Source organism: Tachypleus tridentatus, chromosome 1 (assembly GCF_004210375.1).
Source record: "Tachypleus tridentatus isolate NWPU-2018 chromosome 1, ASM421037v1, whole genome shotgun sequence".
Lineage (NCBI taxonomy): Eukaryota > Metazoa > Arthropoda > Merostomata > Xiphosura > Limulidae > Tachypleus > Tachypleus tridentatus.
Genome location: NC_134825.1, coordinates 110,437,351 through 110,498,298, shown reverse-complemented (window position 1 = coordinate 110,498,298; position 60,948 = coordinate 110,437,351). Strand labels below are relative to the sequence as shown.

Genomic DNA, 60,948 nt, shown 5'->3' with positions numbered 1-60,948 from the left:
AACTTGTGATTATGCCAATTACTTGTTAAACATTTTAATAAATTCAAAGTTTGACAAGTACTCAGTTTCTTAATAAATTGAACCTACGTTTAGCTACTTGTCATCAAACGAAGATGCCCTTAAATTAATGCCTTTACTGATACATCAAGAACAATACAGATCAAGAAATAAGGAACAAGTTAACATACAACAGTGATAAACTGGTTCAGTTAGTCTGATAATACACACATTAAAAAAAGTGACTTACTTCCTACTAGATTACAGCAACTGGTAAAAATTACTGTACTACTTCATCTAATAATGCTTGGAAAAACTACAAATGGTTACTGCACTATATTCTAAAAAATAAGGTCTTTTTTCTTTACACATAAAAAATTAACAAGAAACTATCACTTCAGAATCTGCACAAACATTACTAAACAACCAATAACGATCGAGAGGATTTGTTTGAGAAAATTGGAACCAATTATGGTAAGAAATGTCTCGTCATAGATCGGAGATCTACACAACACTACTTTTATAATTAAGGTGAATGTTGCACTCGTGCACAGATTAAGTAAAGGAATTAGTTTATACCAGAATTAAGAACATACATAAATCAGATATTGACTAGTCAGTTTTTATGGCATCTTTTTATCAACATTTACTACTGAATAAAATGTTCAAAATATAAAATCTGGTCCAGCCATTTCAATAGCCCACCGGAACTTTTCTCTATGAGTTTTATTGTAGATCTTTTCAATTGGCACATCCCATTTCTTGCACCTGCAAAACAACAAATAAAGTTAAAACGAGATTTTGGGCTCGTCTGACAATACACAATAATAACTAGAAATTTTTTATATAACAATATTAATACAAACTTGAAAATGTTTCACAATATAATAATGTCTAGCAGACAATGAGGCTTGGTCACAAAAATATCAAAGTGGACATCATTTTCCTTACTAGTTTCAATAAAATCACTGGATAAATATTCTTACAACAGTTATCCTGAGATCTGAATGGTCCAATTATTACAGAATACTGACCGACCACATGACGTCTTTGTACTCAAAATTTTTACAGACTTAATATTTCTAACTTTCAACATAATACGTATATTTTAAACATTTGGCATTCTTTCAATTAATATTATAAACTTTTAGATTCCAAAATTTAGATGTTTTTAATGAAGAATTTTTAGTAAACTAAAGATTTGTCCATTTATACATTGAGTATTTCTTTCAAATAGTCCATGTGGAAAGTAATTTGAAATGAAAAATACTTTTCCTCATATTGAATTCCATGCGTTATTCCTAAAATACATTTCAAACTTTATTTTTCAATTACACTTTACATTTTGTCTGTTATTTTCTTCATTCTATCTCAAAATGCGATTGGTTAATTTGACCAATTTCCTAACTGCAAAAAAAAAAATCTAAATAAATACAAATTACTTTTTTCTTTCTAGAATGACTTACAATTGTAATATGAAACTACATATTTTTTTTTATTCTAAGTAGCTTGAAGATTGTAACAATATACGTAATTACATTTTATTATTTCCCTTTGAACCACAGAGAAAAAAACCAGATTATGCTACTCAGAACAAGAGGTTATAATATTGTACAGGTCACATGTTACACCACATTTGGAGTACTGTGCACAGTCTTGGGCTCCATAGGTTAAGAAAGAAATTGAATTGTTAAGAAAGGGTTCAGATAAGGGTTACTAGAATTCTGTCTGGGATGGAGAGGTTGTCATATAAGAAGTTAAAATATTTCAAACTGTTTTCTGTTGAAATAAGAACAGTTACGTTGTTCTGATTGAAGTGTTAACTTTCTAAAGGGAGTTAACTGTGTTGATGAATCATCTTTTCTTTGACAGTGAGAACAGTTGGACAAGGGACACAATTGTAAATTTTGGCAGAGTAGGAGTCATCTTAAGCCTAGTTTGTTTGGTTTTTTTAAACAGAATGGTTGTTATTTGGAATGAATTGCCTTCAGATGCTGTATAAAAAGTAAACTTAAGTAATTTCAAGAAAAAGCTTGATAAGCATATGAATGTTAAGGGCTAGCTTTAAAATTTAAACTTTTTTGTAAATTAATTCAGAGGATGAAACAGCTAAGATGGACCAATAGATACCATATTGTTTCAAAATCGTTGTTATGCTAAAAAAGTTTTTATTTAATTAATGCAAAGAGAATGTAGACTACTAACATGCAAAAAATTAACAGTTCCACCAAACTCTAAAAAACATCTAATGGCTGTAACTAAGCAACAAGAGTTGTTTCAAATTCTTCCATGGGAATGATGATTGCATTCTGGGTAAAATTTATGATTTTCTATTGTTATACAATACTTCATTTAATAGATGAAAACCTTGGCTTTCTGTTTATTAGAAGCAACAGATAATTAAATATAAGAGAGAACTATTAATAAAAATAAAAGATTGTTACAGGTGGGTGTGTGGTAAGAGACATTTTATATTAAATAAGTCTGTAACCAAACAAAATTGAATGCTATAAAAATTATGGTCTGTATAAGCAATTACAATTTATTAGTGAGTAACTTGTGTGTAATTATGTACTTATTATAGGGGTGGTTGATAAAACAGAAGATACTGAGAGAAAATGTGGAATTTCATGAATTTTATACATTTTTTGTCGTCTTGTAGAATTAAAAACTTAAGACGTGTATACTATTAAAATAGGGATTTATAGCTAAACAATTCTTACTTCATTAATTGGTATAACAGAAAATATGTAGTTTAATAAACTTTTGAATGTAAGACATTAAAACTGTGCTACGAGTAGTGAGGAATATTTAATATAAAAGGATTAACAAGTACACAAACCACTCGACAGCAACCTTGTAGTCTAAGGAGTTCAATTAACGAGTACACAAACCACTCGACAGTAACCTTGTAGTCTAAGGAGTTCAATTAACGAGTACACAAACCACTCGACAGTAACCTTGTAGTCTAAGGAGTTCAATTAACGAGTACACAAACCACTCGACAGTAACCTTGTAGTCTAAGGAGTTCAATTAACGAGTACACAAACCACTCGACAGTAACCTTGTAGTCTAAGGAGTTCAATTAACGAGTACACAAACCACTCGACAGTAACCTTGTAGTCTAAGGAGTTCAATTAACGATTACACAAACCACTCGACAGTAACCTTGTAGTCTAAGGAGTTCAATTAACGAGTACACAAACCACTCGACAGTAACCTTGTAGTCTAAGGAGTTCAATTAATGAGTACACAAACCACTCAACAGTAACCTTGTCATCTAAAAAGTTCATTTAAAGCAGGGGTTCCCAACCTTTTGGCACTCGCGACCCCTTACCTAAAAGTGTGAAACCCATGTGACCCCCTACTTACGGCTTACTATCAGCAGCTTAATTTTTCTTTTATTTTCTGTGAAGGAGAGGGAAAGAAACATCTAAAAAAATATATTTAAAAATTCTGTAATTATTTATTAGCAAATTAAATCACATTGGTCCAACCTGAATTCACAAAAAAAACATCCTATGTTAATATTATTTTAAGAACATATATTTCTTAAAATAATATTAACATAGGTTTGAACAGCTATCCAGCCCAGCTAGTGAGATGCCTGATGTTGCATTTCAGCAGCAAGCTTTGAAATTCGTGGCCGAGCATTTGTTACAGCCAGTCTCATGTCATCTGCAACATCCAATCTGTTCCTATTCTTTGTTTTTATATTGACAAGAGTGGAAAATCCTGCCTCACACAAGTAGGTAGAAGCAAATGGAACAAGGACACGTCAAGCTATCATGCTGACTTTGGAGTATGACTGATACATAGCGCACCAGAACTGAGTCACGGATTTCACCTTGAAGAGATCACGAGCTGAAGAGTCGTTCCTTAGATCCAGAAATTCATCTTGGATATCATCTGGGATGCTGGATACAACAAGTTCAGTAAAAAATGGGTTCCTTACCAGGGCCTCCTGTTCCTGTGATAGCTCAGGGAAGTAACACTCGACTTCCTTTTCTAGAGACTGAAGATGTTTGGTAATCTTATCCTAGAGGAACTGATCCAGTTGGATCTGAGACTCATCCGTCACTCCACAAAGTTTTTCAAACATAGCGATGTTTCCAAGATTGGTTTTCCGACACCAGTTCTGCAGTTTGGAAACAAAGGCCCAAAGGCTATCTTGAAAAAGGAGAACATGCGTTTCCCTTCCTTAAAGCTTCAAATTGAGCTTGTTCAGCTGGTCAAAAATGTCGGTTAGGTACACAACCCTTTCATTCCATGCCTCATCTTTGAAGTGAGCTACAAGATCTTTCCTTTCTTGAGTCTCCAGGAATAGCTTTATTTCATCTTTCATTTCAAAGACACGATTAATAACGTTTCCTTTCGACAACCAACGTCCTGCTGTGTAGAAGAGAAGGACTTCGTGGTCAGCATTCATGTCTTTGCATAGTTCTTTGAATAGGTGAGTGTTGAGTGCTTGAGTCTTCACATAATTTACAATTTTGATTACAGGTTCAAGCACTTCCTGCAGAGAGGCAGGGAGTCTTACTGGCGAGAGCATATCGGTGAATCATGCAGTGGATGCCCTTTGCTTGAGGTGCTAGCTTCTTCACTCTCGACTGGAATCCTGATTTCGATCCCAGCATAGCCGGTGCCCCATCCGTACAAACCCCACACACGTTTTCCCATTGTGATCTTCGTCTTGAAAAAAAGTTGAAACTTTTTCCATGGCATCATCAGCTTTTGTTGTGGTTTCAAGTGCACTGCAAAATAAGAATTCGTCTTTGATGTCACCTGAATTAACGTATCTCACGAAGACAAGCAACTGAGAACATGAACTTACATCTGTTGACTCGTCGAGCTGAAAGGAGAACCCTTGATTTCAGTCAAAACCTGTTCCTTCACATCCATAGACATTTTAGAAATGCACCTCTGTATAGTATTATTTGACAGGGATACTTGCTGCATCTTCTTTGTACTGGCTTCTCCAAGAATAAGATTTACTGCTTTCATCATGCAGGGTTTAAGAAGTTTCTCCAATCGTTTGAGGCTTTTTTTGTTTAGCAATTTCGAATGCAATCTCATATGAAGCTTCCACTACAGCTGCACTCTGCTGCTGAAACGACCCACTTCTATCGATTCTTTGGCTTTTAAGACACCGTTCATGCCGTTTGAAGAAATCCAAACCCTTCTTTGCGTGTTCTGGATGTTTCGTCTTGAGATGACGCTTGAGTTTTGATGGTTTCATTGACTCTGCACTCAGGACAGCATGGCACAAAACACACTGTGGTTTCCCAATGCCATCGTTGGCGAGCACAGTGGTGAAGCCAATGTTGAGGTAGCATTCTGAGTATCTGAGCCGTTTAGCCATGGACACAACTCACCTCTACTGCTTACTTATCTCCTTGTTAAAATAAAATAAAAATGTTGAATAATGAACACTTTGGCAACTGTAGATCTTACACTCACTACTTGTGGGGGGTGCAGGTAGAGTAATGATGGGGTAAGTATTGGGAGGGAAGGGAGCGTGGCCAGTCGAGCGATTCGTCATCCACCAATCAGCAACAGACATGTGACTCACGTGTCAACAGCGAGCACACACACACACTTAATCACAGCTAAACAGGCACACAAGCATACATACATGCGCGTGCACTCACATACTCGCTACTCACTAGTACACACATACATACAGTTGCAGACACATACACATTCACACACAGGCACGCATACATACACCCATAATATCACCTAATGACATTGAACTAATGTAGCACACGTTTTGCTTTGCACCAAAACAAAAAAAATGTAAAAGCATGAAAATGTAATTGATGAAATAAAATTAATGTTATCCCAAGCTACTTCTAACAAGGCTACGCAGCTCCCCTGCCAAGGCTTCACAACCCCCCAGAGGGTCGCAACCCACCGGTTTGGAACCCCTGATTTAAAGGATACATACCATGCCACAGTAATCCTCTGATTCAAAATATTTCATTTGAAGGATACATACCATGCCACAGTAATCCTCTGATCCAAAATATTTCATTTAAAGGATACATGCCATGCCACAGTAATCCTCTGATCTCAAGAGTTCATTTAAAGGATACATGCCATGCCACAGTAATCCTCTGATCTCAAGAGTTCATTTAATGGATACATACCATGCCACAGTAATCCTCTGATCTAAACAGTTCATTTCATGGATACACACCATGCCACAGTAATCCTCTGATCTAAACAGTTCATTTCATGGATACACACCATGCCACAGTAATCCTCTGATCTAAACAGTTCATTTCATGGATACATACCATGCCACAGTAATCCTCTTATCTAAATAGTTCGTTTAAAGTATACATACCATGCCACAGTAATCCTTGGATCTAAATAGTTCAACTTAGACGTGCCTAAAGCAATCTGTTTATTTTCTTCTCTGTCTGTTGCTTGCACATCTAATTTTTTGAGCTGATCTTCTAATTGTACCAATCGTTTGTTCTTGCGATCCAGGACTCTAAATAACAAGTGGAATCAATGTTGTTTTTATTTTTGGCACTCATAACTACTGACTGCTCTGAACATAAAGTTATTTTACACCAGTACCGTTTTAAAGAAACTATCGAAAATGAATGTATTTAAACTATTACTTTTACCACAGTAATTATCGATTAAAAAACATGAACAGTTTAATTGAAGTACAACTTCTGTGACAATTTTTTGTTCTTACAACTTTTACTTATTATTAATATGATTGTGAAATTAAACTGTACATAACAAGAAAAGAAAGAAATGAGGATGGCAGCTTGACAACAATCGGCTCAAGTGACTGATGAATTATTTAATGTACTAAAATTGACTCATCCCAAAGAAGATTTTTTGTACAGAATTAAGCATAAAACTACACAATGGGCTATGTATGATCTGCCAACCACGAGTATTGAAACCCAATTTATAGCAGTGCAAGTCCACAGACATACTGCTGTGCCACTGGATGGTAAACCCCCAAAACAGAATAAAAATAACTGTTCACTTATAATAAAGGTTCCTCAACAGCCATAGCACTCAAAATACTCCCCCCTTTCTGTAAGTAAAATTCAAATTCTGTTTCCCTATTTCACCACCAGGTCACACTCCTCTCATGTGAAGATGAGCAAAATGACAAGTTTTCACTGACCTATCATCTGCCAGTGAAAATGATATATATATATATTTATTGTTAATATGCACATCAGATGAATATTCTACACAGATTTATAATTAGTGACAAGTCTGAGTTGACATTAATTTATAACATTATTGACTTTAGTCATAGAATAAGTATGCAGAATTAGAATGTTGTGTGAGAAAAAGCTAAGAGTAGATCTACCCTACAAATAAAATTATGCTGTCCACCACGAAATAAACTATGTGAAAAGAGTGAGGCTTACATTATAATACCACTGTGTACAATGAGATTAATTAAAGTCAGAAAATGAATTTTATTCTGTTTTTTGTTCTACTTCCAGTGGTTCTGTACCTTGAGGAGGATTATGTTTCTTTTGATACATTATAATGTACAGTATTGAATTTTGTTTAGAGTATATTTCCTACATTGGTGACATAATGTGAATATGGTACCACATTCATAAAAATATATTAAATATACATTAAAGCTAATTGAACATAATATTACATACATACTTGTTTGACATTTATTGAGTGAAGATAGATGGGAATAAAGCTAAGCCTATCCTATGAGCCACAACATGCACTCATACATGTATGTAATAAATCCAAACATTCTCTACAAGTGCCCATTTATTCTTGTAAGTAAAAAAAAAGGTCATTCGTAATGAAGCCCCGATTTAAACGTAATTTATTTTCAAAAATCATACAAGGTTTTTGTGTTTTTCCTCCATAATTCACAAAATATTTTTAGCTTATTGAAATATGAAACAGAGCAATTTTATTGTTTTTTGAAAATCTAGGCAAATCTGAGTAATGCTGCTAACTAGGTATATATTTTGTGCCCCAGCAACACCAAGCATGGAGTGAAAATATATCCAATGCAACTTTATTACTGTTCAGAACCTCCATCAGTCTGCCCTAAAATAGAAATTATTTTAAGCAGAATTAGAATAAATTGTTGGGTGTGGTCAAATGTATCAACTGAAAAAGTTTGCCTTCCCAACTCCAAAAATTGTAATTGGATCTCACATCAGTCAAAAGATGACTTATTATCCAAAAGTACATACTTGACATAAAGAACAGCCATCCTATGAGCCACAGCTAATAGTAAAATTATTTCATCATACAATAAATACATTTTGGCAGGAAGTCTTAAAATGTTCCAAAGCAAAATAAAATCCAATTATAATAATAAAAAATTTGTTGTGAAAAGAGGATATTCACTAGACACTTTAAATGAAAGTCCAGAGACACAGCTTCTGAGTGGATAGACAACAGTTATCCAATGATGGTTACACGAGTGGTCAAACATTGTAGTTAAACAATAAATAATCTCCCCCAAGAGTTGTAGTTTTGGAATTTTAAATCACTAAACCACACAAACCAAGATTTAATGTAGGACTGATGAAGGATAAGTAAAGAAACTACTGCAGTTGAGCAGTCAGCCATTTTTAGTAGAATATTGATAAAAATTTGCTGTTGGGCCTAACTACAATCAAGCTGCTAAAGTTAGGACAAAAAATGGTTAAAATGAAAAATAGCAAGATGAAACGGCAGAACATAAAAACATAATAACTGACTATTGAAATAAATCGGTGAGAAATGTTTGTACAGCAAATAAATGACTAGATAATTATCAGAAGTGGAGAGGAATATTTCTAATGTCAGGATTTCATACTTAAAACATGTTAGCTCAATAATAAAGATTAACACATGTACAAAACATCACTGATATTAATAAAAAGTTATTTAAATCTCATACAAAATATATCGTAATATTGGTGTACAATATTTCTTACATTTTATCTTTAGCTGCATTGCTGGCTTTGTAAGTTTTTTTAGCCACCTTTAACTCCTTTTTAAAGTCCTTAATCTGGTTTTGTTTTTCATCAATCTGAAACAATAAAACAAGAAACTTTCACATGTAACATCACATTTAAATGATAATATCAACTGAACCATGGTTCTCAGTTGTTATAGAATATATCAGATGAAGAAAGCACTTGTATTTATCACTACTGATGAGTTTAGCATCAGGTTACAATTTAAACTCAACTAGATACCTTAATGTGGTATGCTTATTTACATAATAAAATGTTTTGAATTACTCAGAAAGCTACTCGAGGGACATCTACGCTAGCCATCCCTAATTTAGCAGTGCAAGACAAGAGGGAAAGCAGCTAGTCCTCCCCACCCACCCCCAACTCTTGGGCTACTATTTTACCAAGGAATAGTGGGATTTACCATCACATTAAAACACTCCCACAGCTGAAAGGGTGAGCATGTCTGGTGTGATGGGGATTCAAACCCAAAACCCTTGGACTATGAGTCAAATGCCTTAACCACCTGGCCATGGCAGGCCTTACATGATACATATTTGTACAAGTTAAATTTTAATATGTAACAGTGAAATAAATTTTTATATCACCAAATCCACACTGGTCTCGATCTAGTTATCACACGACCCCTAATAATATATTAATACTAATACCAATAACCCTGAAATAAGTATCATTACCCCTTAAATATAGCATAATATTTTGCATAAGTGTTTTTGACTACTTGAGATTTCGATAAGTGGGAAGGAATATACTAAAGGATCTCTAGTTTTGTGTGTAAAATTGTTTTCAACAACAGGTAAATGGAAGAAACTTGATTTAAATAGTGCAAGTTCAAGGATATTTGATTTCAATGTACCACACAAGTCAAGGTTACTTTTACACGAAAAAACATATATACACCTCTATTTTTTTTAATGTAAAAGAAATGTTTCAAATGGCACTTCAGTAAATATTGGCTTCAAAGTTTTAACCAGCAATAAAGTAAATACAGGTGAGCAATTGGTAAATGTAACAAGTGATAGGTTGGCTTTATATCATTCTTCACGAAAAATAACTCATGAAACTTGAATAGTAGGAATAATCAATAATCATAAATAATAGCAAACACTATTTTCTCAGTTCATTACTTTTGTGAGCTGCAAAACTAATGTTTAACAATTTTTTCTGTTCGTTGTAAAACTGCCATTATAGTGAAAAGAAAAAAAAAAAGACTTATATATGACATTTGTGTGGTATAAACAGGGCATACTAATATTTGTTAAAACCCAGACAAAATTGTTTTCTTTTATTTATTTGTGTAAAGTATCTGCATACAAATTTCTCACATTTTAAAGTTTACTTAGACATAAATGATCAATTTTTGTTTTTAATAAATAAGAAAAAAACACCCAAATATGTTATTTAACTTGGGTTACTCTAAACACACTCCCAGGTCTGCAGCTGTTAACACTAGTTAGAAAAATTTCATGGTCAACTCTTACAAAATATTCAGATCTTATCAGGGAACATTACTTTGACATTTATACCTGTTAACCCTATCTGCCTAGGCATCATTTACTGCACGTCATAAGATTTTTGGGACTTGCCATCAAAACTTTAGAAAACTAAGTGTTTTATGTTAAACAAATTAGTACAGTATAAAATTGTAGATAATAATCCCTATCTTGATATTATGCAAGTTTTAAGTTTTTAAAGTAATATTTTAAAAATTCCTCAAATTTCCTCAGTGTGAAAGAATCAACATTTTATTTAGGAATTCCATCATTGTTTTATCCAATAAGTACAAAATTGAACAAAAAATATTTGCTATAAAATTGTAATTGGTTAAACCATAAATTTTATAACTTTCAGTTTTCAGTGATGTCAAGAAAACCCACTTGTAGAGAAATATCTATGTAAAAACGGCTCCTTTGGGTTGAAAAAATTTTTACATAGAGGAGCAAACAACGTTTCAACCTTCTACAGTCATCGTCAGGTTCACAAAGAAAGAAAGAGGTAACTGACTGGAAGCTGACCACATGTTTGAAACCCCTCTTTCTTTCATTGTGAACCTGACGATGACCTAAGAAGGTCGAAACGTTGTTCGCTCCTCATTGTAAAATATTTGCTCAACCCAAACGAGCCGTTTTTACATATATATAACTTTCAGTTTTATTTTGTTAAAGAGCCTTCAAATAGAAAAGACCTCTTGTCACACCCATTTATCAAAATCTCTTCCAGGATTTGTTAATGATTTTCTTTTAAGTTTAATTCTGTACTATCAATAACCATTAGAAAGTCAAGGTTTATCTATCAAATGATGTATTATACCATAGTGTTCTGAACTGAGAATTATCAAATTTCATCATAAGTACAAGTTTCATTACTGCAAAAAAGATGGTGACTAGCTTGGATATAACAATTCTTATTGTATAGTCAGAAGAATTGATAGTTAGGTGAAATTGTCTGATTTTCTATGTTATTATTTTAGGTTTATTATGGAATTTAGTTTATTACTGAAATAATTAGAATACAAAAGTAGGGTTAAGTGTCACCGGACAAAACGAGTACAGGTAAGTACTAATTCTTGTTTTGTTATTAACAAAGTGACTAAAATATAAAAACATGGATAAGGTCAGTTTAGGTAAAATATTAAAAAAAGTTTTAAAAGGTACATACATACACGAGTGGGCAATGTTACTCCACGCCTCAATGTGAGCTGCACATGTTCGAATGTTCCCAAAGTGACTTACAACTTATCTTTATAAAAGGTGTGAATAATAAGTAGATACAATTCAAAGGTAATTGAAATAATAATCACGGTAGAAACAGGTGTATACTGTAACAAGTTTTAAAAGGTACTTAGTAGTGTGATGAATTTACTGTTATATCTATTTTAATACCGATGCGTAAGTTAAATTTATAAATGTATACAACACACTATTACACTTGAATTGTAAAATTACTGTCTTTTCACTGCAGTTGTAGAAGACACTTGAATTATATGCATCGACAATGAATGAGCGTGCATGCTTGCATTTAGTGTATCATCAGTGTTGTTGTGCAAGCTGAAATAGCTAGAAACTTTCCCCCTGCCTACAAATTTCGCCAACATTAAAGAGCAAAAGATAGTACATGCATACACTACTATAAACCTTAAAATATCTAACTGTGATTAGTGGTTATTAACCAGAAAACAAAAGATATTTCATCAGGAATATTTATAGATTTTGAACATTACAAATCCTTTAACTTCAGCAGATTGCCATTGAATGTTAGTATTTTTTATGATGATATTATACAACTTCAGTGCTGAAAACTTGATACAAGATAAGCAAAGAATACAGAATGCAAAGCTAGCAAGCTTCACACTAAGTGAGCTGTATCAACATTGATTCTAAATTAATTAGGTCATCATGAACTTTGGACAAGATAACAAGGATGTTCCTGACCATAGAGAAAACTCAATATTACTTGTAAAGTTGTGTGTGTGAGTGTGTGTAGATTTGTAATAACCATTACTCTAAATTCTGTTATTGTTTGAATATTAAAATATACGTGTTCAAAAAGAAAACTGTGTATCAGTCTTGTTGGCAAGTATGATAAACAAGATTCACATTGCTGGTTTTTTTAACTTAACTAAATTACAATTTAACTCAACTTTAAGCTATCTGAAATTGTAGTATGTAACAGTATAAAAGAAATACAGTGGAATTTTAGTAATAATAAAAAAGGTAATTGAGATTTACTTACATAATCAACAAATCTTTTTTATAGTTTATTAAAACACTTCACTAAAAATGATTTTTGTACATAAAAGACTTGTAATATTTACTAAACAACTGCTGAAGTTCATGAAGGTACAGACACTACATTAAAAAATAGCACTAATCTCAGTCACACTGTAACTGTACAACCCCACGCGTCTCGTTCCATCTCAGTCGCACTGTAACTACAATCCCACAAAAGAACAAATTTGAGTAAAACAACGTTAGGATAGTTTTAGCAACAAGTGTTTGTACAGTAAATTTATTTGGTATTAAACTACAGTAACTTTTACCAAACCAAAACACAGTACCTTGTTTTTCAAGTTTTGCATGGACTTGTCAAACGTTTTAGGAACTGCCCGCTGATGGTTACAAAGGATGGCTACTGCACGATTAGCTCTGTTATACGCTAGCAACTTTTCAGGAACTGACATACTTTCTTAAAGTAAAATTTAAAAAAACTCAATTAATATTAATCCACAGTAAAACTAATAGTTACACACTTATAAATTACTTATTATCTCTCTTAGCCAATTATTACATCAAAAATGAAATTTTGTGGAATCACAATGTATAGAAAAGTTATTTCAAACTGTGTCCCGTGTTATTAGTTAAGACCAATTCGTCCATTAGTAATTCACAAAAAGAAATTTCTCTCTCACCTTCGGTAAGGAGGTTAAGCTGCTCCTGCAGTGTTCTTGAGGCATTAAAGGTTCTGAAAACTTTCGCTGTTAATCCTTCCATCAATTCATTGAGGTGTTTGTTCAATACAGTCGTCTAGAAAAATAAAGTAACAAAGACCTTACGCCAATAAAAGTGCAACGACAACACTTCCAAAGACCTTACGCCAATAAAAGTGCAACAACACTTCCAAAGACCTTACACCAATCAATGTGCAATGAAAACTTTTGCAGACTGTACACACCACTCAATGTCTGAAGAAATTCTGTAAATAAATTGAGAAACAAACACAAGTCTTGAACACTGATCACACACATCACTACAGCAAGTTTAAAAAAAGCCTTGAATGAAAACTTTACATGTAGTTTTTCTATTCCTATTTTAAATTAGAAGCAACTGACATTTAAATAGGTCAGTGTTAACTAGCTTTATAAAGCTAAGTTGTACTTTCCATCTTTACACTGTGCAAATCTCCATAAAATAGCAAAATATAGCAGTCTGGAACCCCAAAAATTAAATTACTGAACATTATTCTGGTTAACAGATTTTTTCTCAATGTCTCATTCCTTCTGGGTGAGTAAGAAAGATGGTCAGAAGATACAAGGTTAGCTGTGTATCTGAACTGGCTGTATAATAAAATAAATCCTTATTTTATAACAGGATTATTTGTTTTTATGACAGACTTTCCTTTTTTTATAGTAATAATAACCATAATTAAAAACAAATTCTACAACCTTTATTTTTTAAATAAATTTTTCAACCAATCATGAGACATTAGAATACTCAAAAGAAGAGCATAAAAGAGGCTACCGTTTCAAAAATTTATCCTTCAAATTATTTTGACACAAAAATTATCTCTGTACTCTGGGTTTGTGGTTGTGCTATAAGAGTGACAGTGAAATCCCAAATGAAAGTTTTTCAAGAGTTGATGGTAAATGTTGTCAAGTGCCTTTCTTTTCATACGTCAGTTCAAACTTGTTGTCAGCCAAGTACAAATAGTCTGTCTATCTTGTCACAAAAATCTCAAATTGTGTATAATGCAACTTGTTATTCTCAAATCAGAACTAGATGACATCTATCATAAGCAATATCTGTTGTTGATTGTCTTCAGCAAAACTTTCAGTAACTGGCACGTTAACGCTTTTCTTGTAAATCTACGTTCACCAACTGGTAACAAAACATCATAATAAAAGAAAACTACTTTTGAAATAGTACAAGAAACTAAATAACAGACCACTAAATGTAAAATTATCCAAATATTAAATGCTACAGCTTGAGCAATTTTGAAATGGGGATTTTTCTTCGGTATGAACAATTCACTCCTGATGACAAAGGATCCATCTTTCTAAAGATAAGAGACTTCTGCTTAGATTACAGGATCTTGAGTTTTTGAACATACACATTTTCCTAACATCAGAAACTGTCTGGTCACACAATCTGTTATTAAAATAACTTACACTCAGACGATCAAACAGGTCATCATTGGGCTGTTTGTTTTCCATGAAAAGTTTCAAGTTCTTAAACACACGCTTCTCTACAGCAACGCTGTTGACATAACGAATCGAGTCCTTACCGAGGAAATCGAAGTCTACCACAAACTCTTTACCATCTTTCTCATCGTGCAACGTAATGTGTTCGACACGGAGCGAACAACAACCAACAGTGTCAGCACTTTCACCTTCTTCCTTTTCATTACCAGCTCGAAGGGCAAGCTATAAAGAAACAATTACAGTTCGTAATGAATTTGTTATATTGAATTTTACACAAAGCTACTCATGAGCTATCCGAGCTTCATGATTGTTATAACATTCACGCACAACTACAGAGTGGGAGCTCACACATGAATATAAAAACATGTTACATAAAATCCAACAAATAAAGTTGCATAACAGAAACTGTGCATGATCAATCTTCATTATGTTACAAGTTATTCTAAAACTACCAGTATGACATGACAAACTTTCAAATTTTTCCCAAAATTCTAGGTATGTACCACCAATTCCACTCATTACAAAAACTTCAGAACATTTTAACAAAACAGTTAATAACAAAAATACATAACTGTATTTTAACACTGTTTGTATCTTTTTAACCCAAAAGTTTGTTTACCAACTATCTTTATTGACTTGTTTATTTTGTAGCATATCTTTAAAAACGTATATGTAAATTATCTTTAGTTTCACACAAATAATACTCAAGTTAGTATAATAATATAGTTAGTATTCTAACTATTCTATAAGATCAGAACCATAACCAAGCAATAATATCCTGAGCAACATTAAAAGCACTTTGCAACAAACTCTAAGAACAGAACACCAATCAGATTTTGTAATTCAGGTCCTAATGAAGCCACAATAATAAGAGTTTGTTTATCTGGAGAGTAAAATTTATTTTTTCTAACTTTGTTGTTAAAAATGTTCATATGCCTTTAGTACGCATCACAAATTTTGTGAAATTATCATCATGAGGACATTGAAACTTGAAGATTAGCAATATTTGATGTAAAATATAACACATTAACTATTGTTAAAATGACAGTGAATGACCAATATTACAATTCAACAATACCAATAACTAGCAGCATGGTTTGTATGTTCATGAGGCTAAGGGAGGGAGGTTGTTTACAGAATAATCTTTAATTTATCAGGTTACCGACAAGCAACAAAGTTCAAGGCTCATAATATCAATAGTTTAAAGTAAGATTAAGTATTGAAATAAGAGAAACATGCATTTTATCACAGGTTAGTTTTCACCTTATCAATAAAGTAAAGTGCAGTAGCTCTCTGTCGAACTCTCATTTCCTTTGACTTCCAATCTTCAATGTATCCATTTCTGATTCTGTCGACATGTTGATACAACTTACGAGCTATTTCGTATTTCTGCCAGTCTTTCTCACCCTGTAGGATAAACCTAAGTAAGTTTATAAAATACGTAATAACCTTAAACATTGTGTTAAAAACAAAAACAACAAACTTTACCCTAATTATTAAGTGTTGGAATGTGAATAGAATCAGTGAAAAATTACATTTTGTGAACTTAATTATGGTTCATGCTACAAAAATCTGGGTTACCATTATTGTCCATCCTAACTAAAACCCTGGTATCAAGCGAAAGGTTTTCTCAGCACTGGATATGGCAAATATGTCAAATAACAGCAAGACTATTGTTGTTTATTTAAATGTAAATCTTACCTTCATTTCAAATTTCTTACTAATAACTGTTATGTGACAAACATTTAACAAATATTTCTCAAAAAATTGCTACAGTTGTTTGTGTTAAAACAAAGAACATTATCTTAACATCTTCTCCAAGAGACAAAAAGGATCTGTGTTGGACTCTCTTACTCCAAGAACTGCATTCAAAAACACTTCTCCCAGTACGGACAAAACAAATATTTTATAAACGAATTTTATGTTAAGTGAAATTAGTCGAAACTACAAAAACACATTAATACTGTTCAAATTAAAACAGATTTTGAGCTTTACAAGAAAGATATTTTCAGAAGCTTCCATATGCACAAGATTTCTTGAAGAAAAATTCTTTAGTGAACAAAAAATGTTTTTACCTTCAACTTTGAGCTGGGATTTAACATAATGTATTTTGTGGACCCCAGAATGTTTTCTACCCAGCAAGCAAGCCAAGTAACAGTATTGTCGAATCTGACTTCTTTCCACTTGTGTCCCTCAGGAGGCTTAGGGACAGATTCTACACTGCAGGAAAGAAAAAGTTAAAGATATTATATAATGAATTTTTTACCTAGGTTAGCATTATTGTAAAAAACTGTACTATACACAACAAATGAGGAAGTTATGTAAAGAATAGTTAGCAGTTGGTTCCATTATAAAAAAAACGTTATTTTCAGTTTAAAAAAAAAATTAGTTTCACTCATGTTTATGAACACTCTGAAAACAGTCATGTAATTTTATATCTTTTAACCTGTTCAATTCAAAATTATGTAAATTAAACCATTAAATTTTCAGTGTTTAAATCTTAAAAGGTAATAGCTTGATGTTTTAACTTTTCTTCCCATAAAATTAAATATGGTTAAAAGGGCAAACAGAAGCATAAATATACAGGTTACCACTGTACAGATGGCCTGAATTTAATGGATATTTTCTGTAATCTTCTGACCCACACAAATCAATAATTTATTGTTTTTAATTGTCTTAATTATGTTGAAAGGAACTTATATTTAAACACTAATACTGGTAATGTATTCCACTACTTTGTTCAGCAGTCTCAATGTGAGACAACAAATAACACACCACATACACGTTTTTGTGATGCATACTTGTCCAGAGTTACTAACAAAAGAAGAGGTTCCCTGAAACCTCTGTAAGTCAGTGATAAGTAGTTAAACAAATAACAGACTAGGCTTAAAACGTACATGCACTCACAAACACATTTTAATTGTAATTTTGTTATTGTAGATTCCACTTTCTTTGAGGAAATATTCAGCAAATATTTGTTAATAAAGCAATCATTTTAAAACTAGGTTTAAGACAACTTGTGAGAAAATAATTAGATACCACCCCATAACTATCACAATCAAGATATCATTACAAAAAGATATCTACAGTAACAACTCAGTTAAATTTATCCATTTACTTTTAAACAACCATTCATCAGATGTCTCTTCACTACACTCAAGCTGCTCAACTTACTTTCCTATGTTTATAATTATATCCTCAGGCTGAACACGTTTTTCAACATGCCCATTTTTGGGTGCTCCCCACGGCCACGGAAGAGTCCTGGAGGTTCTACTTTGAAGTTCCCTATTTTCTGTTTGTGTCCATCAACAATACAAAACCCGTAATGCTTCTGAATTTCTTCATTCTTTTGTTTTATTTCCTAAAGAAAAAAGTTTTTGTTTGTTTTTTTAACATTCACCCCAAAAAACTGAATTCTCCAAAGTGCATCCACGGGAATTATACAAAGATAAAAGTACTAAACTCTCAGGGAAGACATTCAGTATTACGTGTAATTTTGAAATTAGGCTTACAGCAGGTAACAAAGTGATCTTGAATTTATTTAATCCTTTGAATACATAATTAAATTTAGGGTGGGCTCTCTAAACGTATCAATTATCCATTCAAAAACTAAAACATGAAATTTGAACATTTTAATACTTTTTCAATATCAAAATCCACTAGTTCAACTTTGGCTCAGTTATGTATTCACATGCAGTACCAAGGACAGGAAATTCAAATACATGCAGGTATTGATTATCTGTTACAAACAAAGGTTTTTATGACACCATATAGCGACTTCACTTGTTGCACCAAATGATCATAAATGCAATTCAGTTAAATCCAAAGATCTGCTCAACAATATGAGAAGAATATATTAATAAAAATGTAATACATCTGATTTTTATTTCTACACATGCAGTCATTAAAAGTTTTGTTTCATGTGTCAACATGTCTCGTATAATTCAAAGCAGGGCTTGAAATCATTTTTCTTGTGAGCACATCAAAAGACATTCAGTTTTTATATTAATCACAGAGTTTCAACAAAAAGATAAATCTTCAGAAGATTCACAGGCTGAATGGAGGCCATATTGTCTTCTACAGAATATGAAACAAAGTATGATATTTGGAAAATAGTAACAAGGATTAATGTGTTAATATTTGAAAAAAATTAAACACATTTTTAGAGTAAATTACTTACTGAAATACCATGGATAGTATTTTAGGATGTTAAAATCTGATGTAGTTCTACTAGCTAAAATTATGCACCACATGAAAAAATTTTTGTTTGTTTGTTTTGAATTTCAAGCAAAGCTGCTCGAGGGCTATCTGCGCTAGCCTTCCCTAATTTAGCAGTGTTAGACTAGAGGGAAGGCAGCTAGTCATCACCACCCACCACCAACTCTTGGACTACTCTTTTACCAACAAATAGTGGGATTGACTGTCACATTATAATGCCCCCACAGCTGAAAGGGCAAGCATGTTTGGTGCGATCGCGATTCGAACCTGCGACCCTCGGATTACAAGTCGAACACCTAAACACGCTTGCTTGGCTATGCCGAGCCAACAAAAAAAATAGTTCAGTCCACACAAACTCATAGAAGTAATAAGTTACTGGTAATGTTTTATGATGCTCTACAGTTTCACCACAGGTAACCATTAGCAGATTATTGTTAAGTATCGTGTGAATAAAATTACAGTAAAATTATACGACCAGTTACAATAAAGATATGTTCACATATCTCAAAATTAAATTATGCTGTCAAATGTGTGTATGGAAATAAAGGTTGTTAAATATAATAACTCAATAACTCTTATTAACAAATACAATATTTGTCAGTATTGACATTGATGTTTTTATTGAAAATTAAGAGTGAAACAGTCTTGACCAATGAATATTTCATTGTATTTGTTGACCTGTAAAACAATTAGAGGACAAAGAATGGTGGTATTTGATGGAAGTCCCACAAATTAAGTTTATAAATCAACAGAAGGGTGTTTAGTATACGACACGAATTAAGGAGAGAATGACATACAGAATGCACTGTAAATTTCCTGATGACTGTATGATAATCAAAACAAACAGGATTGTTGTTGAAGTGATTATAAAAATATTTATACTATGGTTATTTCTTTTCTCTTTGGACAAACTTAGTAATAACTTGACAATAGTTTAACTTTTTAAAGTCGTTTATTACAAGTTTTTGTTCTTTAGTCATGTTTTTCTTCTCTTCTGCCTTTGCCGTATAGTATTCTCCCATTTCTTTAAAATCACACTTGTTTAAATTCACAATAATTTCTCTTTCCTCTGGTGTCATTACCTGCAAAACAAGAGTATAAATAATATATCATTTAGTTGGAGACCTTAACCTAACATGTATCTATCCCAGTTGTAGCATAAAGATATCATTAATAGAACATTACATATGATTACAAATACGATTATTTTTGTGTCAGCTTCTGAAGAGTTCATCCAAAAGAAAGTACAGATTTAGACAATTAACGATCTCCTAATAAAATGCAAGATTATTATTAATTGTAGTCATCTACCAAGAAGTACCAACATATTATACAAAAAATTTAATCCTCAAAATAATGCAGACAATTTTAAAATCATGTGCTCAAACTCAGTAAAATACATATTCAAAAGCATGGAGTGTTTATCCAGAGAAGTTTTAACATGACAAAAGTTTCTTTTTCCACAGTTAGCTCGACTACAACTTCAGAACTGCACAAACACATTCACTATCTCAAGTTAAACAAAACACTTTTTGAAAACTAAGTTTAGGTTGAAGAATATGACACTATTTACACACACAGCTTTCTGAAATGAGGAAAAACATCATCACGGAAACAGAATAGCAGATACATTCCCAATGTTGTTTTTCTTTTTAGGTTTTCATTCTTAAAAAATGCTGTCACATTAAATTTGTTCAAAGATTACGGCAATTTTCTTCTATATCAGGTAACCACCATTACATTGTAGGTTTAGAAATAATGACAAAATATTCCTGAGACTCAAGTTGTTATCCACAAAGACTTAAAAAAACACCAACACAACACACTTGACTGCTAGACTTAATTTGAACAAAATTCCTTGGCTGAAACAAAACAGTAGTATTCACATCATTGTAACGAATGAGATCATACTATTTGTCAAAATTATTATGCTCTGTAGTTTACTCTGATATAAATAAATACTGACTTCAACCCTTTCTGGACCAGTGACCACTTTTAAATATTAAACAGATGTCATGCAACTGTTTTTCAAACTGAAGCCAAAATAATCATGCAATTCTACTTCATTTTTTAAAAACATATTTATAAATATTTTAGAGTAGATATCTTGTCACTTTGTAACATTTATCTAGTATAAAATCCAAGGACAAATGTAAAAATTATTCAAAATGTTATCCACATCTCTAAAGAATCTCACCTTTATGTAATGCATTCACAAGAGTTTTTCTACCCTTCTTTTATTTTCTAAGAAAATATCACCCTTCAAAGAATACAATTAACTAAACCTTGTTTTCATCTTAATTTTAATTTTCTGTTTAAATTCAGTTCGATAAAAGAGGTTATAAGGTACTTATGTACATGTACAGTGAATAATGTGGTGTGAGAAACAGATCATGGTTCAGATTAGATATTGGCCAAAGGTTTCACGTCTCAGTTTACTGTTGAGTTGTTCAAGAGCAAAAAAAAGAAAAATATGAAATTAATATATATAAATATTTAACACTAACCTTCCTCCAGTCTTTGAAAAAGTTGTTGTTAAAGACTGTTTTTGTAACATATTCATGGTCAAGCATCTTTGCATAAAATCCAGCCACCTCTTCCGCTTCTGGACTTAAGGCCATGTGCTTACCTGGTTGGAATATTGACTTAAAATTAATATCACAAAGAAATGAAACTGAGAATGTAACCAAATATACAATAATGACAATGATGAAATATACTTTGCAAGACTAATTCCTTTAGTAATTAAACATTTCAAACTAATTTATAAGAGTGATGAATTATACTGTTCTTGAAATATTTGCTTTCCGTAACTAGTCCATTAACATTAATATATAGTTTGAATCCCTCAAGCTACAGTCATCTATATACAAGATTAATAACCAACAGTCCAGTAAAGTAGAACAAAATCAAAAGGAAGAACTGCATTGAAAACAGCCAATCAAAACCCGTGATATTTTATAATAAGCAAAACATCAACAAAAATAAACACACACACACACACCTCTCACTGGGGGTGGTCTGCATACTAGACAGTTTGTTGTTTCCATTTCTTGTAATTACAACAATGTAAAGAATTGATCCATTTTCTTTCAATGATACTCACACCTCATTTTGTTGGATAGATTACCATACCGAGAGCATCAGAGGATTTTAAAAATCCAGTAAAGTCCATAGAGCCTCCTTCACTAATTCTAGAGTTGTCCAGTTTATATTGTTCAGAAAGAGTTAAACATTTGTATATCTAAAAGAAACCTGGTAGCATGAATACAGTTTACAAAAATTGGATTAATTTTAATTTTGAACAGTTTTATTTCACAAAAGGAATAGCCAACAGACAAATCATTAAGCTTTGCTGATGGCTTGAATCAAGTTCAGTTTAACCTGTTGACTGCCAAGTATTTCAGCTGCTTCATTACAACTCTAATGCTTCTTCATTTTGTAACGTTTTTCGTGACGCCATTTTGAATCGAAAGTGAAACAATACGTAAGTAGGTCAAATGCATGTATGGTGCTGACATATAGCGTTGAAGTTAGATATTATTGAGAACGAGATAACTCGTCCAAGCCGATCGGTAACAGTGCCACGGACGAGTTAATTCGTTCTCAATAATATCTAACTTCAACGCTAGATGACAGCACCATACATGCATTTGACCTACTTAAATATTGTTTCAATTTCGATTCAAAATGGCGTCATGAAAAACGTTACAAAATATACTCATTCAACTTACCTAGAATACTACCTACCAGAATAATAAAACTTCACTGATTTTGGTAATAGTTCATATGATGGAGCAAGTACTGGACCATTATGCACAAGTGTCTTCCATTTCACACCCTCTTCAAGCTTTTCTTCTTCCCACCTGTTTAGTGAAAACATGTACATATAACCACTGAGAGCAACATACGAGGATACCTTCTTGCTTTGGAGATGGAACAGTTGTCCTAGTATTACACTAAAATCTTAATAATTCCAAAATTAAATGTATTTTAATTGACATATCCAAGATACCAAAAAATGTATCTGAAAATCCATCCTTAAAACACAAAGTTCTACAAGTAATAAATTTACTTGTCTATTTAGTTATTTTTTAAGAATTACTTTCAAAAAAAGAAAATAACAAATATGCCAATTAGACTACAACATTCAAATTAGTCTGCACTCAACATCAAACACAACAATTATGCTGAAATAATAATCCAGGTCAGCTTAACTCAAACATCTAAACCTTTTCACATGATTGCAAACAGTAATATAATACCATAGAACAAACCATTTCCAGATTTCTTGTTCATCTTGAATTTTTCTTTTCTTTTTGTTGTCAGTTGCACCATTTTCAGTTTTAATTTTTTTTGAAGGCTAAAAGGAGAAAAACCAATTTTTGAGAGAAATGACACAACTTGTAATTAACTGAAATCAGATAATTCCTTTATGGATTACTTCCAAAAATCTCAGAGCTATTAACGAATGTGTAGCAGAGAGTTTTATGCTAATGAAAAAACCTTGACTATTTGATAAGACTTACACCCACAATACAAATAGTGAAATATTTTTTTAAACAATTTCAAACTGAGACAGGTTTCTGACAAAAATTATTTTTCAAATGAAGTAAATTATTAATGTAATTAGTTTCTTTTAAGAGTAATTTACAAGATACAAATTAATTATCCCTTAAAAGTAAATGGCAGGTTTAAATATCTACTTTTGTCCACAATAGCTTTGCAAGTAGTTCTTTGTTCCCTATAAGTCTTTTTATATAAAAGAACTACATGCAGAGTTTATATTCATGTTTTAACATAGGTGTAAAATGTAGTTGTTAAAAAGATGAGGGTGGTGATAGATTCATTTTAACAAGCAAATTAAAAGAATGTAGGCTACAAACTATGAACAGAGTCCAGAGTTTGCCTCAGGGATCCAGAAACTCCAGTTTTGGATTAAATTTTATGAATTCTCCTGCTCTTCCCAAGAGTAAATTTTCCTAATTTTGATATGTGTAAAAACGTGGGGTACCTGTCCCCTGCTTCCTGTTACATTGTCATAACAAAGGGTACCTGTCCCATGCTTCTTGTTACATTGTCATAACGTAGGGTACCTGTCCCATGCTTCTTGTTACATTGTCATAACGTAGGGTACCTGTCCCATGCTTCTTGTTACATTGTCATAACGTAGGGTACCTGTCCCATGCTTCTTGTTACATTGTCATAACGTAGGGTACCTGTCCCATGCTTCTTGTTACATTGTCATAACGTAGGGTACCTGTCCCATGCTTCTTGTTACATTGTCATAACGTAGGGTACCTGTCCCATGCTTCCTGTTACATTGTCATAACAAAGGGTACCTGTCCCATGCTTCCTGTTACATTGTCATAACAAAGGGTACCTGTCCCATGCTTCCTGTTACATTGTCATAACAAAGGGTACCTGTCCCATGCTTCCTGTTACATTGTCATAACGTAGGGTACCTGTCCCATGCTTCCTGTTACATTGTCATAAAGTAGGGTATCTGTCACATTCTTTCTATTACATGACTTACTTTCAAATCTTCATCGTCCAATTTTCTCTTTCTATTTTCTACATCTTTATCATATTTCTTCTTTTCTGTTTTCACTTTCCCTTTCTCCAAGTTATCAATATCAATTTTCTTGGTCTTTTGTGCTCTATATTTAACGAGACCACAACACAATCTATATACTCTACTCTCGTGCTCTATATTTAACGAGACCACAACACAATCTACATACTCTACTTTCGTGCTCTATATTTAACAAGACCATAACACAATGTACATACTCTAGTCTTTCCAAGTTTACTAATTTACCATAGCGAGAGTTTTTTTTTATTAATCTAGAAAAAAAAGTATCAATTATACTTTTAATCTCCAAACACAAGTTCAAAAACTTTGTTCTATACATCATTTAGAAGAGTGAATTAAATATCAGATATAATACATTGAAATATAACACATTACTCTTAATGGCAACTGTCTTATTTAGAATACAGCCATAAAAACTGTCCACATTAAGTAACAAGCAAGGAAAACCGAAGTGTCGTAAAACTATTCTAGAAGTTTTGCTGCAAGTAATTACAACAACAACCAAATACATTCAAGAGTCATGAGAGATGGATAGTGAATTTATCAATATAACATTGGTGCAGAATACAGAAACAAATACAATCAAGTTGAATCATGGTACCAGTATTTTGTGTTTGGCCTTTTGGGTTACACCTTATGACCTGTATTACTTCAATTCAGCCAAGTTGTTTGATTGACTTTTTACCTCTTTATTCCAATGTTAGTGGTCCAACCTAATCTGAATCACAGCATAATCTAGACAATTTACTGTTTTTATGGTAACGTACACACCTGTATTTAGAATAAGGTTGTGTGCAAGATCTGTATTAACTGTTGTATAAATCCTGACACAGTTAGCAATACTAATGTAGCCTTGTTTTGTACTTAACTGTTGTACAAATCCCAAAACAGTTAACGATACTAACGTAGCCTTGTTTTGTACGTAACTGTTGTACAAATCCCAACACAGTTAGTGTTACTAATGTAGCCTTGTTTTGTTCTTAACTGTTGTACAAATCCCAACACAGTTAATGATACTAATGTAGCCTTGTTTTGTACGTAACTGTTGTACAAATCCCAACACAGTTAACGATACTAATGTAGCCTTGTTTTGTTTGTCTTTTTATCTCGTTTATATTATTAAAATTTCCACATTTAAAACCCACTTTCAGTCTTCCTGGAATTTTTTAGCCTCAACCAATCAAAACAGCTTGTTATGCAATATTTAATTTTATGACTAGACAATTTACTGTGGTTTTAATGAGCTTTATAACAGTGTACGACTTACACAACTGAGGAGTTAACAACCAACCCCAACAACCATGTAGCATAAGTGTAAGTCTTTATATCTTCTTACCTCGTGATTTCTATAACTATTTTCAATACTGTTTATCACTCAGAGAACAGTGAAACTTCTACACACCGTACAATTAAGAGATGTTCATCATCTCTTTCCCTCTTCATTTTGACTTCTTCAGTTTTCTCAGCAATAACCTTCTTCCTTGTAGCCTATTAATAGAAGTTGTACTATCTTAGGAACAGTTGTGTTACTAGACAGTGAAAATAAAACACAACAGTAAAACTAAAATATACAAAGAACTTAATCTTTAAGTTTTACTTTATATATTTTTTAACTAGTACAAAAGTTACCTGAAGTAATGAAGTGTTACAGAAGAATGTATATAAATAAAACTATCCAATTGTCAATTTTAAGTATAGCTTCGAGCAAATATTTCAAATACTTGTATAAAACAGAAGATAGATCTTGTTTGGACTATTTTGTATAGTTTTGATTGATTCCTCCAAAAATAATATTGTCTCACTGGGATCAGGTGACCAAGGATAGCTGGAAAGATATGATGGTTGTCTCACTGGGATCAGGTGACCAAGGATAGCTAGAAAGACACAATGGTTGTCTCACTGGGATCAGGTGACCAAGGATAGCTGGAAAGACACAATGGTTGTCTCACTGGGATCAGGTGACCAAGGATAGCTGGAAAGACACAATGGTTGTCTCACTGGGATCAGGTGACCAAGGATAGCTGGAAAGACAATGGTTGTCTCACTGGGATCAGGTAACCAAGGTTAACTGAAGGGACACAATGGTTGTCTCACCAGGATCAGGTAACCAAGGTTAACTGAAGGGACACAATGGTTGTCTCACTGGGATCAGGTAATCAAGGTTAACTGGAAAGACACGATGGTTGTCTCACTGGGATCAGGTAATCAAGGTTAACTGGAAAGACACGATGGTTGTCTCACTGGGATCAGGTAACCAAGGATAACTGGTGGAATATAATGGTTGTCTTGCTGGGATCAGGTAACATTCCTTTAAGTTATTTTCTCTTGAAGAAATAAGTTAGTGTATTAAAAATTACATATGGGACTAACAGTACAACATTCTCTGGTTTCTGTTATCAGAATACAGGATTAGAGAGCACAAGTGGGAGATTTGGAAGAGATTTGCTAAGTTCCAGTTAAGACTAATTTTTCTGAGGTGACAAGCTTGTATAAACGAAGTAACTGAGAGCAGCACCTTATTACAGTTTAAGAGGTGGAAAATAAGTTGTTGGTTTAGCTATTTTCATGTTTCTTTTCCTCAAAAGTGGGTGTATCAGGTCAGCCTTAAGAGAACTACTCAAGAGTGGGTGTATCAGGTCAGCCTTAAGAGAACAGCTCAAGAGTGGGTGTATCAGGTCAGCCTTAAGAGAACAGCTCAAGAGTGGGTGTATCAGGTCAGCCTTAAGAGAACAGCTCAAGAGTGGGTGTATCAGGTCAGCCTTAAAAGAACAGCTCAAGAGTGGGTGTATAAGGTCAGCCTTAAGAGAACTACTCAAGAGTGGGTGTATCAGGTCAGCCTTAAGAGAACTACTCAAGAGTGGGTGTATCAGGTCAGCCTCAAGAGAACTGAATGGTTATTTGTTGTCCACATGTTAATTCCAAAATTAATACACCACGTTAAGTATACGTACTAACTAATTATGAAAAAAAAAATCCCGCTTCTTAAAACAAATAAATGCTAAACTTTCTCATTGTCATTACTTAACCAGAGAAGCTTTTCTAAAAATATAAACTGGACAACTAGTTAGTTATTCACTTAAACCAGACTAAGTTTAATGTTAGGCCTAAGTCCTTCATTTGAGACTAGGAAAGAAGGTTTTTAAACAAATGTAGCAAATAATAAACTACACTGTTTTTTTTTGTTTTTATACAATAGATTATTATGTTAAGTTATGCAACCTTTTTACCATCAGCAATATATTTGAGAATGTGTTTTCAACTTCAACACCTTCCTCTACCACCACTATCAATACAAAACTACTTCATGCACAATTGTTCGAGTTTTATTTTCAGTAAAAACATCACTTAATTTTGTATTATACAGTGAAAAATTTACTTATTTTTACTCTATTCAGTATTTGTTTTACAAGATAAAAATAAATTTAAATTTGTTGTAAATTCTCCAAAATAATGTAACTTTCAATAATAGAAAAATACATTGAAATTTAACACTGCATCTTCATATTGCACAAAATAGCTAAAGAAAACTCCTAGTAGAAACGGGATTAGAAAACAAATTCACGTAGCTCCAGTTACCAGTATGGTAGTCACTAAAATAAATAATTTGAATATCTATACAACATTCAATGCTTCAAGAAATCCGACATATAAAAAGATAATAATCAAAACAGTTACCACCTGTACATTTAACATTTACCCTTGTTACCAATCAACAATTTCACAGTGTTAGGTCAATGCATCTACAGCTTGTACCAGTAATACATCATGTTTGGTCAAGGCTCTACTGGTAATCCAGCATGTCTTTAGTAAAAAATAAATAAATAAGAGAGACAGAAAATGTCTAATAAAATGTCCTTTAAAAGTGCAAAGGTAACCACAGGAACTTCAGAACTGGGAGTAGTGCTCGAATCTTAAGCCTTTTCATATAAAAGTTGTAGTTTTATATGTTAACTAAATACTATTAAAGCACAACAAGAATTATGACTCCTTGAAAACCTAATCACAATTACTCATATCCATCAGCACTCCCATAATAATTACTTACCAACGGTACATCATCGTCAGTAGCTGAATCCCCAGATTCACGTTTTATCTTTATTTTCATAAGATTTTCTTCTTTCACAGTGTGGAAAGAATCGTCACTTTCTTCATTACACACAAACTCTCTCTTCACCACAGGACGTGCGTCTCCTCTGCTCTTTGATTTGTCCAGTACAACTTTCTCTTCAAGTTCCCCATCTTTAACTTTATTTTGTTTTTTCTTTTTATGTTTTTCCTCACTGGTTTGTTTACTTTTCTTACTTGTAGGTTTTTCTTTCTCCAACGAGGAATGGTGCTTATTTGACTTCTTACTCAGGTGTTCTTCTGACTTCCACTTTTCTTCTTTGGTTTTTACATGTTCTTTCCTTGCTTCTACATTGTCCATATTCTGAGTTAGTTTTAAACCACTTGTAGTTTTTGAGCTATTTTGTGATTTAAAATCATTTTCAACACCTTCAAGTTTTGAAGAGAAGCTATTACTAAAGTTACACAAAGAATCTTTTGCTTTGTCAATGGAACCTGCAGTTTCCAAAACAAGAGAATTCACTCTACACAGAACTTCAGTTTTTTCTTTATCTTCAGAACATTCACAGGAATCTGAAGATGTATCATCAGATGAATTTTCCTTTGAGTTTGAAGAAAGTTTTGAATGCCCGTTGTGTGTGTGGTGTTTACTGGAAGAAACAGTTTTATGTGAATGTACCTCTATGCCATTGTCTTTTAACTTGTCTGACTTAGAACTAGACAACTTAAATTTATTTTTGTGAGGCACACAATTAGATGCATCTGCAGACCGTCCAGTCATCATTGGTTTCTTCATTCCATTAAGGTCATCTACAGAAATCAGAGAAACATTCAAATATCCTATATTAAAAAAAAGACAACATTGGTTATTAATCTTTGACATAAAATACATGAAAACAGAGGACAAAAGGTGAACTCACTAAAGCCAACCAATAATGATATAATTATTATATATGAGGGAATGCAAACTCATTATACACATGAAGTTACTTAAAAAGATTTTCAGGAGAACCAAAGTAACTTTACAAAACAGTTATAAGGAGAAAGAAGCAATGAAAGAATAAGCCTATATACCATGACTTCTACAGCTTGTAGCAGCAATATATCATGTTAGGTCGAGGCGTCTATCTACAGCTTCTACCAGCAATATATCATGTTAGGTCGAGGCGTCTATCTACAGCTTCTACCAGCAATATATCATGTTAGGTCGAGGCGTCTATCTACAGCTTCTACCAGCAATATATCATGTTAGGTCGAGGCGTCTATCTACAGCTTCTACCAGCAATATATCATGTTAGGTCTAAGCATCTACAGTTTGTACAGGTAATATAGCATGTTAGATCAAGACTTCTACAGTTTGTACAGATAATATAGCATGTTAGATCAAGACTTCTACAGTTTGTACAGGTAATATAGCATGTTATATCAAGACTTCTACATCTTGTACAGGTAATATAGCATGTTAGATCAAGACTTCTACATCTTGTACTGATAATATAGCATGTTAGATCAAGACTTCTACAGTTTGTACAGGTAATATAGCATGTTAGATCAAGACTTCTACAGTTTGTACTGGTAATATAGCATGTTAGATCAAGACTTCTACAGTTTGTACTGGTAATATAGCATGTTAGATCAAGACTTCTACATCTTGTACTGGTAATATAGCATGTTAGATCAAGACTTCTACATCTTGTACTGGAAATACAGCATGTTAGATCAAGACTTCTACATCTTGTACTGGAAATACAGCATGTTAGATCAAGACTTCTACATCTTGTACTGGAAATACAGCATGTTAGATCAAGACTTCTACATCTTGTACTGGAAATACAGCATGTTAGATCAAGACTTCTACATCTTGTACAGGTAATATAGCATGTTAGATCAAGACTTCTACATCTTGTACAGGTAATATAGCATGTTAGATCAAGACTTCTACATCTTGTACAGGTAATATAGCATGTTAGATCAAGACTTCTACATCTTGTACAGGTAATATAGCATGTTGGATCAAGACTTCTACATCTTGTACAGGTAATATAGCATGTTAGATCAAGACTTCTACAGTTTGTACTGGTCATATACCATGTTAGATCAAGACTTCTACAGTTTGTACTGGTCATATACCATGTTAGATCAAGACTTCTACAGTTTGTACTGGTAATATAGCATGTTAGATCAAGACTTCTACATCTTGTACTGGTAATATAGCATGTTAGATCAAGACTTCTACATCTTGTACTGGTAATATAGCATGTTAGATCAAGACTTCTACATCTTGTACTGGAAATACAGCACGTTAGATCAAGACTTCTACATCTTGTACTGGAAATACAGCATGTTAGATCAAGACTTCTACATCTTGTACAGGTAATATAGCATGTTAGATCAAGACTTCTACATCTTGTACAGGTAATATAGCATGTTAGATCAAGACTTCTACATCTTGTACAGGTAATATAGCATGTTAGATCAAGACTTCTACATCTTGTACAGGTAATATAGCATGTTAGATCAAGACTTCTACATCTTGTACAGGTAATATAGCATGTTAGATCAAGACTTCTACATCTTGTACAGGTAATATAGCATGTTAGATCAAGACTTCTACATCTTGTACAGGTAATATAGCATGTTAGATCAAGACTTCTACATCTTGTACAGGTAATATAGCATGTTAGATCAAGACTTCTACAATTTGTACTGGTCATATACCATGTTAGATCAAGACTTCTACAGTTTGTACTGGTAATATAGCATGTTAGATCAAGACTTCTACATCTTGTACTGGTAATATAGCATGTTAGATCAAGACTTCTACATCTTGTACTGGAAATACAGCATGTTAGATCAAGACTTCTACATCTTGTACTGGAAATACAGCATGTTAGATCAAGACTTCTACATCTTGTACTGGAAATACAGCATGTTAGATCAAGACTTCTACATCTTGTACAGGTAATATAGCATGTTAGATCAAGACTTCTACATCTTGTACAGGTAATATAGCATGTTAGATCAAGACTTCTACATCTTGTACAGGTAATATAGCATGTTAGATCAAGACTTCAACATCTTGTACAGGTAATATAGCATGTTAGATCAAGACTTCTACATCTTGTACAGGTAATATAGCATGTTAGATCAAGACTTCTACATCTTGTACAGGTAATATAGCATGTTAGATCAAGACTTCTACATCTTGTACTGGAAATATAGCATGTTAGATCAAGACTTCTACAGTTTGTACAGGTAATAAAGCATGTTAGATCAAGACTTCTACAGTTTGTACTGGTAATATAGCATGTTAGATCAAGACTTCTACAGTTTGTACTGGTAATATAGCATGTTAGATCAAGACTTCTACAGTTTGTACTGGTAATATAGCATGTTAGATCAAGACTTCTACAGTTTGTACTGGTAATATAGCATGTTAGATCAAGACTTCTACAGTTTGTACTGGTAATATAGCATGTTAGATCAAGACTTCTAACAGTTTGTACTGGTAATATAGCATGTTAGATCAAGACTTCTACAGTTTGTACAGGTAATAAAGCATGTTAGATCAAGACTTCTACAGTTTGTACTGGTAATATAGCATGTTAGATCAAGACTTCTACAGTTTGTACTGGTAATATAGCATGTTAGATCAAGACTTCTACAGTTTGTACTGGTAATATAGCATGTTAGATCAAGACTTCTAACAGTTTGTACTGGTAATATAGCATGTTAGATCAAGACTTCTACAGTTTGTACAGGATATAAAGCATGTTAGATCAAGACTTCTACAGTTTGTACTGGTAATATAGCATGTTAGATCAAGACTTCTACAGTTTGTACTGGTAATATAGCATGTTAGATCAAGACTTCTACAGTTTGTACTGGTAATATAGCATGTTAGATCAAGACTTCTACATCTTGTACAGGTAATATAGCATGTTAGATCAAGACTTCTACAGTTTGTACTGGTCATATACCATGTTAGATCAAGACTTCTACAGTTTGTACTGGTAATATAGCATGTTAGATCAAGACTTCTACAGTTTGTACTGGTAATATAGCATGTTAGATCAAGACTTCTACATCTTGTACTGGTAATATAGCATGTTAGATCAAGACTTCTACATCTTGTACTGGAAATACAGCATGTTAGATCAAGACTTCTACATCTTGTACTGGAAATACAGCATGTTAGATCAAGACTTTACATCTTGTACTGGAAATACAGCATGTTAGATCAAGACTTCTACATCTTGTACTGGAAATACAGCATGTTAGATCAAGACTTCTACATCTTGTACAGGTAATATAGCATGTTAGATCAAGACTTCTACATCTTGTACAGGTAATATAGCATGTTAGATCAAGACTTCTACATCTTGTACAGGTAATATAGCATGTTAGATCAAGACTTCAACATCTTGTACAGGTAATATAGCATGTTAGATCAAGACTTCTACATCTTGTACAGGTAATATAGCATGTTAGATCAAGACTTCTACATCTTGTACAGGTAATATAGCATGTTAGATCAAGACTTCTACATCTTGTACTGGAAATATAGCATGTTAGATCAAGACTTCTACAGTTTGTACAGGTAATAAAGCATGTTAGATCAAGACTTCTACAGTTTGTACTGGTAATATAGCATGTTAGATCAAGACTTCTACAGTTTGTACTGGTAATATAGCATGTTAGATCAAGACTTCTACAGTTTGTACTGGTAATATAGCATGTTAGATCAAGACTTCTACAGTTTGTACTGGTAATATAGCATGTTAGATCAAGACTTCTACAGTTTGTACTGGTAATATAGCATGTTAGATCAAGACTTCTAACAGTTTGTACTGGTAATATAGCATGTTAGATCAAGACTTCTACAGTTTGTACAGGTAATAAAGCATGTTAGATCAAGACTTCTACAGTTTGTACTGGTAATATAGCATGTTAGATCAAGACTTCTACAGTTTGTACTGGTAATATAGCATGTTAGATCAAGACTTCTACAGTTTGTACTGGTAATATAGCATGTTAGATCAAGACTTCTAACAGTTTGTACTGGTAATATAGCATGTTAGATCAAGACTTCTACAGTTTGTACAGGTAATAAAGCATGTTAGATCAAGACTTCTACAGTTTGTACTGGTAATATAGCATGTTAGATCAAGACTTCTACAGTTTGTACTGGTAATATAGCATGTTAGATCAAGACTTCTACATCTTGTACAGGTAATATAGCATGTTAGATCAAGACTTCTACAGTTTGTACTGGTCATATACCATGTTAGATCAAGACTTCTACAGTTTGTACTGGTAATATAGCATGTTAGATCAAGACTTCTACAGTTTGTACTGGTAATATAGCATGTTAGATCAAGACTTCTACATCTTGTACTGGTAATATAGCATGTTAGATCAAGACTTCTACATCTTGTACTGGAAATACAGCATGTTAGATCAAGACTTCTACATCTTGTACTGGAAATACAGCATGTTAGATCAAGACTTCTACATCTTGTACAGGTAATATAGCATGTTAGATCAAGACTTCTACATCTTGTACAGGTAATATAGCATGTTAGATCAAGACTTCTACATCTTGTACAGGTAATATAGCATGTTAGATCAAGACTTCTACATCTTGTACAGGTAATATAGCATGTTAGATCAAGACTTCAACATCTTGTACAGGTAATATAGCATGTTAGATCAAGACTTCTACATCTTGTACAGGTAATATAGCATGTTAGATCAAGACTTCTACATCTTGTACAGGTAATATAGCATGTTAGATCAAGACTTCTACATCTTGTACTGGAAATATAGCATGTTAGATCAATACTTCTACAGTTTGTACAGGTAATAAAGCATGTTAGATCAAGACTTCTACAGTTTGTACTGGTAATATAGCATGTTAGATCAAGACTTCTACAGTTTGTACTGGTAATATAGCATGTTAGATCAAGACTTCTACAGTTTGTACTGGTAATATAGCATGTTAGATCAAGACTTCTACAGTTTGTACTGGTAATATAGCATGTTAGATCAAGACTTCTACAGTTTGTACTGGTAATATAGCATGTTAGATCAAGACTTCTACAGTTTGTACTGGTAATATAGCATGTTAGATCAAGACTTCTAACAGTTTGTACTGGTAATATAGCATGTTAGATCAAGACTTCTACAGTTTGTACAGGTAATAAAGCATGTTAGATCAAGACTTCTACAGTTTGTACTGGTAATATAGCATGTTAGATCAAGACTTCTACAGTTTGTACTGGTAATATAGCATGTTAGATCAAGACTTCTACAGTTTGTACTGGTAATATAGCATGTTAGATCAAGACTTCTACAGTTTGTACTGGTAATATAGCATGTTAGATCAAGACTTCTAACAGTTTGTACTGGTAATATAGCATGTTAGATCAAGACTTCTACAGTTTGTACAGGTAATAAAGCATGTTAGATCAAGACTTCTACAGTTTGTACTGGTAATATAGCATGTTAGATCAAGACTTCTACAGTTTGTACTGGTAATATAGCATGTTAGATCAAGACTTCTACGGTTTGTACTGGTAATATAGCATGTTAGATCAAGACTTCTACAGTTTGTACTGGTAATATAGCATGTTAGATCAAGACTTCTACAGTTTGTACTGGTAATATAGCATGCTAGATCAAGACTTCTACAGTTTGTACTGGTAATATAGCATGTTAGATCAAGCCTTCTACAGTTTGTACTGGTAATATAGCATGTTAGATCAAGCCTTCTACAGTTTGTACTGGTAATATAGCATGTTAGATCAAGACTTCTCACCTGACAGTAGAATCCCACAATGCCAAGGTGAAGGGAACAGTAAAGACATCTAACTTAAATCAACTGTTAAGAGATGGTACCAAAGAAATGAGTGTGATAGAATATGAAAAGTATGTCTTAAGAACTAAATTATGATTCAGAAAATGAAATATCTGAAACAAATGAGTAGAAACAATTAAAATAAAAAACAAACCTTGAAATTGAATCTGATATAAACTTGTGATTAAGTACAATCAAAAGTTTGTAGTCACGTGAAAAAAAGAGAGTCGAAACATATACACACCAGTAAGAGAGTAAAAAAAAAAATAAATTAGTTTTTAATAGTAGAGAGAGCCAGCTATACCAGTACAGATAGCACCAGGTTTGAGATAGCCTCTGGTGAGAGAGGAAGTAGTACCATTTGGAATAGTTACTTTTAATCTGAGAGAAAATGGTGCACATTATTTGGGTAAAATGTAATAAAATAAATTTTTTGCGAGATTCCAGTAGGTATGGTTTCAAAACAAATAAAATTATTCTGGTACATAAAATTCACGTTTTAAATAAGCCACACAATGTTATACGATTTGAATGGTTGTAAATTTTTGACCGATAGATTTAATGACTAAAATTTAGTGTCTGGTTTCATACTTGTTATATATTTAAGTGAATTATCACAAGACACCAATCAAAAATAGATTTTTGAGGATCAGAAAGGAAAAGCTTACTTTCAAGTCCAATAACGAATGTGACATAGAATAGAAACACACTTACTTTAAAGAACTCAATTACAAGTTAAAACAAAAGTAGTTGAAATTCTTTGAAGTTTGCCAATACTAAATTTTGCTTGAAGTTTTATAACTTTAAAATCTTTAAACCTTACAAATTTAGGCCTAAGCTTGTCTTTTTACAATCTCTTGTTCACAAAAAACTTGTGATTAAATGTTGTGTTCAGATCGTTCCAAGACATTCAAGTACTGTAACAAGTTATGAAAAACTCTCTCTCAAAAGACCAAATAAAATAACAAAATACCAGATGGATTAAATACACATATCTTTGCGAGTTTACCTAAAATAAACTGTCTAAAAAACAAAAACTCAAAGTAATTTAATCTTTGGATAATATACAAACATTTATACTACCATGGTCAAACATTATAGGTCCAAAAATCAAAATTTGGTACTACAGCAATAGTAGCTGACCCCTGGAAGAAAAAAAATAAAAGATTAAAAATGAAAAACCTTGTGTTTTATGGTGAAATATGAAGACACTGGAGACAAGACTTAAGTAACAACACAATACATGAAATAACTTAAACTGAAGTACTTTGAACAGATTAACAGAACCTAGTTCTTTAAGACTTATTATGTTAAACAAATAGTGAAATACAACTGTGGAATGGTTAAATTAAACTAATTTCTAAGAAATTACAAAGTAGCATTTTATAAATGTTCCCAAATTATTTGAAGTATAGAAATAAACACTTAAATAACTTTCTGGATTGGGTACATAACTAATAGTTATAAACTTCCTCAAAATCAAACTTCAAAGGTTCATATGATCAAATATACTAGAGCCCACTGTGTCTAATTAGTTTTATACTGACCACAGTTAACAAATACCTCAAGAGAAGCATTCCAAGATATCAAATAAACATTCCATAATTATTTACAGAGCTTTTTGTTCAAATTTTTCAGATACTTGTACAGAATTTTCCCCCAGTAACAGTGTGTTAGAAATGCATCCATTTGAACTAAACAAATGCACACATCTGTAACATTCAATATGTTTTTAGGGAAATTCAGTGAAGGTATCGTTTTTCATCTCACAAAACCAATTTTTAAATATACAACTTACAGTTCCAAGTCGCTGCTGGTTTTTATCGTCCATCATGCATACCTAACATACTATTTCGGTTACTGATATAAGTATTATCACTTTTAACTTTGAAGAAGTGTTATGTTAGAGTAAGAAAAACATATCATATGACAATAGATAATTATTTTAAGCCTCAAAATGATGGCCTATTAGGAACTGTGATTTACCAAATGAAGAAAACATACATAATGTAAGTTGGTGCAAACAACATTTTAATGTGTTAACACCAACTTAACACTGGCAAAATGTTACCTACGTAAAGAACAGTATAGTCTCAAAAGTGATTTGTAAATTATGCTACGTTAGGAATAAACTAATAAACCACAAACCAAATGTGAAACGCTCGTTTATAATCTTAATGGTTGTATTTTGTTTAGCTTCGCGTTTTTTGTGTGTGTTTTTTCTGGCCTTCGAACTGTATCAGTGTCACTCAGTATAGTCTTACTGAAGACGGTGAAGTATTAACGGTCAGAATTACAAATCATAACTGTGCTTTAAAACACTCAATGGTTCAGTACTATTCATTTAGCAACATACACAAAATATAATAACATTCTTCTTTATACACGAGTTAACGTTAACAACGACAAAACGAAAATAAATATTCCATTCCTTACCTGATTCGCCAAAGTAAAACCAACCCCAAAACTAGTAATATCTTCAAACAGCCTTAATAACACCTACCAAATTCTTAACTTATCCCATAAAACCATGCTATAACAACTTCAAACAACGTGCCTTTAGATATAAACTTTTTTGCAGTCCCCAAAGAAACATTCTGCGCAGACGCCAAAAGCTTCAAACTTTTTTAAAACCACTTTTCAAAAAATATTAAATATAGCACCAATGTAATTAAAATACTCAAAGAAACACGAAAGCACTACAATCACAATTATTATATTTGAAATTTTATTTTATTATTTATTTTGCTCTCGACTAATTTATCCTATTCTATGTTTCTGAAACTTGTCAGTATATTGCGTATTTTGGTTACCAAATTCAACGCTTTGTAGTTTTACTTTGCAATCAAACATATATATAAGCGAATAATTTTGAGTTACAATCAACAGCCAGAGTTAAATACTAATCAGATGTTTTACTAACAGGCAGAAACTAAAATAAAATATTCCTTACCTGTTCCCACCAGAATATAAAAAATACTCATTTCGTGAAACATCCTAATTTTCACCGTCCACAACTCTCATCTGCATCGTAAAATCACATAATCTGCCAGAAAATGTCCACAAAGAATCATCCTGCGGAAGTCCTTTTAATAAGCCATAACGCACTCATCTAACACGAAACCAAACAAGCCAATCATACCATAGTTTTAAATCATATAATGAAGTCAAGACTTCAACTATATATTTTTTTTGTCTTTGTGCAAAAAGCTACACAAAAAGCTACCTGCACTGTATGGGCCGTGAAGAATCAAACTCCAGATTTTAACCTTACAAGTTCATAAAAAGGCCGATGACCCTCCGGGGTACAACTATAAACTAAATCACTGAATTATGGCTGTGTTGATAGATAACACATTTACTTAGATCAATACGTTATGATACCGTTGGCTGTCGATATACTGGACTATAACGCACTGATGCAACGTGTAGTCGTAATTTTGACAACGCATTAAGGTTGGTTGTTGTTACATACAATGAGCTATCTGTGCTTTGCTCACTAAAAGTATCAAAACCCAATTTTGGCATCGTAAACCTGCAGAGTTACCGTTGAGCTCTGGAAACTCACGTGTTATAGCTCCCATGACTTGCAATTTTTTAGCAACTTAAACTTTTCCACAACCATTGCTTCGAAAACCATTAAAAATAGACTGCAAAACTAAACATTTAAATCAAATAAAGACAATAAGATTACTGTCGTACTTACTACAGTAAAATGTAATTTTATTATTGATCACACATTTGGATAACTGTTTTCATGTTATGTTTTAAAAGGATATTCTTTATGTTTGGTGACTTGGTTATAAAAATGGCTGAAGTCAAGATTACATAGTTTGTTTAGTTTTCAAAGAAATCTCCTAGAGTAAACTTGTGAGAAACAATGTCTAAAAAAAAAACTTTTAATTTACATTCAACAACTAAAGCTAAAACTAATTAAATATTTTACAAACCATGTGGTTGGGACATTGTATTTCTGTGATTCTTACATATCTGAACATTTGAACGTATTTATGTACTAACTGCATTGTATACATCACAGGGAACAAACACCTAACCTTATAATTAAAAACCCTTAATATTATGGCTCAACCACAAAGGAATATAGAAAATGTATGGAGTCACCAAGAAACCTCTCTTTTTGTAGAAATATTCCTCACATCATACAGTTATTTTTGCATACCTTAACGTAAAGTAAGATAACGAACACTGAATTAAAATACTAGTTTTATTGGTTAAGTTCCAAATACTTTCAGAAAAGCTAGAAGAATTGTTGTCATGATTAATTAACATAAATTAATTAAGTCATATAATTTACTGTCACCTTGTGATTTTCCATATTGGAAAATGATATACGAAAGTTATCTTTACACACAAAACATTTGAGCTGTTTAGGTAATTTCACAATGATTATTTATGCACGTAACACCTGTGATTAATTAGCAAAGGTTTTATGAGCGTTTGGAGGTGATCAATGGATATTTAGAAAATGGACACATACAGAACTTCAGTCATTTATTACAGATAATGAAATCAAGACATTGATGACCTGTAGAAGTACTGTCATAGTATATTTATCAAAATCCTACGTAATAATATTGATTAAGTACATGTAAAAGTTCTCCTTGGCAAAACATGTGTAAATTATTTTGTAACAAATTAGTGAAAGTGTTATTACATAATAAACGTTTCATTGATGATGTAAACTTTTGTAAAAAGTCTGATTAGTAAAAGTGCAAGTTTTTGTATCATATTTCCATATTTAGAGATATTTAAACCTATAGTTATGTACAGTATGCATGGTAAAAATGCATATAATTGTCATCATGTCACTTTAAATGATTTCTGATGTCATTGGAAACACATTATTCATAATTAAAAGAGTAAGTTTTGCTTGTAATTTCGTCCTGGACATATAAATGGTAAGGAAAATTAATTAACCAATGAATTAGTATTAAGTGTTCTTTTTGATAAAGGTTTGTTTAACTTATGAATTAGTGTTAAGGGTTCTTTTATGACAAATGAATTATAAATGATTTAATGAATTAGTGTTAGCATCCTTTTAAGAAACGAATTAATTAATTAGCTATCGAATTAATGATTAATTATATTCTTCTTGAGGCATGTGTTGTGTGAGCCATGACTGCCTAGAAACCAGTTTTCTACTTCAGGTAGGATGATTTAATTATTAGTAGCATTCACAATCATTTTTAGAATTAACTAGGCCTGGCATGGTCAAGCGCGTAAGGCGTGCGACTCGTAATCCGAGGGTCGCGGGTTCGCGCCCGCGTCGCGCTAAACATGCTCGCCCTCCCAGCCGTGGGGGCGTATAATGTGACGGTCAATCCCACTATTCGTTGGTAAAAGAGTAGCCCAAGAGTTGGCGGTGGGTGGTAATGACTAGCTGCCTTCCCTCTAGTCTTACACTACTAAATTAGGGACGGCTAGCACAGATAGCCCTCGAGTAGCTTTGTGCGAAATTCCAAAACAAACAAACAAGAATTAACTAATAAAGTAGTGTTAAGGGTCCTTTTAAAGATTAATTAATTATAAATGAAATACAGTAAGCATCCTTTATTAGGAATGATTTGATTTACTAATAAGAAATGTATTGTATGAATCTTTGTTGTGTATCATGGAGGTTTAGAAATGCGTTCTCAACCTTTTAGTACTATTACATAACCATCCGTTATGGTCGCCTGTCTGGTATCAAAATATAATTCCAACACCGTAACATCATAGCTGCTTAATGACGTACTTTCTAGTGGCAAAACTTGGAACTATGACTTCGATAACTGACGTAATTTGACCTCGTTCTTAAAACTGATACAATGCTACCGGCAAATACTTCCAGAAAAGCTAACAAATTATTGTAATGATCAATTGACATGTACATATTGTTAATTGTGTCATTTAATTAATTCTCATATTGTACTTCGACGTCAAAATTCATTTTTCCCTCAATTTCTCAACATTACCGTCCTCGTGATTCCATATTGAAAAATAATATACGAAGGTTGTCATTACATACAAAGCATCTGAAGGGTTCAGTTAATTGCCAAATAATATTAAAATCTTTGTGTTGCATAATACAGAATATGAAACAAGAAATAATATTTTTTGGTCTTGTAAAAATTATCCACTGCAACTACAGAAGAGCAGATTTCAAATATGTCACAATTTCTTTTATTCTCGATAAATAAGAATTGTAGTTTTAACCTTTAGAAACGATATAATATTTGTACAATACAGTAAACAATCATGTAACAAATAACAGACCTATACAAACCATATTTTCCAGTCAGTATCAACAACAATAACACTAATAACACAAACGAATACACAGTTACGACAGAAAGTGTTCGTACAGTTCAGAACGTGTGAAAAAACTAATATTCCTGGAGATATTTTGTTTAGTTTGGCAAATAAACAACATTATACCATTTCAGAACTAGACACTGGGTTCATAATTATTGGAATTTAGCCAGCAGAAAACGTACTTCCGGCAATTTAGCACCGTCTCCGGCATTATCTGCTTAGTCATCATGGCAAAAAGGAAACAACTGTCCAGTGATTTAAAAAACCGAATTATTGTAAAATACAAGTCTCATGTGTCTCTTTCCGGTATTGCTACACAGCTTAATGTGCCGAAATCTACTGTTCAAATCATAATTGCCAAGTTTAAGCTTACAGGATCAACTGCTAACCTCCCTCGTTCCTGACGCCCCACCAAAATTCCAGAGAGAACCAAGAAGAAGGTTCTCAGATAAGTTAGTAGGAACCCTCGTTTAACACTTAATGAAATACGGAAACTATTAAGGGAAACTGGGGTTGAAGTAATTACCTTTACAGTTACGAACATGTTATGCTCTTCTGGGTTCAAAGCATGCAGTCCTCGAAGAACTTCATATTTAAAGCCTGTTCATTTAGAAGCACGATTGAGGTGTACAAGAAAGCATGTAGATAAACCCTTTACCTATTGGAAGAGTATTCTTTGGTCAGACGAGACTAAAATCGAGCTTTTCTGCCACAATGATGTTCGCTATATTTTCCGTAAAAAGGGGGAACGAAATCTTCCTAAGAACACCGGCCCTACAGTTAAACACAGAGGTGGCTTGATCATGCTATGGGGTTCCTTCAGCTCTTCTGGTGTAGGCAGCCTTCATCGCTTCAACGGAATCATGAAAAAAGAAGAGTACGTTGATATATTAGGCACTTATATCAAGAATGATGCTCGGAACTTGCGACTTGGGCGTCGTTGGATCTTCCAGCACGACAATGACCCTATGCACACATCGAAATATGTGCAATCCTGGTTGCAGAGGAACCATATAAGCGTTCTGGAGTGGGCATCGCAGTCACCCGATATCAACCCAATTGAAAACGTTTGGCATGAGTTGAAGACCAGGGTTCATCAGCGTCATCCGAAAAACTTGCAAGAGTTGGAGGTCTTCTGTAAAGAAGAATGGAAGAAAATACCAGTCTAGTACTGTCAAACGATCATGGAGGGCTATGAGGAGAGATTGCCTCAAGTAATTCACCTGAAAGGCTACACAACTGACCATTAAAGTAGACGCACGAACACTTTCTGCCCCTCCTATGTTTGGTTATTTGTTTATAAACAGTTTATTTGTCATTTAATTTATATACAACTTTATGTAGATGTGTGTTAGTATAATACTTATAATATAATGTACTTTCATTATCTTAATAGTGATACTTTTTAAGTTACGAGGAAAAACTATTCACGACGCAGGGGTACGAACACTTTCTGTCGTAACTGTGCATGAATGGAACACTTCTCCAGACTGCTACATCTGCAAAATTTATAGGACTAACGTATGGTTTTAAACTTACATGGACAAACCATCTAAATAATGCCAAAACAAAAGTTTGGAGAAGAACAAACTATGCTAGGAGTGTAACTGGCAAAAACAGTGGAATAACACCTGAAAACATCCTAAAAATATACAAATCATATATAAGATCTGTAATAGACTATGTAGCTCCAGCATGGATTAATGTAAGCAAAGAACAATTGAAAGCCAAACTGCAGTTATTACAAAATACACAACTTACGACAGCATAAAGAGTACCTAAAATTACCTCTTCAAGATTTATGCTTAAATATCCAAACACACAAAAAATAGCAGATAGACTTCCACATAGTACAATACAATATTTTGATAAAAATTGGAGAAAAAATGAGCTACTATATGAACTCGACAGGTACTGCATGTATAATGAAGATGGTCCTAACCAACATGCCCCCCAGTGGCTCAGCGGTATGTCTGCGGACTTACACCGCTAAAAACCGGGTTTCGATACCCGTGGTGGGCAGAGGAGAGATAGCCCATTGTGTAACTTTGTGCTTAATTCAAAAACAACAACAACAACCTACCCAACAAAGAAAAGGAAGGAGGAAGGCCTGACCCTCCTGGGTATATAGGAAGGAGGAAGACCTGACCCTCCTGGGTATACACATTTATACTCAAACAACGAGAGAGAGAGAGAGTTTACTGCATTATAATAATACGCTTGTCGGATAGAGGAAGTTTCGTATGTTTGGATGTTATTATCTTCTTTATAAATTTACTGTTTATTTTGAAAGACAAAAACATTGATATTTGTAAGATAAGTTGTAGAATAAAAACTAAAGATGAAAACTACTCAAACATTCTTACTAGGGAGAAAGCCTTGATCCAGATTCTGTTGAGAATTGTCTCTTCACTACAAACACCATTTATCATTAAAAAGATCTTTAACATTTTAGGATTCCAAGTAAGAGGAACAGATATAAAACAACCGAATATAAAACATCAGAACAGACATGAAAACCAACATCGGTATAGATTTTGTGATCAAACTGTTTAATGACGGTAAGGTTAGACATTTCCATAGTGGTTAGTTGAAATATGAGAATACATAGATGATTTATAAAAAGAAGCTGTTGATCAGACTTACCGATTTTAGGTTAAGAAGATTAACACTTTCACCTAATTTTATTAGTGGTTGAATCTAATCAAAGCAACTGTTAAGTTTGTTTTTCAAAAGAGTATGCGTGCTAACTGCTTAATTTTGAACTGACAGATTAAACAGAACTCACTTTATCAAAAGTATGACATTTCAATTATTTGAGATAATTTATCGCTCTTGTAAAGTATTTATGGCTCTCATGTCCCGATAGCAATTTTTAAAATTATATATATAATATATATTAACACCCCGTTAGATGGCGTTTTTAATCACCAATATATAGAAAGAGTTCGAAGTAAGATGGTATTGCTGTTTTGTCAGTGAAGGTTTAAGAACTGATATTTAACGTTTAATTTTAATTACTTAATGACAGTTATTACAAGTCTGAAGCTTGAAAGTTGAAACTTTTTTTTTCTTCACAAGATTAATAACGGTTACTAAGAAACTGATGTATTTTTTTAAGTTCTATAACGTAACGATTGTTACGTATTAAGTTTCATTTAATTGTAACTTTCAGTGTAAGTTTCAACTGTTGTAGCAGAATACAGTTGTGGAAATCTGACATTCTGTGATACATCGTTCTTAGCTGAAGAATATATTGTAACAGTTGGTTTTTGAATAAAATTTTAAAAATTAAAAACTGATTAATTTTGTATTTGAAATCAATAGAAAAATTAATTAGTCCATAAAAATCACTAGATAGCAGAGAAAACAGAATTTAAAGTTCAAAATCAAACAATTTTTCTATTTCTAATATAAACTTTAAACACTTTACATTTGGAAATGGACTAAAGACAATATTAAAAAACTTTTGCTGTTTTCCATTTTGTAAAAAAAATAGGAGTTCCCAGAAAAACAACAACAGAAATATATTGATGTTATTTTAGTGTCAAAGTTTTCATACGTGTTATTATTTTTTGAATTATATATTAATGGTTTGTACTGTGCTGATAACGATGTTTGTATGATAGTTGGATTGATGACTTAATTAATTTAGGTGTAGTTATTAATAATAAAAGTAATAATTATTTTTACAAATAGAAGGAAATTATAAACATCCTGTGTGTTTAGCACACATAAAAATAAATAAATGCATAAAATTATCAAACCACCAGCAATACTAATAATAATACGTTTTGTAGAAATATAGCTAAGCCTATTGTTATCCTATAGTTACACAAAGCTGTAGGGGTAGTCTTTAAATGTATTAAAAAATCTGATATATTTCTCTTGAACATTGAAAATTTATAAATTAATACCACAGTTGTTACCACAGACTTCATTTAGAGACATGAGTAGGTAATGTTATATTGTTAATAAAGTGAAGGTAATATGTTTAACTATTTAATACAAGGCTGTGATCAAATATCAGTAATTGTTGGGTTTACTAACCCTCTTTATTTAAACAGTATACGAGGGCTGTTCAAAAAGGCCTGGCATGGCCAAGCGCGTAAGGCGTGCGACTCGTAATCCGAGGGTCGCAGGTTCGCGCCCGCGTCGCGCTAAAGATGCTCGCCCTCCCAGCCGTGGGGGTGTATAATGTGACGGTCAATCCCACTATTCGTTGGTAAAAGAGTAGCCCAAGAGTTGGCGGTGGGTGGTGATGACTAGCTGCCTTCCCTCTAGTCTTACACTGCTAAATTAGGGACGGCTAGCACAGATAGCCCTCGAGTAGCTTTGTGCGAAATTTCAAAACAAACAAACAAACTGTTCAAAAAATACGCGGACTGACGTCATAAAACAAAATGTACTTTATTTAGAAGTTACAGGTCTGGGACCGCTTCAAAGTACTCTTCTCCCCATCGCACACACTTATCCCAACGGTGTTTCCACTTGTTGAAACAGTCCTTGTATGCTTCTTTTGTAATGTCCTCCAGCTCCTTCGTCACATTTGCCTTAATCTTGGGAATCGTCTCAAATCTTCTTCCTTTCAAGGGTCTTTTGAGTTTGTAGAACAAGAAACAATCGCAAGGAGCAAGGTCAGGTGAGTAGGGGGGTGGGGAAGAACAGTAATCGAGTGTTTGGCCAAAAACTCACGAGTTCTGAGGCACAAATTTCGCAGCAACGCGGTGCATCTTCAATTTTTCGGTCAAAATCTCGTAACAAGATCCAACTGATATCCCACACTCTTCAGCAAGCTCCCTGACAGTCAGACGCCGATTTGCCCGCACCAGGGTGTTGATTTTGTCGACGTGTGGGTCGTCAGTTGACGTGGAAGGACGCTCATAATCTTCAATGGACTGTCGACCATCATTAAAACGTTCATGCCACTTGAAACATGCCGTACGCTTCATAGCAACATCACCGTAAGCCGTGTTTAGCATAGCAAAAGTTTAAGTCGCAGATTTTCCAAGTTTAACACAAAATTTCACAACAAGTCGTTGCTCCTTCAGGTCATTCATTCTGAAATCCGCCAAACAAAAAATCGCACTTCATTTAAAACCGCGTAGCTAATACACAAATGAAGATATCTGCAATCGGGAAATGGCGTCGTAATCAGCTGATCTGTGCGAACCTAGCGACACCAAGCGGATTCCCCTGGAACCAACTGGAGCCGCGCAATTCAAACAGTCCGCGTATTTTTTGAACAGACCTCGTATAATAACTCATATGTTTCAGCTGCCATGGAAACACTGAGAAGGATCATATTTGTTGTGTTAGAAGCTGAGATTCTATCCCGAGTCTGCTGGGGTATTTTCCCTTTAGGACTTGAATCAACTTGTTTCAAGAGGGGTTTCTAGCTGTTGTTGACTAAATGTGTTATCGGTTAGATGAGGCGGAAGATTTGTTGTCTCATGTTTTACCAGGTATGGTGTATATCGTTTTATTTTAGTATTAATATAAGCTGTTGTATGGTCTAGTACATGTTACCATGAGTTTGTGGTGTCAGTACTTATAGGTTCAAACTAATAGAGAATCATTCATTTCTGCTACAATTTAGCACAACATAATGTTTAGGTACAACAAGGGATCTATTGGTCCATTGAGACTGTCCATCCTCTAAATTAAACTGAAACTATCTTTAAAAAAACAAGCAAAAACTCTCAAATGTTATCATTCATATAGTTACCAAACTTATCTCTTAAACCCACTTAAATTTACTGCTTCTAGAACATCTAATGGTAATCACTTTCAGAGGCCAACCACCACATTAGAAAAATAAAACTGTTTTAACTGAAGATGACTTCCTACCTTGTCAAAACTTATACTTCTGGCATTTCGTCTTAGGATTGTTACTATTAATTAAACTTATACTTCTGGGTTTTAGTCTTACGATTGCTACTATTAACTAAACTTCTGGTCTTTAGTCTTACGATTGTTACTATTAACTAAACTTCTGGCCTTTAGTCTTACGATTGTTACTATTAACTAAACTTATATTTCTGGCCTTTAGTCTTACGATTGTTACTATTAACTAAACTTATATTTCTGGCCTTTAGTCTTACGATTGTTACTATTAACTAAACTTATACTTCTGGCATTTAGTCTTACGATTGTTACTATTAACTAAACTTATATTTCTGTCCTTTAGTCTTACGATTGTTACTATTAACTAAACTTATACTTCTGGCCTTTAGTCTTACGATTGTTACTATTAACTAAACTTATACTTCTGGCCTTTAGTCTTACGATTGTTACTATTAACTTTGATAAAATGATGTATGAAAATCATCAGTTTCACATAGACAGTCTGTAAACTCCTTCAAAACCATTGGAGAGATACCATTTGGTCCAGGAGTCTTAAACTTTTCTATTCTTGGTATTAATACACTTGTTTGACCTTTGTTTCCATCAATAAATTGTTCAAGATGAGGAATACTCATTAAATCTTCATTGGTAAAAACAAAAGGAGAAAAACTAAATAACACAGCCATCTTGTAATTATCAGATGAATGTTCCTTTATCTTGTTTATCCTGAACGTATATGAATAAGTCCTCACTGTTAGTTTTTACATTTTAAGCCAGTAGTTTTTATCTACATCATTTCTCGTGTCCTGTTTCACTAATTATCTTGATATCCTAAATCTTCCATCATACCAATTTAAATTTGTGTTGGTTTCTTTACTTTTCTCTGTCATACCCTTTCTGAGCCAACCCCAGGTTTTTACTTCCAACTACCCTTTTCTTTCTATTGAGGAATATTTTCACCTTGAATATTTAAAAATTTATCTGATTTTTTTTTTTTACATTTGATCATTCAAAATAACTCTGCTGAACAATTAACAACAGATAATCATTGTTTTATCATTTCAAAGTTTGTTTTGTTAAACTAGTAACCAAACTCTGATTATTCTTTGTAAACATGTATATAATGAATTTATGTTTAAGTTCATTAAATGATTATTCAGTTATTCTAACATGAGGCTTATGTAGTTGTAACAATAAAAAATAGTAACAGTTGGAAACTGTTATTTTGATCAGTTTGTTATTGTCATGAGTTGTGATGTTAATCGATGAAGCCAAACAATCTTGAGGAGTTAATCAAAAATAACAGAAGCACTGCTTGGATAGTTGGAACAGTAATAAATTTAAACACTAAGTTTGATTAGTTCTTCATATTAACTGATTTAATCAAGTTTTTGTTAATCAAATTTATTGTCCAAATCTGGTGATATAACTTCTGGTTGAAAGTTCAACTTCAGTATTCTCTACACTAAACTGGTTTCTGGTTCATTCTAGTATTCTCTGTAAAAACAACCAGTTTGATCCAACTTAAATTGTACTGATGTGGACTGTGAGATAGATCAGTGATATAATAATTTAAAAACAGTTCCATATGTTGTAATGTTTTTGTTAAATGTTTGAGATAAAATATACTCGGATGTTTTATCACAGAAAGTAAAATAAAAAAATGCATTTTATAAAACATTTTGTACAGTGTATAGATAAGATAAGTTGATTGTCTAGCTAATTATAACTGTTCTTACACTGTTTTAATATATATTATAATGTTTATTATTATACTTTTGTGCTGACAGTGTGTTGATTGTTTAGCAAATTAGAACTCTTGTTACACTGGAACATGACAGTTGTTTAACAGAACAAAACTACATGTTTATAAAACAAGTGTTGTAACAAAACATGTGTGCTGACAGTGTAAGAAGACAATACAGGTAGGTTTTGTACACCATCTAACAACAGTTACTTTCTGATATATTGATTGGTATTAATTTAACCATAATATTTTGATTGTCTTCATTACTAGATGCGTGTGTTTACAAACATAACTGTGACTAAATGTCATTGTGTTTTCTGGTGCAGAAACAGACAAGTGACATGTTATTGACTGAACTTTTACAGAATATCACAGGAACTGGAGAAAGACAGCAATGGATCTAGATGCATTTACATGAATACTGGTAGCCATCCAACATGGTCTGTTTGTTTTGTTAAAGGTAAGAAAAATGTGTAATGTACATTTAAGACTATTTAGTGTAAATATTATGTAGTTTATACTGTAAGGCAATATTTAATGATTGTTCAGGTTTTTCTAGCAAAAGATTTAAAAGTTCATCACATTTTTAAAGACAATTGTTGTATGTTGTGTTTGCAATTACATTGTTGTTTAGGCATTAGTAATATTTTTGTGTCATGTTACATGAATCTCTGATATTATTTTGAGGCCTCAGTAAACAAGGTATATATATATATGTGTGTGTGTGTGTGTTTCTGTATGGTTTGTGAGTACTAGTTAAGCAGTAGATAAAAAAAGTGAAAGTGCAGTACAGTCATGAAAAGTTTGACAAATATGGATTTAACTGACGTGAGAGATTAGCCATAACAGGTGATATTTTAAAGTACGTTTCACAGTTCAATAGAGATAAAGAGAATAATTTGTCTTGTCAAAAAGTGTTCTGTAGGTGTTCACTTTAGTAAAAAGAAAACAATTATTTGAAGCTCAGGCTACAACTGTGGCTACCCATGGGGTAGCAAAAGTGAATTATTTTATTAAACAACTGTGATAAGAGTAAAGAAAAACAAATCATCTTGTCAGTTGGATTTTAAAGTAATTGAATTAGTTTAAGTGGACTTTAGACAATAACAGAGAATTATTTAGTTTTCAATAGAACTGATATCCTATCATGTAAAGAATTTTTGTAAAAATATTTTACTTGTTTTGCATGTTATTAATTGGAAACAAGTGGATTATATGCTGTCTGTTTATTGTTCAAATTTATCACCAACAAGTCACAGACACTTGCTATAGAAGAATCCTCAGATCACTCATATACATAAAACCTTGACATGACAGCAATTTCTGTTAACAACCGGCTTTCAAGCAATAATTAACATTCTTTAACCATAACTTTTAGCAATATAAAGTTTGATCTTATTGGTAAGTATTCTGAATAGCTTTAATGTAAATAATTTCTGAAAATCAGATAATTAATTGATAAAGTTTCTTCACACACAAATGAATGTAATTAGTTTGCAGAAGTTGTAAATGTAATACCCAAAGTTTAGAAAATAAAACTAATTGAATATTATGTAATAACTGATAGAAACATGCTTATTCGATTGATGGTTTAACTTAATTAGTTATCAGGCAGAAGAACCCAGTGTTTCAGATAATATAAGAACTTTCATGTGTGGGTACCTAATTACCAGCTCTCATGTAGGTTTTAGTGTTTGAATCTTATTATGAGAATAGGCCTATGAAGTTTGTTTAATAAGGATGTATTCCTTTAAGTGTTTCTCACATTCAAATCAGTGACAATGTCTTTAAAAGCTAACTAGAAATATTACACCTTTGATAAATAAGAGAATATGAAAATCATTGTTAAAATGGAAGATGTGGTAGAATGTCATAATAAAACAGTAAGAAAGTCATGGTTGAAGTTAAAAGGGTTTTTATGTTAACTAGATGTTCAGGAGTGTTAACTTGAAACCTTGTTGTTAAACACAAAATCATGTTCAGAAAAACTTGCATATTTTACAGAAGATAAAGTTAATGGGTTTTATTAAACTTATCCAGACTTTAATGAGGCTTAGCAATTAGTTAATAAGAGTTTTAACGGGATTTATGAAGCAGCTTCACAGATACATTGAAAGTTCATTAAGGAATTTGGTTGGGAACTAAAGTTTTGTAATAAGTGATTCTGTAATATGTAAAGTTAATTCTAATTGACAAAATGTCATGAACACAGTTTTTACTCTAAACGCAGTTCAGTCTGAGCAGTTCATCAATGTATGTTTTAAGCAAAAGTATGTTACATGCACTATTTCTGACACCAGTGTTACGTTAGGTCAGTGAGTTGTTTTTATTGACAGCTGTAGATAAACTTTGAGAAACATTAAAGCTGTACATCTCTAGAGAACTCAGAATTAGTTTTAGTTCATTAATGTTATTCTTTCATATTTCCTAAAAGTTGTGTTTCAAAGATTGTGAACATTCTGCCAGTATAATTTTATCTAAAGAAACAAGGACAGTTTGTGGTAGTTAGTAGATAGATGTTCTTAAACAAGAGGTGTGAGTGACATCCATGAATCCAATCATCCGGAGTCATGCTATTGGTAGGTTATTGAAATATGTTGTTCAAGATCACGTGGAAAAAGAAACACCTTCAAGTTTTGTATTTCAGCTTCAGAAGAGAAGTCATTTTTGTTTTATACAAAACATTGGGAAGATGTTATTTGTAGTAGAATCGAGATTTAAAGTAATGTTGATAAATGTTGCAGTTTTAATAATAAGCACTTCAGAAGGAAGATATTACAAGGTTGCTGTGATTAGTGTAGGTTCTCTGTTTCACCACAACCATCATTTATATTACAAGAAGGTTACTGTGATTAGTGTAGGTTCTCTGTTTCACCACAATCATCATTTATATTACAAGAAGGTGACTGTGATTAGTGTTGGTTCTCTGTTTCACCACAACCATCATTTATATTACAAGAAGGTTACTGTGATTAGTGTAGGTTCTCTGTTTCACCATAATCATCATTTATATTACAAGAAGGTGACTGTGATTACTGCAGGTTCTCTGTTTCACCACAATCATCATTTATATTACAAGAAGGTGACTGTGATTAGTGTAGGTTCTCTGTTTTAACACAATCCTCATTTATATTATAAGAAGGTGACTGTGATTACTGCAGGTTCTCTGTTTCACCACAATCATCACTTATATTACAATGTTACTGTGATTACTGTATGTTCTTTGTTTTAACACAACCATCATTTATATTACAAGATGGTTACTGTGATTAATGTAGGTTCTATGTTTTAACACAACCATTATTTATATTACAAGAAAGTTACTATGACTGTGAACACTTGTCTTCAGAAGTTTGGGTTGATGTTTTAGTGTGATGGATTTATTAGGACAGGCTCTTAAAATACTTCTTGGTTTGAAATGTTAATATATGATTGTGGAAGGTTTTTAAAAACCAGACATTAGCTAAAACAATGTGTCAGTTGCTACACCAGTTGATAACTCTGAAAGTTGAGAAGACAAAAGAAAAAGTTAGTGACTGGATTAACTTTGCAGACAAGCACCAAACTGTTCCCCATAATAATAACAACGTTTTAGATTTTATCTTTTCTACACATTCTAGATAAAACAAAAGTACTCTGTTCTGTAGCCATGGATGTATTTTTAACATGACAGTTACCTTTAGTTGAAGATGTTTTGTCGGCTGGTTTAAGTTTTATTAAACAAAATGTTTATTGTGATAAAAGCCACAGGTATTATAAAGTGATAAAAATCTTATTACAGATGCCTTCCTGAGATTTTGTTGTAATCAAGTAACTGTACTTCGTTAGGGAAGGAAGAGAACACTTATTGGTCAACAGGTGTTGCCAGAAGCATTCGAGTCACTGTTCAGTCCAAGCAAGATTTATTAAAATAATTCGGTGTTTGTGGTATATAAATGTTTTTTAAAAAATACTTTTTTATTTTTATGCAAAATATGACCATGTTTAAGTTTCTCAACTATTAATTTTAGTAACATTTCTCTTGTATATATTACCAGAGTGCACTTCTCACTGGTATATAGTTGCCAACTTTGACAATAGAGGGCATGACCAACAATATAAATTGATCTTCTGTTTGATCCTAAAGTTGACTGTTGAAAACAAAATGATCTTCTGTTTGATCCTAAAGTTGACTGTTGAAAACAAATTGATCTTCTGTTTGATCCTAAAGTTGACTGTTGAAAACAAATTGATCTTCTGTGTGATCCTAAAGTTGACTATTGAAAACAAATTGATCTTCTGTTTGATCCTAAAGTTGACTGTTGAAAACAAATTGATCTTCTGTGTGATCCTAAAGTTGACTGTTGAAAACAAATTGATCTTCTGTTTGATCCTAAAGTTGACTGTTGAAAACAAATTGATCTTCTGTTTGATCCTAAAGTTGACTGTTGAAAACAAATTGATCTTCTGTTTGATCCTAAAGTTGAGTGTTGAAAACAAATTGATCTTCTGTTTGATCATAAAGTTGAGTGTTGAAAACAAATTGATCTGTTTGGTCCTAAAGTTGACTGTTGAAAACAAATTGATCTTCTGTTTGCTCCTAAAGTTGACTGTTGAAAACAAATTGATCTTCTGTTTGGTCCTAAAGTTGACTGTTGAAAACAAATTGATCTACTGTTTGATCCTAAAGTTGACTGTTGAAAACAAATTGATCTACTGTTTTATCTTAAAGTTGACTGTTGAAAACACATTGATCTACTGTTTGATCCTAAAGTTGATTGTGGAAAACAAATTGATCTTCTGTTTGGTCCAAAACTTGAGTGTCGAAAACAAATTGATCTTCTCTTTCGTCTAAAAGTTGAGTGTCGAAAACAAATTGATCTTCTGTGTAATCCTAAAGTTGAGTGTTGAAAACAAATTGATTTTCTGTGTGATCCTAAAGTTGACTGTTGAAAACAAATTGATCTTCTGTGTGATCCTAAAGTTGACTGTTGAAAACAAATTGATCTTCTGTTTGGTCCTAAAGTTGAGTGTTGAGAACAAATTGTTCTTCTGTTTGGTCCTAAAGTTGACTGTTGAAAACAAATTGATCTTCTGTTTGTCCTAAAGTTGAGTGTTGAAAACAAATTGATCTTCTGTTTGGTCCTAAAGTTGACTGTTGAAAACAAATTGATCTTCTGTTTGATCATAAAGTTGAGTGTTGAAAACAAATTGATCTTCTGTTTGATCCTAAAGTTGAGTGTTGAAAACAAATTGATCTTCTGTTTGATCCTAAAGTTGATCCTAAAGTGTTGAAAACAAATTGATCTTCTGTTGACGTTGAGTGTTGAAAACAAATTGATCTTCTGTTTGATCCTAAAGTTGAGTGTTGAAAACAAATTGATCTTCTGTTTGATCCTAAAGTTGACTGTTGAAAACAAATTGATCTTCTGTTTGATCCTAAAGTTGACTGTTGAAAACAAATTGATCTTCTGTTTGATCCTAAAGTTGACTGTTGAAAACAAATTGATCTTCTGTTTGATCCTAAAGTTGACTGTTGAAAACAAATTGATCTTCTGTTTGATCCTAAAGTTGACTGTTGAAAACAAATTGATCTTCTGTTTGATCCTAAAGTTGACTGTTGAAAACAAATTGATCTTCTGTTTGATCCTAAAGTTGACTGTTGAAAACAAATTGATCTTCTGTTTGATCCTAAAGTTGACTGTTGAAAACAAATTGATCTTCTGTTTGATCCTAAAGTTGACTGTTGAAAACAAATTGATCTTCTGTTTGATCCTAAAGTTGACTGTTGAAAACAAATTGATCTTCTGTTTGATCCTAAAGTTGATCTTCTGTTGAAAACAAATTGATCTTCTGTTTCTGTTTGTCCTAAAGTTGAGTGTTGAAAACAAATTGATCTTCTGTTTGATCATAAAGTTGAGTGTTGAAAACAAATTGATCTTCTGTTTGATCCTAACGTTGAGTGTTGAAAACAAATTGATCTTCTGTTTGATCCTAAAGTTGACTGTTGAAAACAAATTGATCTTCTGTTTGATCCTAAAGTTGACTGTTGAAAACAAATTGATCTTCTGTTTGATCCTAAAGTTGACTGTTGAAAACAAATTGATCTTCTGTTTGATCCTAAAGTTGACTGTTGAAAACAAATTGATCTTCTGTTTGATCCTAAAGTTGACTGTTGAAAACAAATTGATCTTCTGTTTGGTCCTAAAGTTGACTGTTGAAAACAAATTGATCTTCTGTTTGGTCCTAAAGTTGACTGTTGAAAACAAATTGATCTTCTGTTTGGTCCTAAAGTTGACTGTTGAAAACAAATTGATATTCCGTTTGATCCTAAAGTTGACTGTTGAAAACAAAAATCTGTTCTGTTGATCCTAAAGTTGACTGTTGAAAACAAATTGATCTTCTGTTTGATCCTAAAGTTGACTGTTGAAAACAAATTGATCTTCTGTTTGATCCTAAAGTTGAGTGTTGAAAACAAATTGATCTTCTGTTTGGTCCTAAAGTTGACTGTTGAAAACAAATTGATCTTCTGTTTGATCCTAAAGTTGACTGTTGAAAACAAATTGATCTTCTGTTTGATCCTAAAGTTGACTGTTGAAAACAAATTGATCTTCTGTTTGATCCTAAAGTTGACTGTTGAAAACAAATTGATCTTCTGTTTGATCCTAAAGTTGACTGTTGAAAACAAATTGATCTTCTGTTTGATCCTAAAGTTGACTGTTGAAAACAAATTGATCTTCTGTTTGGTCCTAAAGTTGACTGTTGAAAACAAATTGATCTTCTGTTTGGTCCTAAAGTTGACTGTTGAAAACAAATTGATCTTCTGTTTGTCCTAAAGTTGACTGTTGAAAACAAATTGATCTTCTATTTGGTCCTAAAGTTGACTGTTGAAAACAAATTGATCTTCTGTTTGATCATAAAGTTGAGTGTTGAAAACAAATTGATCTTCTGTTTGATCCTAAAGTTGACTGTTGAAAACAAATTGATCTTCTGTTTGATCCTAAAGTTGAGTGTTGAAAACAAATTGATCTTCTGTTTGGTCCTAAAGTTGAGTGTTGAAAACAAATTGATCTTCTGTTTGATCCTAAAGTTGAGTGTTGAAAACAAATTGATCTTCTGTTTGATCATGAAGTTGAGTGTTGAAAACAAATTGATCTTCTGTTTGGTCCTAAAGTTGACTGTTGAAAACAAATTGATCTTCTGTTTGATCCTAAAGTTGACTGTTGAAAACAAATTGATCTTCTGTTTGGTCCTAAAGTTGACTGTTGAAAACAAATTGATCTTCTGTTTGATCCTAAAGTTGACTGTTGAAAACAAATTGATCTTCTGTTTGGTCCAAAAGTTGACTGTTGAAAACAAATTGATCTTCTGTTTGATCCTAAAGTTGATTGTTGAAAACAAATTGATCTTCTGTTTGGTCCTAAAGTTGACTGTTGAAAACAAATTGATCTTCTGTTTGATCCTAAAGTTGACTGTTGAAAACAAATTGATCTTCTGTTTGATCCTAAAGTTGACTGTTGAAAACAAATTGATCTTCTGTTTGATCCTAAAGTTGACTGTTGAAAACAAATTGATCTTCTGTTTGATCCTAAAGTTGACTGTTGAAAACAAATTGATCTTCTGTTTGGTCCTAAAGTTGAGTGTTGAAAACAAATTGATCTTCTGTTTGATCCTAAAGTTGAGTGTTGAAAACAAATTGATCTTCTGTTTGATCCTAAAGTTGAGTGTTGAAAACAAATTGATCTTCTGTGTGATCCTAAAGTTGACTGTTGAAAACAAATTGATCTTCTGTGTGATCCTAAAGGTGACTGTTGAAAACAAATTGATCTTTTGTTTGGTCCAATAGTTGACTGTTGAAAACAAATTGATCTGCTGTTTGATCCTAAAGTTGACTGTTGAAAACAAATTGATCTTCTGTTTGATCCTAAAGTTGACTGTTGAAAACAAATTGATCTTCTGTTTGGTCCTAAAGTTGACTGTTGAAAACAAATTGATCTTCTGTTTGGTCCTAAAGTTGACTGTTGAAAACAAATTGATCTTCTGTTTGGTCCTAAAGTTGAGTGTTGAAAACAAATTGATCTTCTGTTTGGTCCTAAAGTTGAGTGTTGAAAACAAATTGATTTTCTGGTTGATCCTAAAGTTGACTGTTGAAAACAAATTGATCTTCTGTTTGGCCCTAAAGTTGACTGTTGAAAACAAATTGATCTTCTGTTTGTCCTAAAGTTGAGTGTTGAAAACAAATTGATCTTCTATTTGGTCCTAAAGTTGACTGTTGAAAACAAATTGATCTTCTGTTTGATCATAAAGTTGAGTGTTGAAAACAAATTGATCTTCTGTTTGATCCTAAAGTTGACTGTTGAAAACAAATTGATCTTCTGTTTGATCATGAAGTTGAGTGTTGAAAACAAATTGATCTGTTTGGTCCTAACGTTGAGTGTTGAAAACAAATTGATCTTCTGTTTGATCATGAAGTTGAGTGTTGAAAACAAATTGATCCTGTTTGGTCCTAAAGTTGACTGTTGAAAACAAATTGATCTTCTGTTTGATCCTAAAGTTGACTGTTGAAAACAAATTGATCTTCTGTTTGATCCTAAAGTTGACTGTTGAAAACAAATTGATCTTCTGTTTGATCCTAAAGTTGACTGTTGAAAACAAATTGATCTTCTGTTTGGTCCTAAAGTTGAGTGTTGAAAACAAATTGATCTTCTGTTTGATCCTAAAGTTGACTGTTGAAAACAAATTGATCTTCTGTTTGATCCTAAAGTTGACTGTTGAAAACAAATTGATCTTCTGTTTGGTCCTAAAGTTGACTGTTGAAAACAAATTGATCTTCTGTTTGATCCTAAAGTTGACTGTTGAAAACAAATTGATCTTCTGTTTGGTCCTAAAGTTGACTGTTGAAAACAAATTGATCTTCTTGATCCTAAAGTTGATTGTTGAAAACAAATTGATCTTCTGTTTGATCCTAAAGTTGAGTGTTGAAAACAAATTGATCTTCTGTTTGGTCCTAAAGTTGACTGTTGAAAACAAATTGATCTTCTGTTTGATCCTAAAGTTGACTGTTGAAAACAAATTGATCTTCTGTGTGATCCTAAAGTTGACTGTTGAAAACAAATTGATCTTCTGTTTGATCCTAAAGTTGACTGTTGAAAACAAATTGATCTTCTGTTTGATCCTAAAGTTGACTGTTGAAAACAAATTGATCTTCTGTTTGATCCTAAAGTTGACTGTTGAAAACAAATTGATCTTCTGTTTGATCCTAAAGTTGACTGTTGAAAACAAATTGATCTTCTGTTTGATCCTAAAGTTGACTGTTGAAAACAAATTGATCTTCTGTTTGGTCCTAAAGTTGAGTGTTGAAAACAAATTGATCTTCTGTTTGATCCTAAAGTTGACTGTTGAAAACAAATTGATCTTCTGTTTGGTCCTAAAGTTGACTGTTGAAAACAAATTGATCTTCTGTTTGATCCTAAAGTTGACTGTTGAAAACAAATTGATCTTCTGTTTGATCCTAAAGTTGACTGTTGAAAACAAATTGATCTTCTGTTTGATCCTAAAGTTGACTGTTGAAAACAAATTGATCTTCTGTTTGATCCTAAAGTTGACTGTTGAAAACAAATTGATCTTCTGTTTGATCCTAAAGTTGAGTGTTGAAAACAAATTGATCTTCTGTTTGATCCTAAAGTTGAGTGTTGAAAACAAATTGATCTTCTGTTTGATCCTAAAGTTGACTGTTGAAAACAAATTGATCTTCTGTTTGATCCTAAAGTTGACTGTTGAAAACAAATTGATCTTCTGTTTGATCCTAAAGTTGACTGTTGAAAACAAATTGATCTTCTGTTTGATCCTAAAGTTGACTGTTGAAAACAAATTGATCTTCTGTTTGGTCCTAAAGTTGACTGTTGAAAACAAATTGATCTTCTGTTTGATCCTAAAGTTGACTGTTGAAAACAAATTGATCTTCTGTTTGGCCCTAAAGTTGACTGTTGAAAACAAATTGATCTTCTGTTTGTCCTAAAGTTGACTGTTGAAAACAAATTGATCTTCTATTTGGTCCTAAAGTTGACTGTTGAAAACAAATTGATCTTCTGTTTGATCCTAAAGTTGACTGTTGAAAACAAATTGATCTTCTGTGTGATCCTAAAGTTGACTGTTGAAAACAAATTGATCTTCTGTTTGATCATAATGTTGAGTATTGAAAACAAATTGATCTTCTGTTTGATCCTGTTGAAAACAAATTGATCTTCTGTTTGATCCTAAAGTTGACTGTTGAAAACAAATTGATCTTCTGTTTGATCCTAAAGTTGACTGTTGAAAACAAATTGATCTTCTGTTTGGTCCTAAAGTTGACTGTTGAGAAAACAAATTGATCTTCTGTTTGATCCTAAAGTTGACTGTTGAAAACAAATTGATCTTCTGTTTGATCCTAAAGTTGACTGTTGAAAACAAATTGATCTTCTGTTTGATCCTAAAGTTGACTGTTGAAAACAAATTGATCTTCTGTTTGGTCCTAAAGTTGACTGTTGAAAACAAATTGATCTTCTGTTTGATCCTAAAGTTGACTGTTGAAAACAAATTGATCTTCTGTTTGATCCTAAAGTTGACTGTTGAAAACAAATTGATCTTCTGTTTGATCCTAAAGTTGACTGTTGAAAACAAATTGATCTTCTGTTTGATCCTAAAGTTGACTGTTGAAAACAAATTGATCTTCTGTTTGATCATAAAGTTGAGTGTTGAAAACAAATTGATCTTCTGTTTGATCATAAAGTTGAGTGTTGAAAACAAATTGATCTTCTGTTTGATCCTAAAGTTGAGTGTTGAAAACAAATTGATCTTCTGTTTGATCATAAAGTTGAGTGTTGAAAACAAATTGATCTTCTGTTTGATCCTAAAGTTGACTGTTGAAAACAAATTGATCTTCTGTTTGATCCTAAAGTTGACTGTTGAAAACAAATTGATCTTCTGTTTGATCCTAAAGTTGACTGTTGAAAACAAATTGATCTTCTGTTTGGTCCTAAAGTTGACTGTTGAAAACAAATTGATCTTCTGTTTGATCCTAAAGTTGACTGTTGAAAACAAATTGATCTTCTGTTTGATCCTAAAGTTGACTGTTGAAAACAAATTGATCTTCTGTTTGATCCTAAAGTTGACTGTTGAAAACAAATTGATCTTCTGTTTGATCCTAAAGTTGACTGTTGAAAACAAATTGATCTTCTGTTTGGATCCTAAAGTTGACTGTTGAAAACAAATTGATCTTCTGTGTGATCCTAAAGTTGACTGTTGAAAACAAATTGATCTTCTGTTTGATCCTAAAGTTGAGTGTTGAAAACAAATTGATCTTCTGTTTGGTCCTAAAGTTGACTGTTGAAAACAAATTGATCTTCTGTTTGATCCTAAAGTTGACTGTTGAAA

At 32.7% G+C, this 60,948-nt stretch overlaps 1 protein-coding gene across 1 annotated transcript; it reads right to left on the bottom strand.

Moving 5' to 3' along the window:
- Window positions 1-525: 525 nt before the first annotated feature.
- LOC143258182 (DNA topoisomerase I, mitochondrial-like) lies at window positions 526-38,223 on the bottom strand. Its single transcript, XM_076517188.1, is given in 19 exon segments — window positions 526-765; window positions 6,350-6,499; window positions 8,952-9,046; window positions 13,051-13,178; window positions 13,402-13,516; window positions 14,878-15,132; window positions 16,174-16,317; window positions 16,986-17,130; window positions 18,085-18,124; window positions 18,127-18,271; window positions 20,088-20,210; window positions 21,636-21,757; window positions 22,879-22,994; window positions 23,406-23,491; window positions 24,665-24,788; window positions 26,127-26,212; window positions 28,770-29,599; window positions 36,732-36,793; window positions 38,085-38,223. Coding segments are annotated over 18 exon segments (2,820 nt in total). The 5' UTR covers window positions 36,745-36,793; window positions 38,085-38,223; the 3' UTR covers window positions 526-662.
- Window positions 38,224-60,948: the final 22,725 nt, after the last annotated feature.